Below are 72,089 nucleotides of genomic sequence, written 5' to 3'. Positions count from 1 at the left end.
GGTTGCAACAATGATCTTTAAGGTCATATCACACTCCAGTGACATCACACAAATACAGAGGCCAATTTTGCAAGCTGCTTACATCCAGACACCCCACTATATGAATGCAAAGGATGTTCTGCCGAGTAGACTTGGTTTTCATTTGTTCACATATCCAACAGTCAGGCTGTTCTGATGTCTGCTGATGACCAATGCACCCCCTAATTCCTACATGGGGAAACTTCTTTTCAAAGTAACATTTGATCTTGTTCCGAAAATGAAAATTGAATTAGAAACAGTAAACTAGAAGGCACCAGACAGAATTCCACTGGAAACAGTCAGTCACTAAAACCAGGGCATGCATGCCCAGACACACACTCGCTTTTGGTACTTTGCAACATCAATCAAAAGAGAACATGCAAGAGCAGTGAGATGGTTGGGAATACAAGAGACATTTTGAATTGCACACTCATATTTAATAAGAGTGTCTTTCTGGTTATACCATGAGATGCAGAATAACAAGAGTGCACAGGGAGGACAGTGTGGGACAGGGAGGCCACAACCCCGATGGATTATGGGAGTCAGAAACAGTATCAGATGGAGTTAGGGTTGCCAGGTGTCCGGTTTTGAACCTGACAGTTCAGTATTTGAGTTTTCTGTTTGGGAAACAAATTGAGAAAATAGAAATGTCCAGTATTTTCTAAATAAGATGTGATGTAGCTTGGGCTGTAATGGCAAGTGTGTCCAGTATTTTTGTTGAAACCATCTGGCAACCCTAGCTGGGTAAGTAAGTCTGACTTTACTGATGCCAGTGGGAGTTGTACTCACTTCCATCTGGGCTGAGTTGGAATGGGTGTGCGAGAGAGGTGAGTCTATGAAAAGAAAGGGGGGAAAGACTGAAACTCAGTTGTTTTGCACAAGGCAGGTATAATTCTCATTCAAGTTCATGGAGGTTGTACCCTCTTAATCCAAAGTTGAATTGGAGAAGAGAAGGGGAAAGAAACAGTAACACAAAATAAGAAGCACAATCAATGACTGCTACTAGAAACAGTTAATCAAGAGAAACTAATCTCTTAAGGTTATGAACCTGTGCCTTGTGTTGTTAAATGCTATGCATGCCATATATTTTTATTTATGTAAAAGGAATCACAATGGGCAAGTCACATTACCAGATGATGGATGAATGGCCAGAGATAGTCTTGGATGGGACATAAAAGAAGAAATGTGCCACATATGCCAGTATAGGAAGAGACACAATAGGAGAATGTGTTTCAAACTTAGGAAGGCCTTTATCTAAGGAACTAACAAACAGAAGCTGCACAAGATAACAACATACAGCTGGATAAGACACATGGAAAAAATCACAAGCTTCCACAAGATATGATGTGCAGACAGTGGTAAATTATAGCTATGAGGGCGCATTTTAGGCAGCTTTACCAAGATGTGTGTATAGAGAGATTATGGGTGAGATCCCGGCCTCTGGCTATCCTTGCTTTGTGCTAGGTCAGAGAACTGTCCTAACAAGGCAGATTTGCTTCAACATAGGAGAACTGTCAGGGGGAATACAGCCAACAGAGTTAACTCTGTGCCATCCATTGGAAGGAAAGGAAAGGAAAGGAAAGGAAAGGAAAGGAAAGGAAAGGAAAGGAAAGGAAAGGAAAGGAAAGGAAAGCAGGAGGAGATAGTGTAGAGGTGCACTGCTCTCTGGAAACCCCAGGCCAGTGGAATACTTCAGGATCATCATAGCTGCCTTAATTTAGAGAAATCCTCATGCCCAACATGGGGATTTCAATATTAAGGCTGTGTCTAGACTGCAGGGTTTTTTCGAAAAAAGTAGCCTTTTTTCGAAAAAACTTCACTTGTGTCTAGACTACAGCCGCGTTCTTTCGAAATTAAATCAAAAGAACGCGGCTTTTCTTTCGACGGCGGTACTCCTCATTTCACGAGGAAGAACGCCTTTTTTCAAAAGTGCTCTTTCGAAAAAAGGCGTTCTTGAATGCAAACAGGGCTTTTTCGAAAGAGAGCATCCATACTGCCTGGGTGTTCTCTTTCGAAAAAGTGGCTAACTTTTTCGAAAGAAGAGATTGCAGTCTAGATGCTCTTTTTCAAAAGAAGCTTTTTCAAAAGCCTTTCGAAAGCCTTTCGAAAGAGGCTTGCAGTCTAGACGTAGCCTAAGTAAATATATATTAGGATATATGCCCTGAATCTCATGTCCCATATACCGTTTTTACACTGATGTAATTTCATTGACTTCAAATTGACTGTGATGTGGAAAGAGAATTAGGAGCTTGACTAATTAATTCCAAGACTAATAAAGAAGATTGTGGGTTTCAATAGTTTTCTGCAAAATAAGACTGTACCTCCCCAGAATTCAATCAGCTGGTACCAAAGCAAAGAAACCAGAATGAAGATCAATTGATTGCAGTCAGGCACAGATTAAGGCATGGACTAGCCAGGCAGCTGCCCAGGGCGCCAACCTATGGGGGGGCGCCTGATGGCAGCTGTAAGGGGCACACAGCACCCCTTACAACTGCCATCAGGCACCGCGCACCCGGCTCACGGATCGCAGGCTGCAGCAGCTCCCAGCAGCCACCCTGCAGCAGGCGCCCGGGGCAGGGGCAGCGTTAATCCACGCAGTGCCGGCCAGCAGCACCCTTCCCCCCGTGGCTGCAGGGCCCTGCATGGCCAGGCTTGGCCCGCCCCGGGCGGCCCCGGGCTGCGTGCCACTGGCAATAGCTGGGCTAGGCCAAGCTGGGCACATGCGTCCTGCCGCCACCAGCTACACGCACCCTCCCCTACACGCCAGGCGGGGGCTGGTCCGCACATGCGCCTTCCCCCAGGCGCTGGCGTGGGGACGGGGCCATGCATGTGCCCTCCCCCAACCCGGGACGCAATTAACCTGTCTGCCTGGAGCGCCGGAATAGCTCGGTCTGGCCCTGATTGCAGTAATACTAACTGCAAGAGCACTAACAAATACAAATGATTCCTTGCTTTAGATTATATGTCTATCTAAATTTCATGCACATTGTTTAATGAGCTTAATACTGTCTTATTGGCTAAACCATTTCTTTCTGGATGAATAGGTGGTTAAAAACACTAGCATCTAGACTCTTAACATGGTGGAAAAATCTCTATAGCATACCAAAGCAATTGTGTTTCACAACTGGTTTACCACACAATGTTTGCAAGGGGCATTGTTGTGCTGTGAATGGCTTGGCAAGGGGAAATGCGTTAACTACTTACACTAAACAATCTGTCCCATCTTGTATTCAGCGGTGACACTCTGAGTTAGTTTCCCAGACCTAAAAAGAGCTCTGGGTAAACTTGAGAGCTTGCCTCTCTCACCAACAGATGTTCAATACAAGATATTACCTCACCCACTTTGTCATTTGGTAAGGAGACAATGAGTTCTATTTTCTTTTCTCCAACAAAATTCGAGTTCTTTTACATCTATTTTACCAGGCAAAAGCTTTGAGTCAAAACACCTTGTTTCGAAGAGTGTCTCAAGAGATAGTAGCAACAGTGAAAATGACATTTCTTTATCAGTTACAATACATATAATGTGACATTCAAATACAACAAGAGCTATTCAATTGCTTGTAAGTCACAAAAGGTGAGTGAAAACACTTATCTCTTTTGTACAAAGAAAAAAAGGAGGTGGAGAATTCTCAATGCAAAGATCCACTTTGACTTAAAATATAGGGTAAGCAGCACTACAAATTTATGAGCACAAAGCCCATCTATTAAGATTCTGAACAAATAGTAAGCTTAGATACCAAGAAGCTTTCATGTTAATGTACGGTTAGTTATGTCAAGGACAGTAAATGAAGCTGCTTTTCACATGCCAAATTGATCTATCTAAATCAGTGTATGTACACAAGAACTACTGGGTCAAACTGTCACCACCAAAAATACATTTTTCACAGTGTTTTACAGATGATCAAATGTTAACAGGTAAAGAAGAATTCATAAATAATAACTTTCCTCTCCATTAGTAGTTGTTTAATTCAGACTTAAAATGTATGCAATATTCAATCCAGGTGCATAGTCTTGTAGGCAAATATTTTAGTTTAAAACTCTGTGAAGCTCAGTTTAAGCCAAATAAAAAGAATTGTTTGGGTTCAAAATTTGTTCCTACGCAATGGCATCAAAGCATTCAAAGTTACTCAATAAGGCCTTTCTCTTACAATCCGGAAGGTAAAGTCAGACAAATTCAATTTAGAAATAATAGAGATTAACCACTAAAAGAAGGTACTAAGAGAAGTCTTGAAGTCTACAAAACTAGACGGGAAGATAGACCAGAAGATATTTGTTAGTCAAATACAAGTTTTTGGACTTAGTACCAGAGTAAATGGATGGAATTCTATGTCCTGTGCTATATGGGAGGTAAAACTAGTTCAGTCTAGCCTTAAAACCTATTCACATTGGCACTCCAGTCCCATCACCCATCCCTGCTTCTCGCTTGGGTATGGTTCCCAACTGACTTTTCTGTGGGTCAGCGGCCCCCAACCCAAAAAAGGTTCCCCGCTTCTGTGATACATGAAAGCATACTTTATTGGAACTCCTCTTGGGCAAAAGGGCCAGTCCACACAAATTAGAGGTCAGGTCTACACTTCAGAGCAAAGTCAATGTAAGGCAGTTTTCAGCAACCTAATTCTATGAGTGTCCACAGTGAAATGTAGCTCCCACCGATGTACCTCTCCCACTACACTGACTCAATAATTCCACCACCATGAAAGACATTACTCTTAGGTTGATGCAGTTAGCCTGACAGTGTCAGTGTAGACACTTCATTACTTACTGTAATAGCCTCCAGGTGGTGTCCCACAAGGCCCCACCATGACTGTTCTGGTCACCATTTTGAGTTCTGCTGCCCAGCAGCCCAGTATACAGATGTATGCTCTGCCCCTCTAAAGCCTCACAAATTTCTGAAATTCCATTTCCTGTTTGCTCAGTGCATAGAATTCACCTAGCAACTTCCCAGCTGACCATCCTGGCTCCATGCTTCAGACACACTCTTGCCTGGCATATGCAGGAGGTGGTGGATGTCCTGGGAATGTGGGGAGAATAGGCTGCATAGCTCTGATCTAGCCATAGAAGCATCAATATCTATAAGCAGTAGATTGTGCAAGGCATGGGGGAGAAGAGGACATAGGATGACATGTAACCATGAGATGTTGCAAGCCCCCAGTGCTTAGGACAGGACTTGGAGGCCCGCTCTTGCATACACTATGGATAGATACCACAGAAAGGGAAAAGATGCAGAGAAAGGAAAGATGTGCTACAGGAGATGCTAATGCTTTTCAGACAGCAAACAGACATGCTGGAAACTCTTGCTTACCTGCAGGTTCAACAGGCCTATGCTTGCCTTCCTCTGCAGCCCATAGAGAACTGTATTCCAGAACCTCCCTACACACACCCAAACAAATTCCACATGACATCTAGGGAAACGACACTACTCCTACCACTCTAGACAATCACAGCCACACATACACTGACCTATGAGATGCACAGTTTGTGTAGCTGAAATGAAAATGACTGTTCTTTCCCCTTCATAGGTTCTTTCCCCTGTATTTATAAAGTTCTATTTAGTTACAAATACATCTGTTTGCATGGATTTGGAATTAAAAGCCTATTTAGGGCAATTTAATTCATTCTAATAGGAAGCACATATGCTGGCTGGGGTTGACATCATTAACACATAATAGCAATGGGTGCATTTTCAATGAAATAGAACTATACATACAGCATTCATTGCAAGGTTCATACTGGGATGCAAAAAACAATGCCAGGTAGAACACACTACAGCAGTGGTCCCCAACGCTGTGCCCACAGGAGACATGGCAACCGCCGGGCCATTTCTGTGTGCCCGCCGAGTGATTGGGGCCAGCCCCATGCCCAGGCATGAGGTGCATGGCCAGTGCCGGCCCTTGGGCACGCAGCATATGGGTGCCCCACCCCCGGGTGCACGGCGCAAGGGCTGTGCTGGCCCTGGGTGCATGGCGTATGGGCAGTGCCGGACCCTGGGCGCACGGCACATGGTCGGCCCCACCCCCAGGTGCGCAGTACATAGGCTGTGCCGGCCCCAGGCGCATGGCGTATGAGCGTCCCTGCCCCTGGGCACGTGGAACAGGAGTGGCGCCGGACCCAGGAGTGCGGCGCATGGGTGGCGCCTGCACCGGGCACGCAGCATATGGATGGCCCTAGCCCTTGGGCGCGCAGCGTATGGGCGGCCCCTCCCCTGGGTGCACAGCGCAAGGGCTGTGCCGGCACTGGGCATGTGGAGTGCCCCCTGGGCACGCGGCACAGGCGTGGCGCTGGCCTTGGGTACACAGCACAGGGGCGGCGCCAGCCCTGGGCGCGCGGCATAGGGGCATCCCCGCCCCTGGGCATGCAGTGCAGGAGTGGCACCAGCCCCAGGCGCGCAGCACATGGGTGATGCCGGCTTCTGGGCGTGTGGCACAGGAGCAGCGACAGCCCCGGGAGTGCAGTGCATGGGTGGCACTGGCACTGGGCACGCAGCATATGGGTGGCCCCACCCCCGGGCGTCTGCACAGCTCCGCCCCCGGGCGCATGTGCGGCCCCCGCCCCCGAGTGCCCAGCACGTGAGTGGCCCCGCCCCCAGGCGCCCAGCAGCCCCAAAAGTTTGGGGACCACTGACACTACAGCAACCCACATTATTGTGGTTCACTATTAAAATGGTCTTTCAAAGCCATCCTGCACCTTTAATTATAGCCCTGGTATGGGGCTGCACAAACTCAGCAGTCAGCCATTTCACCTCTTCTTCATCACAGGCAGAAACTTCCCCCTTTGCTTCACAGGTATTATGAAGCAAACAACAGACAGCTATAACCATTTGGATTTTTTTTTCACTGAGGTCTTATCTAGTTGCTAGATAGCACCAGCAGCCTTTCAAATGGCCAAAGACATATTCATCTATCATTCTGCATCTGCATAGCCTCCTTGCTGTTGTCAAGGTGGGCAATGTACAACTGCATATGAGTAAGGGGTAGACGGGTCTCTAGGGAATCTCCATTGGCATTTCAGTAGTAATCTTCTGTTTTAGAAAGGAAGTCCCTGCTTGCAGCTTTCTGAGCAGACCTGTGTTCTTAAAGATGTGTGCATCATATACCTTCCCTGACCATCCAACACTGGTTTTGGTCAAATATCCCACCTTTATATTTACGTACTCCATGGCAAGGCATTTGGTGCCAAAATAGGGATGTGCATGCCAACTATCACCCCACCCCATTGTTGGGAAACCATCCATTATGTCCTGTGCATGGCATAGAATCACAATCCTTCATTGCAGAACACAATTAACGGCTGTGCATACATGCATCAGAGCAGCCCCGATAGTGGAATTCCCAATTCCAAACTGATTGCTGACTGATTTGTAGCAACCTGGCATTGTAAGCTTCCATACAGTGATCATCACTCACTTCTCCACAATCAGTACAGCCCTCATGTTGATGTCACTGTGCTGGAGGACAAGGGCAAGCTCTACACACACATCCAGGAATGTGACTGTGTGCATCCAAAAGTTCTGTAGCCACAGTTCATCATCCCATACAAGCATAGTGATGTGACCCCTCCACTCAGTGCTTGTTTCTTGGGTGTGTCTACACTACAGGGTTTTGTCGACAAAACTATACCTGTGTCTACACTACTGCCGAGTTCTGTCGACAGTAAGTCGACAGAACGCAGCAGTTTTGTCGACAGCGGTAAACCTCATTCTACGAGGAATAACGCCTTTTTCCAACAGAGTTCTTTCGACAAAAGGCGTTATTGCATCCACACTGTGCTTTTTCAAAAGGGAGCATCTAGACTCTCTGTTGAAAAAGTGGCTTGCTTTGTTGACAGACCTGGCTGTAGTCTAGACGCTCTTTGTCGACAGAGGGTTTGTCAACAGTATCTGTCGACAAACTCTCTGTCGACAAAAGCTTGTAGTCTAGATGTACCCTTAGGCACAAAACTGGTGCTCCACCATTTGCTTCTTGCTATATACCACAGCAAGCTACCCTCAAAGAATCATAGTGTTCCTCATGGCTCCTCTGTCTGTTAGGCAAATACTCCAAGATCTGGCATGCTGTGCTAGCAACATTCATCACTATAGAGCAAAGCTGCACAGGATCCATACTTCTGGGACAGATGAACGACACGTGGGTTTGAAGGGCTTTTGAAAACAGCTGTGAAATATTATGGGGTGTGGATAAAATTATGGGATGGAAAAAACTGGGATGTTGAAACCATGTCCCGAGTTTCAACATGAGGCATTGCAAACCCTTTCCAAAACACCTTGCACTAGCTGGGGGCAAGCTGCAAGGTAGGATAACTACCCACAGTGCACTGTTCTCTGCACCAATGCAAGCCTGTCCCTGGTTCAGCACATATCATGGTATGACCAATTCCAACTTCCCTGAAGGTAACCTACAGATATCAGACTGTGCGGTTCATTGCCCAGGCATCTTAAACTTTGGCACAGCCTTCAGGTTTTCTCCATGGTTCTGTGGGCTCTAAGGTGCTTGGGTGGGTTCTGGAACACCTGATGCGAGTACTCACAAGTAGCAGCAGCGTAGCTAGCTCCCAAGCTGGTTGGGAGACAATTCAGCAAGCTCAGCTGGGCCCAGTGAGCCTTCTCCAAATGGTTGCACTTCCTCACTGGACAGGAGACCTTGTGGCCTGCTACTTGAGCCTTGCACTAACAGCACCACAGTGGCTGTTCAACACATACCTCACTCATCACTGCTCTTGTCCTGGTCCTGTTCCCAGACCGTGTTCCAGCCCTGCTCCAGCCTAACTACAGTCATAGTACCAGTACATTTCCAGGCCCCAACCCCAACCTGCCTCTAGTCCTTCCTCCAGCCATCTGCCCAGCGTTGTTACAATCCCATTCCCTCCTTGACACCTATCAACTCCTGTCCAGTCTTTACCTCCATGCCCTGCTCCCAATCCCAACTACCACTCCAGCTTTCCCCTTGGCTTCTCAGCCCCGACTTTGACTTTACCATTTGCTTTGGTGTCCCAGTCTGCTTCTGACCTTTAGCTTGGCTCCTCATCTCAGAGTCTGGCTTCACCCTCAGCCCAGTACCATACTGCAGGATTTCTGCTCACCACTACTCTGAACTACCACTGCAACCACCAAAGTCCTGTTCCATTCTCTAGGCAGGCAGGCTACCCGTGCCTTACATCTTATGCATCATTGCCTATCGAACTCATTGAGATAGTATGGAGACTGGCCAGCCTCAGGCACAATCCAGCCTGGAGGTGAATCTGTTAAAGCAGCACTGATGTTGAACACTGTTTATCTAAAGAGTGGTGGTCTTCACCCCAGGATCACACACTAACCATGGTTACAGCAAATGAGGAGTATCTCACTGAACAGCTGGGGACCAATATGGTCGTGTATTGTTGACACCTAGGTACCACATCCCAGGGAGAGAGGAGTGATTCCAGCACTGAAAGGTATGGGAAGGGGCCTGAAACCCTTTTTGCTCCCACTTTAGTGGTGAGCTTTGTCTTACTATACACTCAAAGGCTGTAATAGACTTCAGGTTCTCTGCCCATGCCTGGCACCTCACTTCCTTACATGGGATGTGAACTCTTTTTCCTGGGGTAGTCCACGAATAGATTCCATCACACCCAAGTTTTAACTGGAGAAGGAGCCTCTCCATGGTTACGGCATCTCCCAAAGTACTAGATTCTTGCAGAGGCCTATTCCTATTACTACCACCCTTCTAGGGTCCCCTTCAGCCCCCATATGCCAACCAGCACACCTTCTGCAGCAGTGTTTGTACCTGTATTGGGAGTAAAACCTTTTCCCATTGTTAAAAGCAAAACAAATGCTTTCATGTCTGCATTTTGAAAGGTAGGTTTTGGCACTGGCCACCTGCTGTCTATGAATGCCAACTGATCATTGTGGTAAGGATACACACTGCTGGAATGAAGCCAAACATCTTCCCTCATGGCCCCTGCTCCAGGGATGGATCACTGGCTGATAGTCTGTTCTGTTCATCCACTCTGAACCCCTTGGCATTGGCCATTGTCAGAAGACAGGACGTTGACCCAGTATGGCCATCCACGTCCTTATAGTCATTTTTAGGTAAATATAGGCCAAAACAAGTTTCCTTAACAGTGTGTTAGAAGTTACATGGTTTTCTTGTTTACAGTGTGAGATGTGTTTTTCCTCAATAACAATGAAGTTGTTTAAGTCTACAGCATGGTTTATAGCTATTTTCTCCATCTTTGAAAAGAATAAAAATAGGTACACTACACATATTAAATATTGTCATCATTAATTTGTTTGTAATAAATCTAACCCTAATCCAGTGTTTGTTAAAACTGGACAGGATTTATTAAACTGGTTAAAGATGATAAAATATATGCAGATCTTTACATATATTACATTAATTGTCTTTCTAAATATTTGCAAAATTGTCTTTGCAAGAATTTAAGAATCCCTACATAATGTTAAAATTGACTGTGTTCTCAGCACTGATAGAATGTGCAGATTATGAGAGATGCCAGAAAGCCATGTCACATGAAATAAGCACCAAGTAAGAGAGGGGTGATCCAAATAGCAATTGTGTGAGTTTTCATACAGGGCATATTTTCAAGGGGAAACTCTGTTTAGAAGTTTTCAGCTGGAGTCTCAGGCCCATCTGTGGTCTCAATGCAGAATCCAAGAGGATGGGGGGGGGGGGCAAAGATATTTTGGTGCCACCTTTGCATTCCCTAATCCTGCGATTTGATGGGAGCCATTTCAGTCACTGTTACAACTAAATTCCATTCAGCAGCCCACAGCCCTGTTGGACTATTCCAACATTCCATCAGCTAGGAAATGACAAAGTGCAAGCCATACTCAGCCTGGGGACTGGAAGAGGGGACAATGTAGAGGGATGGTGTTTTATCAATAAAACACTGTACTGAGACTCTTGGTCAGGAGACAGGAACTCTTCCCAATTTTGTCCCGTGCTTGTCAAAAGAGCAGTGGCCTTTATCACTTGGGCAAGTCATGGAAGCCAAGATTTTAAAGGCATGTGATTTTAGGTCCTTCCTTTTCAGGTTCACGGCCTGAGGCTCCTAAAAGAGGTCTGATTTTCAGATATGGGGCATTGAGATCTTTCTTTAAATCAAGGCTCTTTGAGGTTTCTCAAGTTGAGCAGCCAAATCCCTAATCTCTTCAAAAAAGGTTGCCCATAACCCTCTGTGCTTCTGTTCCTCATTTATAAAATGAGAGTGAATGCTGGCTTGGGTCAGAAGGTATTGTGAGGATAAATAATTATTCATTGTGTGTGTGGTATTCCAATGTTACTTCAGTGAGGGACCCACTACAATTGACAGAAATTTTTCATTTGAAATGGATTTTTTTCCCATTTAAAATGGCTTATTTTTGAAGAAGAAACATTTTTTAAAGAAATGTTCTGGTATTTTCATCAAACCAGAGATTTTCAACTTCTATTTTCCCTCTGCCTCTGTCCCTTTAGTACTTTTTTACAATGAATGCAATAGAGTGATTGTTGCCTGGGTTTTTTCCCCTTTACATTTCATTCTTGCTTTCTTCTTTTTTGCTTTTGTCTTTCTCTAACTTTTCTAAATTGCCTCATTTTCCATTTGCCACTGTGTAATTTTTCAAAAAGTGTTTTAAAAAAATCACAAAATAACAGAAAAAAAATAAGGAAACAATGGCAAAAAGAATGGTGGGCATCACTTACTGTTTCACAGCCAGTGACAAAATGGAAGAGAAGGAAGGGGGGATTGAGAGGACAAAGATTTTAGCAAGAATTACAAAATTTTGAAATTTAATTATTTTTGTGAAAAAATATATTTTTCCACTTGAGCCCTGCAAAATAGAAAGCATAGAAATGTCAACATTTTAATGATTTTCTCCCCTTTCAGACCTGCTCTAATTCTTAGACTGAGCCAGCTGTCAGCTATGTTGGTATTCTTCATCCCAGGGGACTCCTCAGGAGACATTTAAACTGATTTTAGGGATGTTTACTGCAGTCAAAACAGCTCAAAGGGATCTCACCAGATCAGAGAATCTGCCCTTTAACATCTTGGTTGTAAAATTATCTTTTAAGTTTACCAAATACAAATAGATTAAGTAGCACTGGTGGGTACTGGATTAATTATTAGATATTACAATGCAGCCTTAAATCCTCTGGCATCCCATAAATAAGGAGTTTATACAAAGGAAGTCCATTGTAAAGATTATTTTGTGAATACATACACATGCTGATCTCTATACCTGAGACTAGTTTCCTCCCTCTTTCCTGCCCTCATCCCTACTTTTGTCATGATAGGACAATTCCAAATTGCAAGATCCTTTGGACAGGGACTATGCATTTGTTCTCTCTGTAAAATTCCAGGAATGCCTATGTCAGCATATACAAATATTTTATGCACTAGTAAACTTTGCAAATCAGATGTGTGGAGTGCTTTCTGTCTTGCAAAATGTTTATAAACTAGCCATGAACAAGTTTAGGCCTGAAATTAAATGACGATTTGTAACCATCAGAGGTGTGACGTTCTGGAAGAGCCTTCCAAAGAAAGCAGTGGGGACAAAAAACCCTGACTGGCTTTCAGACTGAACTTGGTAAATGTATGAAGGGGGTGGCAGGATGAGGCTACCTACCATGACAAGCAGCTGATACAAGATTGTCTGCAGCAAAAATCTCCAGTGGTCCTTCCAGGACACTACATGGGGCAGGTGTCTGGCTGGTGGGTTTTCAGGACATGCTCGGGGCTAACTGGTCACCATATTTGAGGTTGGGAAGGAAATTCCCCCTAGGTCAGAGATGACAACTTTATAATGCGCTGGAGGTTACTTCCCCCGTCTCTCCTCCAGGGCCCACTCCCACTCCACCTCTTCCCCCAACGCACCCCCACTCCATTCTGCACTCTGCCCTTGCTCCTACCCCCCTTCCCCAGGGCCTCCTGAATGCTGCAAAACAACTGATCGCCACAGGCAGGAGATGCTGGGAGGGATGAGAGGTGCTGCATAGCAGGAGGCTCTGGGGAGGAGGTGCTGATAGGCAGGCTGGTAGTGAGTGCTCAGCACCCTCCATTTCCCCCCATTGTTTTCCCAGTTGAGGATCTGGCTTCTAAAGTGGGAAGTAGGAAGACTGGTTGCTGGTTCTAATTAACCTTTCCACAAGCTCTACCATTCTATACACTCTCAGTATGGCCTCAAATATATGCAGAATACTTGGCTGCTTGTGAAAACATTGCAGATGATTTTTTTTAATGCTCAAATTGATTTTTGCAACTGAAATCTTGTACTGATCAGTATTTACAAAGGGCAAATGCATCAGCAGCTATAGGAACTAGTTTCTGTAAAATTTTATGCACATAGATGAACAATTTATTGTCAGAGGTCACCAACACAACCGAACTCCACAGTTTTATTCTCAATAAATCAGCAGCTATTACCTCATTGATCACTGCCCTGCAAAATACCAACCATCCGCCTGAATGAATCTGGTAACTTGATGAGAAATCAATGGGTTGGGTTACCCCTTCCACAGAGGTTTTTAAGTCCCGGCTTGACAAAGCCCTGGCTGGTTGATTTAGTTGGGATTGGTCTTGCTTTGGGCAAGGACTAGACTTGATGACTCCTGAGGTCTCTTCCAGCTCTAGGATTCCATGAGGCTGGTGACTGATGTAAGAGTACAGCCCCACCAGCTGAGGGACATCAAGTAGCTCTTCCCACCCAGGACTGGCCAGCATCCCTCGGCTTTAGGGATTTAACCTACCATGACATCACTGTGTCAAAATGGCAATGATCTAGAAGCTGGGGACCATTCAGAAACAAGTTTGCTTGAATGTATGAATTAGTAAGAGAAGTACTGCTTGAAGTATGCCCTTAACCTGTCTGTGTAGACAGGTCGCACCTCCCTCGTCTGGTACCCTCAGGACCTGATTGGTCCTGAACAAGGGGTTTTGCTGAAAAAGGGAAGGTCTCTCCTAACATAGCCCATGCTAGAACTCCAGCCAAGCCCCGCTACTGCCTGCCCAGACATGGCTCCCCAGGCTGGGGCTCCACAGGCTTCCAAGGCTTCTGGGGCTACTGGGGCTCTGTGGCTGCTGGGATTCTGTGGCAACCACCAGCCCCCCTCTACCATGCGATATCAGGGGCCAGAACTCCCTGCTGCACCCCCTCCCTCAAACGGGGTTCCTGGCTGAGTCACACTCCTCCTTCCCCACTCCTTTCCTGCGGCCTGACCTCCTTATTCCTGGACTCTGTGGTCCACAAACATCCGTGGTCCTATTTTGAATTAGGCTGCAAATGTAGACATACCGTAAGAGTAACTTAGAAAGATTGGAAGAATACCATGAGGGGACAGAACTCTGAAAGCCAACAGAAGAGAAAATTTCAAAAAGCAGGGTGTGGTCAATGCTGTCCAAAGCCACTGAGAGATCAAAGAGGTTACGGATGGAATCCAGGACCTGAGATACAACCATGACTTGATCAGTATAGGTTTTAGTGAGAGATATTTCAGTAGCACATGGAAACCAGATTGGAGAGAGCCAAAAAACAGAATTAATGGGGGAAAACCAAAAATCCATGTTTATTGAGTTTAGAAATGAGAAAGAGGGAAAAGATTGGGAACTAATTTGAGGATAATATAAGACTAAGGGTGGGCTTTTCAAGATAGGCAAAAACTAAAACATTTGTTCAAGGAAGGAAAGCAACATGATCAAAGTGATAGATTGAGGAGGAAAGTGAGACACACAAAGTGAGAAAAAGGGCGAGAGAGGTTGGAGGATGGAAGAGGGTGGGAATGTTTGTACAAATCATTTTAGGAGATTGCAACTATTTCTAAAGAGCTTGTGAAGGGGATTTTGTGAAATTTAATGTATTTGATTTGAAACCAGGGAAGACACAAGTTCAAATCTCAGGGTATGTCTACACTAGCCCCCTAGTTCAAACTAGGGAGGTGAATGTAGGCATTTGAAGTTGCAAATGAAGCCCGGGATTTAAATATCCCGGGCTTTATTTGCATCTTCCCATCCGGGCATCATTTTTAAATCCCCCTAGTCCGAACTAACTGCCCGCGGCTACACTAAGTCCTTAGTTCAAGTTAACTGTTACACCTCATTCCACTAGCTGCGGGCAGTTAGTTCGGACTAGGGGGATTTAAAAATGGCACCCGGATGGGAAGATGCAAATAAAGCCCAGGATATTTAAATCCCGGGCTTCATTTGCAACTTTGAATGCCTACATTAGTATCCCTAGTTCGAAGTAGGGGGCTAGTGTAGACATACCCTCACTGAAGACAGAACCAAAATGAGCTACAACAATCTTTCCCTACATTCCTCCTGCAGAAATTTCTCTGCTTTGCATTTCTTAGAACTCTTCTTCCTCTCTGTAAATCAAGTTTCTTAGAAATATAGGCCTGGAGGGACATCAATATGTTATCTATAGTCCATGACTGAGGCAGGGCTAAGTATTATCCAGATCATCTCTGACAGGTCTTTGTCCAACCTGTTCTTAACAGCCCTCAGTGACAGAGATTCCACAGTTAGGACAGTTCATTTTTCTCATCTAAATCTCCCTTGCTACAATTTGGGTCTGGGTCACCTGCTGTAGTGCCCCCTTCCATTGCACACTCAGGGTACGTCTAGACTATGAGCTTTTGTCAACAGAGGCTTTGTCGACAGATACTGTCGAGAAAGCTTCTGTCGACAAAGAGCGTCTAGACTACAGCCAGATGCTTTGACTACATGAGAATGTAGACGCAAAGGACAGTGTAGATGCAATAACACCTTCTGTCGACAGAACTCTATAGAGAAAAGGCATTATTCCTAGTAGAATGAGGTTTACCGCTGTTGACAAAATTGCCGAGTTATGTCAACATTATGTCAACAGAACTTGGCGGTAGTATAGACACAGGTATAGTTTTGTTGACTAAAGTCCACAAAACTTTCTTCCCCACAACTTCTCCAAGTAAATTCTCCCTGCAGGGCTAGGATCCTAGGACTTTTATTTCCCCATAGGGTTTATTCTTACCCATCTCCCCGTGCCCATAGAGAGACTGTAGACTCACTTCCTGTAGTCCCCTTCTGCTCTCAGTATCCTGGCTTTATACAAGCCCAGCTGGACTGCCTCTTCAGTTAGGGTATGTCTACACTACAAAGTTAATTTGAACTAATGGACGTTAGTTCGAATTAACTTTGATAGGCGCTACACTAGCGCTCCGCTAGTTCGAACTTAATTCGAACTAGCGGAGCGCTTAGTTCGAACTAGGTAAACCTCATTCCACGAGGACTAAGCCTAGTTCGAACTTACTAGTTTGAATTAAGGGCTGTGTAGCCCCTTAATTCGAACTAGTGGGAGGCTAGCCCTCCCCAGCTTTCCCTGGTGGCCACTCTGGCCAACACCAGGGAAACTCTATTGCCCCCCTCCCGGCCCCAGCCCCGTTAAAGGGGCATGGGCTGGCCACGGTGCCCGTGCCAGGTGCAAGCCTGCCAGCACCCAGCTAGCAGACCCTGCACCTGGCACGGCTCGAGACAGCCACCCGATGCCCCCCAGCCCTCCCCCTCTTCCCGGGACCAGGCTGGCGGCTCCCAGGAGCTTGCCTGGGATCGCAAGAGGTGGGCACCTGCCTGGTCTAGTGCGGACATCGTGGACTTCGTCCACGACCTCCGCACTAGGCACAGGAAAGTGGCCGTCTAGGGCAGGAGAGCTGCCAGCCTGGCCACCCAGGAGCAGGTGTGCATGAAAATCAAGGTGGTCCCGAGACCTCCGACCCTGAGCCCTGAGCTTACAATGGCCGTACTGGGTCAGACCAAAGGTCCAGCTAGCCCAGTAGCCTGTCTGCCACCAGCGGCCAACCCTAGGGACTCTGGAGGGGATGGACTGAAGACAGTGACCAAGCCATTTGTCTCGTGCCATCCCTCTCCAGCCTTCCACAAACTTTGGGCCGAGTGCTGTGATGTGCCCAGTGTGGGCACTCAGGGCACTCCAAGCCAGGACTGCTTTGCAAGCGGGGCACCCCTGAGAACTGTCTGTCCGGGGTGAGGGTCAGGTCCCTTTAAGCAGAGCCCTCGGCTAGCCTGAGGCAGCAGCTCCACGCTCTAAGTCCTCATCTGATGCCCTGCCGGCACTGCTTCCGGCCATCCTTAACCCTGGTTCAGGGTCCACTTAATGTGGACATGCTAGTTCGAATTAGCAAAATGCTAATTCGAACTAGTTTTTTAGTCTGGATCCATTAGTTCGAATTAGCTTAGTTCGAATTAACTAATTCGAACTAAGTTAGTTCGAATTAGCGCTGTAGTGTAGACATACCCTTAGTGCTTATTAGTCAAGCCTGACTCTACCCAGATGTGGCTGATAAGTTTAATGGGCCCCTTCTCACCAATTTTTATCCTTTCAGGGCTGGTGTGGGGTAAACACCCCATCACAGTCCCTAAGAAGTCTATGCTGAGATTTGAAAATGCAATAGCACTGCAATATGACAACATGACCTCCAGCCTCAACATAAAGACTTTACAGCAGCAAAATCTGTTACATGATGCCATTTGATGGCATAGGCACCAAAGACAGGAGTTTCCAAAGGGCCATTGCTCTTGCTTTTTGAATGGGGGGGGGGGGGGGCATGCCTCTTACACACACACACTTTTGAGAGCCTGAACTCAGCAGAGGTGCAGAAAGTGGGCAAGCTGATGAGAGCAGGTTGGCATAATGGGGAACTTCTTCCCTGCTGGCATGACGGAAGGGTGGTCAAGCATATTTGAGCAAGTAACATTGTGACCATTGTGCTTGCTCCCCCTCCCTCACACACACACACACTTTCACAGTCCTTCCACCAACCCTGCTTAATTGCCCCATAGATCCAGGGTAATGACAAGCCATCTTGGAAAACATTCAAGCCAAGTGCTTGGCAAGAGAAGTAAGATAAATCCTGTAAGAAGTAGCAATGCTATTTCTAATCTACAGAACCGCGACCTTGCTGTGCCACAAAATAGCTTGGTGTAATAAGGTAAAACAATGAGTTGGAATTCTGTATGGAATCCATACAACAGGAAAACATGTAAGTGTCTTTACCGCATGAGGTAAAATAGTTTATATAGGAGTACACTGTGTATTTCTAAATCGTCACACCTATAATCAGCATTAATATTTCAAGGTTTCAGTTGATTATCACTATATGGTCAATCCATCCATCACACCTCATTTCTTTGGATACCCGTGCTCTTTGGGCATTAATAAATGGTTTGGGAGGTCACCCATACAAACAGGTTGTCACTTGTGTATAATTTTAACTGGCAGCAAGTGTTACCATTGCGAAATGTGATACACTGTGATAACCAACATTTAGCAAACTTTGTCAGGAAAGGAGATATACTCCAAACAGGAAGAGACACAGTGCTGCTGTGTCCCTCATCAAATGCAATAGCATATGAAGGTACAGAGTTGGTTTTTTTAGTTCTGCTATCCAGTAATTCAGAACCCTGAGGACACTGTCTCATTCAGAGACCTGAAATGCAAATGAACAGTCATGTTGACAATCCAAGACCAAGCACAAAGACAAAGGACTTGAAAGCTTCCTGAAAGGGTCTTTCTGTGAGCTCATAGCTTTATGTGGGGCAGAAGCATATTTGTATCTTAAACTTTACAGGGATAAGATAGATAGGTAGTTTTATTGATTGCTTGAGTCTCCCAGAAGATTTTAGCGGAGAGAAAACCTGAGGCAATGGTACAGAGAAATCATTTAGCCGTGGAAGACTTTAGGAACAATGGAACACCTGTCCAACAGGAAAAGTTTTAGGGTATGATGTAGCCCCAGGGAATTATCATTCAGATCCCTCAAGTAGCAGAACACTCCATTGTCTTCTTTTGCTCGAAGACCCATTCCTTCAAATGAAAAGCTAAGCCCGGCTGCCTTTTGTGTGCCTCTGATAATTTGTCACAAGGCCCTTTAGCAGGAAGTTATAACCCTGAACAAAGTCAGATACTTTTGATGATCACAATGTTATTCATTCAACAAGACCCTCAAAGACACTCTGCAGACACACTCAGAAAATGTGGGGAATAACATGAGAACTTTCATGCACACAACACTCCCTCCAAACTCTGCCATCTCAGTCAGAAGACCCAACCAATCAAACCACTGTGCAAAGGAGAGGTTAGGATTCCGTGTCACTTGGGCAGAGGGTGGGGATAATGATGCTCTGTTAACTAACAGTCCTGATCTCAGCTTTTAAAAAAATGTTTGCATTACATCTGAGCATAGATTTTGTAATTAACTCTAAAAAGCAGGTGAAGCTCTTTTGGTCTGGGGTTTATTACAAATTGAAAAATTGGCCCAGGGTTACATTTGTAGGCTGAATTCAACCCGTCTAAAGATGCCAAAAGAGCAGCTTGTGATTCAGGATGGAAACAAAGCAAAACTCAGCAGTAAATCAATGTTGCCCGTTGACTACAACTCTGCTGAGCCTCACGTGATTCCCAACCTCCTTAGCACCTTGGGGAGGGTGTCGTTTTGTTAGAAACTCGGTCCAGATTAACTCAAATTTGGCCTAGTCTCCCCTGAAATGTATAGTAAAACTCAAGAGCAGTGTACCTAGGAGTTGGCACTTCTAGCTCCAGTGTCCAGGACTTATGTGGTTAATTATTTAGTGCTATACAAGCAGAAGCAATAGCTTTGGGGAAAGACTCCAAAGTGGGGGAGGGACCATAGAGAAGAGATGCGGAGAGGCTTACCTGTGCTGTGACCATACAGCTCTGCAGCAACAAACAGAGCTTCCTGCTCTCCTTCCTTGTACACACACATTGTAACATCTCTCAGTTTGTTTCTCTGGCCAGGAATGCTGGGTGGTAAATCCAAAGGTCTCTTATACTTGGCACATTCCCCACTCCCCAAATATACACACACACACACACACACACACACACACACACACACACACACACAATCTCTCTCTCTTCTTACCCTATCAAGAGACTCCTTATTTCCACCCAGCCCCACAGGTCTGGCTGCTGATGAGACACCACAGGCAGGGGATTATCCCCTGTAACCACACTCTTCGTGCATCCCTAGGTCTGGCTATCCACTTGCCAGCAATATCCTTATGCTTTGCAAGGCCCAAAGAAAGGGCTTTGAGCTCTAAGAAGCGGAGACTTGCACAGCTCAAAGAAGTATTTGTCTTGCTTGTGCTTCAGGCTTGGCACCTGCTGATACTTGCACAACATCCAAGGGACACTGGGAAACCAGACAAGTCAAATACATGAAAAAAAATTGATGGATGTTCTATTCCAAAACTAATTATGGCTGATAGAAGCCAAATGGTGCATTGTCTCAGTAGCAGCCAGGTCACTCTTAGAAAGAGATTTTCCTGAAATATTAAATGTGCATCCAGATACATATCATATATATAGTAGCCCAGTGTCTGTGAGTCTGTAACGCTGATGTACACGACCACGGCCTCTGGCCGTGTATGTCACCGCCCCGCCCCCCCTTCCCCTCCCGCCGTGGCACTCTGCTGAGCACTGTGCCGTTCAGCTGGTCCCCAGTGGGAAGGGAAGAGGGGTGGGATGCTGACGTACATGGCCAGGGGGCATGGCTGTGTATGTCACCAGTCCCCCTTCCCCTCCCGCCATGGTGCTGAGGACTACGCCCCTCAGCTGGGCCACTGTGGGGGAGTGGTGATGTACACGGCCCCACCCCCTGGCCCTGTATGTCACCACCCCATTCCTCCTCCCCCGCGGTGGCCTGGCTAAGAGCGCAACACTCAGCTGAGCCACCATGGAGGGAGGGGAAACGGGTAGGGCAGTGACATACACGGCCAGGGGGTGGGGCCATCTACGTCACCGCCCCACCCCCCTCCCTCATGGCAGCTCGTCTGAGCAGGCAGCACTCAGCCAAGCACCATGGTGGGAGGGGGAGGGAAAGAGAAAGGGGGGCAGGGAGACATGGAGTGGAGAGACAGGCAGGAGGAGGAGGAGAAGAGAAAGGGAGAGTGAGAGGCAGGAGCGGGAGAAGAGAAAGAAAGAGATGGAGAGAGAGGCAGGAGGAGGAGGAGAGCTGAGGGGGGGAGGCAGTAGGAGGAGAGAGAGAGAGAGAGAGAGAGAGAGAGAGAGAGAGCGAGCAGAGGCTCAGGAGAGAAGATCAAGGTGGAGGAGAGACCTGAAAATCCCGTCTTATGACGGGCTAATTGGCTAGTTTGTTCAAGATTTGGAATTGGCATTTGGGTAACTGGGGTTTGACATTGCTTTTTTATAGAGATAAGTCCTGGTGCAAAGTTTAGAGCCAGATCTGAAATTCCCCATATCAAACGGCTAGTAAGAGCAGAGTTTTGGATATGGGGATCTGCCAAAACCTACAGTATCATAGTGGGGAATAATACAAAAGGAGAAGAAACAAGAGTTCAGATAAGGGAGAAAATCCTTCTCTTCAGTTATGCTATGGACTCAGTACATGATACTTGCCTTTCACTGTCCGCTCAGTTTACCACAGCTGTGAATATTACTCACGGGTTCATCAATGTACTTAGATAACATTATAAAAAGATCCCAGGAATCCCAACTTGTCAATATCTTCATTAAAAGGACTAATCTGAGTGAGAAGAATAGCTATTCCTGTATTGCATGGTCATCTACTTCTGTCTGATGTGTGTCCCTGGCTCAGAGTGAAACATCACAATATTCCGTCATACATATGTGTTATTCTTTATTTGCTCTTCATGTTCTTTTTCAAGTCTATCTTATGTACCTTAATACATCTTACTGATATAGTTCTGTTTAAAATGTAACCAGCCAAATTGTCAGAGGGTCCTCATTTCTGTATTTATTGAATTTTATATTAAATTAGACAGAGCCACACAAACTGACTAATGTGCACACATGCCTACCCAATTTGCATGTACAAAATGTCCACTTCTGTTCAGGAAAAACATAGATGGACATAAGTCTTTGAAATTGCAAAGCCAATAATTAGGCAATCATTGAGGATACTTCTGTGTGAAAATGTCAATTTCTGCGTGACAACAGGTATACACACAACTGTGTGCACAAGAATCAGAGGCCATCTGAAAATGTACTTGTCTGGGATAAAAGCAATGCAAATTCCTTCTCCGATATGGGATTAGAGAGAGGAAACTTCAACGACCTTCTTTAAAACACATTTCCGTTTTATAATATACAACAACTAAAGGGAGCTGCAAGTTTGCTTTGTATATTTGAAAAGAAAATACAAAATGTCCTTTTATGAGTAAGTTTATTACTTTCCTTCAAATTTCCACACTTTTAAAAGATGGTACTATTTTATGTTACACCTTGCACATAGAGTATGTTTGTTTAATCTGACATTATTGGGATATTTGAATTATGAGTTAGAAAAGGATGAATGGATCCTTCTATCTTTATGGGCCTGATTCACAAAAAGCATCCAACTACACATAAAATACACAAACTATTTTGCACATACTGTTAACATGACTGCAGATGCAATTCTGTTCATAACTATATGACAGTCAAGTTTGCAGCTTTTTGCATGCACAATTGTACACATATTGGGAGAAGACTTTGCCAGGCTCAGATGATCTGAGATAATCACCCATACCTGAGTTGCTGGGGAAGGCACATATCCGAGCCAAACCTCCACTCCTTTGGGAGATTTACCCAGTGCTAGCGTAAGGTGCTTATGTCGCCAGAAACAAGAGGCAGTTAATTCCATGTTGAGTCACAATGGACTAAACTCTATTATCCATTCCACCTGAAGTTCACTAGAAGTTACATCCATTTAAACTTGTGAGAGATAAGAACTGGGCCCTATACCATTCATTTGCCTACCAGCTTCTCATCAACTTCTTTAATATTCCAAGATCAAAGCCTTTTCCCAGCTCCAAACAGGATCATAATTCAAATACCGTATTTACAGGTACAGGCTGCCTTTTTTGTAATGCTTGATGAATGCATTTTATTTTCTAGTAGCCCCATTATCACCTACAAATCTTAGACAAGGCCAGGGGAGCCTGCACATCTCTGGGAGAAAAGATCCCAGTTTCTGAGGCAATGTTATTACCGTCATCATCATCGACTTATTTCTGCCCTTGATAACAATCTCTGAAAAGCTGGCAGATGTGAAACTTGAGCTACCCATGGGCCTCCACACATCCCATAGTTATAGGTATCCATAGTGGTTAAAATCATCTCCAATTTCTAGGCTGATCATATAACTCCTTCTAAAAAAATAGGGGGAGTTATACGTGTGAAAGAGAGAAACAAGACTAGGCTATCACATTTCTCCTTCAGAAAAGGAAAAGAGACAGACAGACAGAGACAGAGTCAAAGAAAGAAAGAGACAGAGATTATACATAAAACTGCTACAAAATTTTAAACACATGGATATATTAACTGTGTGCAAAAGTTTCCTAGAGAGAATATTTCCTTTTGGATGATTTAACAAATGTAAGCTGGATCAAGTCAACATTATGCAAGAAATATGTTAGCTTTATTCTATAGTCATGCACAAATGGCTAGAACTAGCTGGATATGGTCCCATCCCATAAGCTGAAAACAGAAATGAATTGAAAGATTTATAAATTGGAGGTGCAGTTCTTCAGCTACATTGGTTTAAAGATGGTGAAATGAATGACTAAAGCATTCACTCAGAATGTTTTATGAAGCAGATCTAATGTGCAGGTTTTGTGACCTGCAGTGACTTTAACTTCTCAGTAAATCAAAAAAGCTTAACAAATATTAAGATGGCAAAGATTACCTGTGTGTGCCAGATTTTATCTTTTATCCGTTATCATTTAGGAAATGAAAAGCTTGACTCAGAAATCAGACAGTCAGTCATGTGACACAGGCGGTCTGGCAGTTCCACGATACAAGGACCTGAAGTAAGAGAGAGAAATTCCACATTTAATGATTTGTTTTGAATCCTTAAGAAAATGTGCTTTTTATTTAGAATCAGAGCAATTCTGTTTTAGTTTCCTAAACATAAATAATTATGACCTACGGAAAATAATGGACCAACAGAATCCAGAGCTGATTTGACATATCATAGGCCATTGCATTTTAGCTCTGCAGCCACTGGTCTAGTCAGGCAGGAAACTTGTTGCCTGATCAGAGCGCCTTGCTGGAGACTAAACTAGCAATTTAGTACCCCATAGCTCACGAGACCAGTCATAGTTTGTGTCATGTAATCTCATTATTTCAGCAGATCTGCGTAACATTGTTTTTGCAGTCACCTTCAGGCTCTCTAAAGGGTGTGGGAGGTAGCATGCTTTGTGTTTATTGTTCTTTGCAACAGGTGGCCACTTTTCATGTCTGGAGCCTTAAAAGGAACATCAAGGAATATAAAAGGAGAGAGAGGGGGATCCTTATTCCATATAAACTTCAAGTCACCTTAGGGAGTAAGAACTGAAGGAGTTGGGCCAAGGAAAATCCCTAGCATGTGTGCAGAGGATTCCACTGTCCTCTTCACAAACATGAACGAATTCATTATTTTATCCTCCCAATGCTCTTGCAATGTATTATCTCTATTTTACAAATGGGACTCTCAGGCAGAGAGAAGTAACTTGCTACACAATGAACAAGTGGCAGAGCCTCCAATGACACTCCAGAGTTCCTGGCTTCCAATTCTACACTCAAATCAACAGGCACTCACCCTTCAGTCCATTACCTGCTTCATTTTCTCATTACAAATAAACCCTGATATTACACATGCCAGTTAATAGTAATGACATTTATCACCAAAATGTCATGTTCTGAATTTTGGGACTAGCTCTATTACGGCCTGTGTTACTTGGGAGGACAGACCAGCTGATCACAGTAGTCCCTTCTGTCCTTGGAAATTATGGATCTATGAACTGTAACAATCTAGCCCAAAGGGAAGAAATATATAACCACATGCATGCTTTAACCTGTCACATTTTAAACTTACTTTTAGTACTTTGGCTTAACATCTCCTTAAGCAGATACCTCCCCCAGAATGAATTTTTAAAGGGTGTTTGGCGGGGACACTGACCTCACAAGGTTTATAAATGCACCACTGTGGAGTAGAATCAGGACTTGTATCATCTGACCATAGGCTTCTACCAACAGAGCAAATGCAGTAACTGAACTGCCTGATCAAAGTGGCAGCCTCCCCTCTTCCTTAGAAGGGGACCTGACCCACACAGCCACCATGTTAAACAAAGTGGAAGGGAAGGAGCCAAATCCTTGCAGCCTTCAGAGTGATTCCCATCAGTTAAGAATGTGAAGCTATGTTTGCTCTAGCTTCAGTTCTCAAAAAGGGTTCAACTACCTAATTATTGTCTATCCTTTGGGGTCTTACTAAAACGAATAGTTGGCATCCCTCAGGCCTGGCGCTTTTCATATCCTTGCCAATAGGATAACATCACAGCACCCTAAGTGTCAAGTGCCTCCTTATATAGGTCAGACCTCACTGGTCCCTCACCCTCAGGACTTCTTCAGTCCTGGAGGAGGGAATTTGCCAGGCCAAGGAAGGTCCTCTGCCACCAGCCCCCTGGGCCTGTCGCCCCTCCCCGCCACTGGCTCCTTCGGCTCCACTGCAGGCATGGCAGCATGCAGCCCTGGGCCTGCTGCTGCCGCACCAAGCCCACTGCTGGCTGGCACGAGGCCCCGAGCAGGCTGCCGACCTGCTGTGGCCCCAGCTGGGTTGACATGGCACTGGCTCCACTGCTGCAGCCCCAGACAGCCTTCCCCTGCTGGGCTGCTGCAGCCCAGCCTTCCTGTCAGCCAGGCTGCCGTGGCTCTATCCCCCCTTGCCAAGCCAGAATGCAACCTCATTCAGGCTGCCACGGCACAGCCCTGCTACAGGGCCTGTATGCACAGGCTGCCCTGGTCCTGCTACCACGGCCCTGCTCCCACCGCTGGGTTGCTGAGGCCCTGGCCCGCTATGACCAGCCTCGCCTCTCATGGGCACCTCAGCTACTGGTCCTCCTGCCCTGGGCCTCTCTCATTCAGCAACATCCATGGTCCTGCCGGACCACAGAGTCCTGGTTTAAGGAGGTGCAACTTGTATGCAATTTCACTCCCCATTGTTTGCAATACCTTCAAAGTTTGAAAATAACATTAGTTCCCTAACAAGCTTGGCCTTTTCTTTTTGATAGTCAGCAAATATTCTTTGAAGTCAATTTCCTGGTGCCCCAGAATACTAGTAGCTCTCAGTGAAATGTTGCTATTCATATATTCTAGGCTATGGGAAGAATCAAAGCCCTAGGTTTTAATTAGTGCCTGAGCAAACTTGGCTGCCTCTTGTTTATTTCCTGATTTGGAGACACGCAGTAAACACAAGAAATCTGGGTCCAGTTGCTTGCTCTATCACAAACTTCCATTTGAACTTGTCCAAGTCACTTCATCACTTAACTCCGCGACTGTAAAACTGGCATGATATTAATAACACCTGATTCCACAGGGGCATTGTGAGAATAAAGCCAGTAATATTTTAAGGCACTTACATACCAGAGTTAAAGGAGAAGTGTCCCTCTAGAGATAAATATGGCAGCCGAAACCCACAAGCTTTGAGATGAAAACAGAGGGCAGATTTAGACAAGCAATGGCTAAATTCTTGCTTCTACAGCACAGACGACAAGAAGGTAGGTCTATTGGTATGACTGAATGGGGAGGGTATTACTACATTATTAAAAATATTGAGACAAATGCAATTTATGGGTAGGGTCTAAATCAGAGGTAGGCAATAAGCAGCCTGAGGGCTGGATGCTGTTCACCAGGGTGAGCCCTGACAGGCCATCAGACATTTTATTTACCTGCACATCAGCAGGTACAGCCACCAGCAACTCTATTAGTCACAGATCGCCATTCCCAGCCAATGGCAATTGCAGCAAGTGTTGCCAACAGGGACACCACTTCCAGCAGCTCCCGTTGGCCAGGAACAGTGATCTGCGGCCAGCAGAGCTGTGAGTGGCTATACCTGCAGATGTGCAGGGAAATGCAACATCTGACAGCCCACCAGGGGCTAACCCTGGCAAATTGCATCCAGTCTGCAGGCCACTTACGGGCCACCCCTCCACTAAAGTATTTAACAAAGTTGTTATGAAATTCAACCTTTGTAAATCCAGCTCACATCCTACAAAACTTGTATGAAGCATATTTGAGTGGAAAACGAAGGTTTGGAGTGAGTTGTTCTAGTGATCGTCAGTGTATTTTCAGATTAACTTTCAGTAGGGATGCTAACCTTTGTGGTTTTGTTTCCTTCTCTTAAGGGTTTTTAGTTGAAGTAGTTTTTAAATAAGTTGAGAAAGAGTTTTCCTTGGAAATTTCTTTAGGGTTGACTGGTTGATTGTTTTTTAATTTTTAACAATTGTTCAGTGGCAGGGATAAAGTTCCCTGAATTGGGACTACACAGGTGAAATTTGGAAGACAGGGACCATATAGAGCATCAGCTTTTAAAAGCTCTGCATTGGAGCAATGAGGGAAATTGAAATGACCAAATAGGAGCAGCTCTATAGAAAACTCATTTCCCAGCCACCCCTGTTTTAACACTGCTCTGCATTCAGGGGATCTGAAGTTCTCCCCTCTCCAATGCCCCACCACTGCCTTTCCAGCCTCACAGAAGAGAAGTGCCATTCATAAGTCATTGGTGTCATTACCTCATTGATGTCTCCGGTGCCTTGTGACTACAAACAAATTCAGAAACTCATTTGAGAAATTGGCTGCTGCATCATGGTCTAAAAAAATTCCACACTAATGCAATTTTGTACAAGGGACTTCATATAAAACACACACACACACACACACACACACACACACACACACACACACACACACACACTGTGACAATTTTGGAATCTGCACATTAAATATTTTTAAAGCGCCAAGCCCTGATGTTCCCAATTATACTGCTCTTGCCTCATTCAGATGCAGTGCCTTTTTTGCATTTGTTTCAGTCTTCCTGAAAGTTAACTTGTGTAACTGAATCTTGCTATTGTGCGTACAAAATGTCTGAGACAGCAATTGTATGGGAAGAGGTACCCTCAGACCAGAACCTTGTTTTGATTATAGAGACGTTTATTGGTTTGCTTCAAGTGCTGCTAAGTAAAGAAAGGACTCAGGATAAGTAACTCATCCAATAGGCCAAAAAAGTCACAATGGCTACTTAATTATGAAACTCTTCTAAGCTCTTATATATTAATTCATGGTCTAATGTAGTGTCAAGCAGAGGAGAATAAAGGTTAACATATTCTATTAGTCCCAATTGTTGCAAGAATTTCATCGCACAATACAGTTCATTAAATGTGGAATCTAATAATTATGTTCACCATAATAGAAATTATTCACATGAACATGATCTGAATAGTTGTGATTTATTTATTTAGACATACATTTAATTAATAATTGATTCCAACTGAGTCTCACATTGAACAATAAGTTTTGTTGTAAGCCATATAGTGAAAACAATATCAAATGAGAAATATGAAGCTCTTGGAAGCAAGAGGTTACTCCATTTTTAGGATTTCTATTACTGTATCCTGCTTTATAAAAAGAGTTGTTTGCAGTATTGTGGTAGCTGTGCTATTTGAGAGACACAAGGTGGGTGAGGCGTGTTCCTTCTTCCAAGAGAAGCTGGTTTAATAAAAGATATTACCTCACCCACCTTGTTGCTCTCATAAAAAGAGTGCACGTCAATGAAGAATGGAAACGAATTTTGTATTTGAGGGATTTTCCCCCCACATTGGTAAGAATCCTAGGTGGCTCTGCGGTGTGCCACATCAAGCCAAAAAACCTGATTAAACATGGCTTTTAATGCCACATCTTCAAAAGCAACACTTAATTTGCTCCACCATCATTTCTTCCCACAGATAACAAAAGATTGTGCATGCCAACAGCATTCACACATCGAAATAGAATGGAAGTACACTGATTGATCTGCCTAGTATAAATGCTGTTTGGCAGATACAAATCATTTCAAGAACAAAATGACTGGAGAAGGGAAACTGTAGGCACAAATGATGTTCCATGCAATATAATAGGCCCAAAATTCAGCATCTAATTGACAATATATAGTCTTGGGTTCCCATTTAAAGGCCCTGAGATACAGTAGGCCTTTGAATACCTTTTTTACTTTACCTTTGAATACAAAATGATTCCTGTAGACAGAACCCAACCGTGATCAGCTAAACCCAATGATAACAGTGCCTTCATGGGACAGGTGGTTTAAGAGACCTGTAGTGAATAGGTCAGTTTTGAAAACACTGCAAGATTCTGCATAGTTGAAAATGTTTTATACTGAAACCAAAGGGTCTCTCTCAAGACACAGGAATGCATAAAACAGCTTTTAGGATTTGGGCTAAATGTCTAGATACATAATAGCATTTAGGTGTCTAAACTCCAGATCTGGGCTCCTAAAAGTACCAGTTTGCAACACTGTTGACTCATATTTAGCTTGTGGTCCACTATGACCAATGCAGACGCGCTTTTCCGGAAAAGAGCCCCGATCGCCATTTTCGCGATCGGGGCTTTTTTTCTGGAAAAGACTACTGGGCTGTCTACACTGGCCCTTTTCCGGAACAGTGTTCTGGAATAAGGACTTATGCCCAAGCAGGAGCAGAATAGTTTTTCCGGAATAGCGGCTGATTTTGTACAGTAGAGCGTCGTTGCTTTTCCGGAAATTCAAGGGCCAGTGTAGACAGCTCGCAGCTTATTCCGGAAAAGTGGCTAATTTTCCGGAGTAAGTGGCCCAGTGTAGACACAGCCCACGAGTCTATGAGAGGATAAGGAATCTGAAGAGGAATCTGCCTCTCAAGTGAGTGCTCTACCCACTGGCTGTAAGATATTCTGATATGGGTTCCCTCAGTCTCTTCTGTTAACGCTGTGGATAGCCAAGTGAAGCATTACATTGGGGGCGGGGCTAGAGAGAGAGAGTGCATACATAAGAATGACTTTGTGGTCTGATGGTTTAAGCACCTATCAAGGCTCTGTGGGTATGTCTACACTACCACTCTAGTTCGAACTAGGGTGGTTAATGTAGGCAACCGGAGTTGCAAATGAAGCCCGGGATTTGAATTTCCCGGGCTTCATTTGTATATTGCCGGGCACCGCCATTTTTAAATGTCCACTAGTTCGGACTCCGTGCCCGCGGCTACATGCGGCATAAACTAGGTAGTTCAGATTAGGCTTCCTATTCCGAACTACCGGTACACCTCGTTCCACGTAGACATACCCTGTGAGACTCAGGATCCAGAGCCCTTGAGCTGGGATGGGGGGTGGGGAGGAGTATGTCTGCACAGTGATAAAAGACCCACAACACAGCCATGACAGGCTCAGGTAACTCACGGGGCTCTGGCTGCAGAGCTATCAAATTTCAGGGCAGATGTTGAAGCTCAGGCTGGAGCCCAGTCTGGGACTCCCATGCAGTGCAATTTCACAGCTCCGCAGTCCAAGCGCCACTAGCTCCCAAGTCTGCTGACCTGGACCAGCTGCGGACTTTTGTTGCAGGGTAGACATATCCCAAGACATCTGTCTCTCCCCATTCATTGTACAGGAGCTAGGTACCTGCCTTGGGCTTTGTGAATTGCAGTGTGTGTCTGTGATATTTCTAAGCAGCTGAGGGTCTGATGACTATCATAGGGAGTTTCTGGGTGTTTTGGTGGGGGGGAAATGAGAGGGGCCTCCCTGATGAAACTAAACAAAGAGCATCAGGACAAATGAGCCCAATCAATACTGCCAATAATCCACTTCATTTTTTTCCTTCTCCCTTTCTGGGGGCATGTTTAATGATCAACTGTCAGTTTGGGGTTTCTTCATTCATATCCATATTATGCTGGGGTGATCACTTGTGGTATCACTCTTTACTGTTACTGAATGGTAGGTCCAGTTCTGCCACTCATTCTCTTAGCCTCTCTGTGACTCGGTTTCACCATCTGCAGAGTGTGAATAACAATTCCAACCTTCACTTAGAAGTGAACCTTAATTCATCCATGTTTTTAAGGCACTGGGGTTAAAGGATCTCATATGGAAAGACTGTACAAATACGCTGTACGACTCATTCAAACTGACCATCCCCTTGAAATATCACCATTTAAACTATAATTCCAAATAATGGCTATGACCAAGTGCTACACAGTGGGATTAACTACATTAATGCTTAAAGCTGTTGTTTTCCCTCCCCCCACTCCAGTGTTCACAAGCTAATGCTTGTGTGGATCTAATCTTGGACAATTCCTTAATGATATAGATTTTCATTTGAAATTTACTATTACATTTTCCTGGCTTCTAGCAGATTTTATCCTCATTGCATCTAAAACGTCAATTTCCATTAATGATAAATATACCACTCTTGGTATAAACCTTTGCACTTAGTGTTGTTGCCTGATCTGAGATTACGTTTAAATTTCTAATGACCCACCTTTAGGATTGACAGGTTCTTTGTCCCAGGATCAGGCCCAGTATTCAATTATTCTGTGATTCGGAACCCCGATGTGCACAGTTGCAACATTCATGCTATAGAAACTCTTGTATATTTTAGTACAATATTTATTAAAACTATATTATTAATAAATATAGTTGATTAATACAGTTAGCACAGTCACTAACACCCCAATTTCATAAAACAGGGAAGATACATCCATATTTCCATACCATAGACTTACATCATTCCTTCTGGGACAACCTTAAGTGTGAGCCCATCATCTTTCTCATTACCTTCACCTTCCCCGTCACCAGGGGCCATCTTTCTGGCCCTTCCTATCGCTCCTAGGCTGGGGTCTCACTTTTATACTATGTGACGCTGACATGTTGATGCATATTCAGTAAGGGATGTTACTAGTGTTGAAGTGTCCTTTTCCTATAGGTCAATATATCATTACTCAACTTATTATCATATTCATTACCATGGGCCTTTGTGGTCATTTATCGCATCCTGCGTCCTGATTACTCAACTCAGCCTGGGACTTTTATATAATGATGCCTCTGCTGAGTCTGAGGGTATTTTCCCTACCATCCTATGTGGGTGAAAGATCCCAGACCTAAATTCCCCCTTTCAGCCCCGGGATACAATAAATAAGCTATGACCTGTATCTGGGTGAGACCATCTCTCAACCACGGACATCTATTAACCTTAGCTTCTGCTGATCTTGCAAATGGCCTGTTACAGTGGACCAAAGATAAAATATAGCCCCATATTACTTGATCTGGACTGTGAGCTTATGTGTGTTTTTTCATTCAAGTGCAACCCTGCCCTCTAAGGCAAGTTTCTTTCGAAAGAGAGCATCCACACCTCAAAACTGGATCGAAAAAGAGATCTGCTTCTTCGAAAGAGAGCATCCAGACTGCATGGACGCTCTCTCAAAAGGAAGTCCTGATTGCTATTCATAGAATAGCCACTAGGGCACCTGTGCTTCTTTCAATTGCCTCTTCTTTCAAAAAATGTCCCTGTTCTGCATCCACACACACCTTTATTTGAAAGAGCTCTTTCAAAAAAGGCATTCTGCCTCATAATTTGAAGTTTACCAATGTTGAAAAACCCCTGCATTCTTTCTATTTGATTTTGAAAGAACACAATTACAGCGTGGCAGGTGACGTTTTTCAAAAAAAGAGCAGTTTTTTCAAAAAAACAATGTAGGCTAGAAATATCCTAATTGGCTATAATGTAGACATGGCACTCATTGGAAAGTGCATTCAGAGGCCGAACTGTTCCGCCATATCCCAGAGCAGGAAGCACTGTACTGCAGGGGAACCCGATTCACCAGACAGTCCTTGAACTGGGCTGTACTGCACCCATGCTGCTCCCATGCCCAATGGCATCTGGACTGCCACACAGCCCAGTCAGTGCATGGCACCAACCGGCTTGTGGTTGGCTGTGTGCAGGGAGGCAGGGCTTTTTACCAGCCATGGGCACCATATCAAGCAGCATATGCACACAGACAGGTACTAGCAGCAGGACCACTAATTTGAGGCTCTTACAAAACTCATAGGGTATGTCTACACTACCACCCTAGTTCGAACTAGGGTGGTTAATGTTGTCATTCGAAGTTGCAAATGAAGCCCAGGATTTAAATATCCCGGGCTTCATTTGCATCTTGCCGGGCGCTGCCATTTTTAAATCCCCGTTAGTGCGGACTCCGTGCCGCGTGTAGCCACGGGCACGGAGTCCGCACTAACGAGGATTTAAAAATGGCAGCACCCGGCAAGATGCAAATGAAGCCCGGGATATTTAAATCTCGGGCTTCATTTGCAACTTCGAATGACAACATTAACCACCCTAGTTCGAACTAGGGTGGTAGTGTAGACATATCCTTATTTACAAACATGCCCTGGCTCCAGCCAAGAAAGGGCACGGACCTGTACCCAGCTGGGTTAATGGCAAAGTCCCCCCTCTCCCAAGGTGTTGAATGCTGCTGTGCTAGTATTCAGTGGGCCTTCACAAACTGCATTGGGCAGACATAAGGCCTAGTGTATTACCCCTGAACCCAGACATCAGTCACGCCTACACAAAGGGCCTGTGGGAATGCTGAGAGCAGCTTTGCAATGCCTGCCTCCCACTATCCTGAGTGTAGCCCTCTGTCCAGGTAGATATGCCACCTCCTCTCCCCCCCAGCCAGTTGCTCCAGTCTGAGGCACTGGGCAGTAAGGGCACGTTGTGCTGCCAACCAGCCTTTAGCAGGTTTCTTGCATTACAGCTTGTGATGGGGTGGCAGAACCCCACACTACAGGTGGCAGTGCCATGGCCCTCTGGGGCGAGCATCCACAGCCGCTGCAGCTGTGCAGCACATGTTCTCAGGCAGCCGAGGCAAATCCACCTAGCCCTAGGGCCCAGGGGGAGCATAATGTGCTGGGATGCCTGGCGCAAGACGCCGATGGGCAGGCGCAGTCGCGCCGACCAGCCCTGAGCGACAAAAAGCCTGGGGCCAGAACAGCAGGGGGAAGGAAGGTCCAGGAGCAGGAAGGGCCTCCGGGATGCTCAAGGGACAGTGCTAACTCACCTGCTGCCAGAGAGAGCAACTGGAACCCTGTAGAGGGTGACCAGGCTCAACTCCCTTACCCGGGGTGGGGTTGACTCCCCAGCCCTGCATACCATTTGGGGAAAACCTGGTGCGGAGACCAGTTGTTCCATCCTCCCGGCCAGATCCTTTCCTGCTGCTAGATGCTGCTGATGCAGGATCTGTGAAAGGCCTCACCATGGTTCAGGCACTAGCCAGCCAAGGAACCCGGGAGGATGACGCAGGTATTAGTCCAGCCCCTGCAGCCGGAGGGTCCTTCAACACGGGCACAACCTTTATACCCTATTCAACCCCTCGCGACAGGGAATCTTCTGGTGGAGATCAACTACAGATAGTCACGTGGAAGTAGGAAGTGACCCAGGGCAGGGCTCTTAAGCCCGGGCGGGGGTTGGTGCGTGTTTTGAGGGCCCTTGGTCGGGGCCCGGTGGAGTGGGAGGGCCCAGGTCCCCCTACCTCACCTACCGTGCAATATCACATACTTCAAGGACTTGGTCAGTGGACTTTGGGCCACAGAGGCCCCAAACTCTTGAAAGGAAGATTGGACTAATGCAAGGCACTTGGAGGCACCAGAGACTGTGGGATTGTGGGCTCCAGGGGTCGCCATAAGTGGTAGAGAACACTGTTGGGGTGGTTTGAAGGACTTACAGAGAGGACTCGCACAGCTCTTAACTATTAACTAATTAATCTAAATTAACACAACCATATTATTGGCATGATAGGCAAGTAACTTGATAAGCTACAGTGTGTGGGTACACACACACAAAAGGTAGAGAATTGGAGTAAAAGTGGTATTTTTATATATATACACAGGGCTTGACAAATGGTGGCGAAAACCGCTCGCCAGTCCTGTACTGTGCATGCGCAAGAGCTGCATTGCGCATGCGCACGCCGTGAATAAACAGGCTCGCGGCTGAAAGCTACTCACCACGGGTGAGTAGATTGTATAGTTTGTCAAGCCCTGTATATACACATATACTTGCAAATACATAGAGAATCCATGACAGTTTAAAGCATCATAAGGGGTTTACCAGCTTGAGTTTGTAATGGCTACACATTTTACAGGAGAAATATATAAGATGTTTTAGAGTTTTTTATTATTTTCATTTCGTGTATTTCTTTCTTTCTTTCTTGTATTCATTTCTTCATTTCCTTTCCCTGCAAAGTTAGAATGCTGGTACACAGAGAACCTTACTTTGCAGGGAAGGCATGTTAGCATTTAGAGGGTCATGAGGGAGGGTATGGGGCCCTTACTGGATGAGAGAGGCAACCTAGTGACAGATGATGTGGGAAAAGCTGAGGTACTCAATGCTTTCTTTGCCTCTGTCTTCACAGACAAAGTCAGCTCCCAGACTAATGCACTAGGCAACACAGTATGGGAAGGAGGTAGACAGCCCTTGGTGGGGAAAGAACAAGTTAGGAATGGTTTAGAAAAACTAAACATACACAAATCCATGGGCCCGGATTTAATGCATCCAAGGGTACGGAGGAAGTTGGCAAATGTTATTGCGGAGCCTTTGGCCATTATCTTTGAAAACTCATGGAGATCGGGAGAGATCCTGGATTATTGAAAAAAGGCAAATCTTTTAAAAAGGGAAGAAGGACAATCTAGGGAACTACAAACCAGTCAGCCTTACCTCAGTCCCCAGAAAAATCATGGAGGGGGTCCTCAAGGAATCCATTCTGAAGCACTTGGAAGAGGGGAAAGTGATCAGGAATAGTCAACATGGATTCATGAAGGGCAAGTCGTGCCTGACCAATCTGATTAGCTTCTCCGATGAGGTAACTGGCTCTGTGGATATGGGGAAGTCGGTGGATATGATATACCTTGACTTTAGCAAGGCTTTTGATACAGTCTCCCACAATATTCTTGCCAGCAAGTTAAAGGAGTATGGACTGGATACATGGACTGTAAGGTGGTGTGATGGGGTCTGCCCACCCTGCACTGCATGAGTGGGACAAGCACGCCTATTGGGTGGAGTATGCCCCTCCCCCACAGCCCTGCTGGGCATGCTCCCAGGGAAGCCGAGGTATAAAAGCCCGCAAAGCAGCTCAGTGTGGGCTGACCTCCCGGGCGGAAGGAGCTACTGCACGAGCGCCGGAACCACAGCCACAGCCGCTGCAGCCAGAGCAAGAGCCACTGAGCCAGCTGCCCCCACCACTACCATCCCCGGGCCAAGCACATCTGCAATCCTGGCCACGCCGTACAGCCCACCTATCTGCTGTCACCGCACCAGCTGTGGATGCACCAGACGCCATGCCTGCCAACACCACTGTCACAGTCAGACCTTCATCTGTTCTTGTACCAGTTTTGTTCCACATCTTTATTAATGACCTGGATGAGGGGATGAATAGCACCCTCAGCAAGTTCACAGATGACACTAAGCTAGGGGGAGAGGTAGATACGCTGAAGGCCAGAGATAGGGTCCAGAGTGACCTGGACAGATTAGAGGATTGGGCCAAAAGAAATCTGATGAGGTTCAACAAGGACAAGTGTAGAGTCCTGCACTTGGGACGGAAGAATCCCAAGCATTGTTACAGGCTGGGGACTGAATGGCTAAGTAGCAGTTCTGCAGAAAATGACCTGGGGATTACAGTGGATGAGAAGCTGGATATGAGTCAACAGTGTACCCTTGTAGCCAAGAAGGCTAATGGCATATTAGGGTGCATTGCCAGCAGATCCAGAGAACTGATTATTCCCTTTATTCAGTTGTGGTGAGGCCACATCTGGGCTGTGTCTACATTGGCAAGATTTTGCGCTTTTGCGCAAAATCTTGCCGGCTGTCTACACTGACCACGAGTATTTGCACAAGAACACTGACATTGTAATGTACAAAATCAGTGTTTCTTGAGCAAATACTCTGACGCTCCCCCTCAGGGTTAAGTCCTCTTGCGCAAGTATTCTTGCGCAAGAGGCCAGTGTAGACAGGTAACATCAATTTCTTGCGAAAGAAAGCCCGATGGCTAAAATGGCCATCGTAGCTTTCTTGCTCAAGAGAGTGTCTACACTGGCACGGATGCTTTTGCACAAAAGCAAATCTTTTGCGCAAAGGCACATGCCAGTATAGACGCTCTCTTGCGCAAATACTTCTAATGGAAAAACTCTTCCATTAAAAGTATTTGTGCAAAATCATGCCAATGTAGACGCAGCCCCTGCAGTACTGTGTCCAGTTCTGGGGCTCCCACTATAGAATGGATGTGGACACACTGGAGAGGGTCCAACGGAGGGTGACCAAAATGATTAGGGGGCTGGAGCTCATGACCTACAGGCAGTCCCCGGGTTACGTACAGGATAGGGACTGTAGGTTTGTTCTTAAGTTGAATTTGTACGTGAGTCGGGTACCCCAGGTGTCCCCAATTCAGCCGCTGCTGAAACTGACCAACGGCTGACTACAGGAAGCCCGAGGCAGAGCTGCTTTGCCCCCGGCTTCCTGGACTCAGCCGCTGATCAGTTTCAGCAGCAGCTGACTTGGGGACACCTGGGGTAGACCAGCTGGGGTGCTGCCAGGTTGGTCCCCACAGTGCCGAGGTGCAGCACTGCGGGGACCAACCCAGCAGCACCCCAGCTGCTCTGTCCCAGGTGTCCAGATTCAGCCACTGTCGAAACTGACCAGCAGCAGCTGAATCGGACACAACTGTGGCAGAGAGGCTGGAGTGCTTCTGGGTTGGTCTGGTAGCGCCGACCTTGGCACGGTGGGACCAACCCGGCAGCACCCCAGCTGCTCTTGGGGATGCCTGGGGCAGAGCAGCTGGGGTGCTGCTGGGTTGGTCCAGTAGCGCCGCACCTCAGCGCTGTGGGACCAACCCGGCAGCCCCCCAGCTGCTCTACCCCAGGCGTCGGTGAGAAAAGCCTGGTCTGCTGGGGGGGCGCACTAGCTGCGCCCCCTCCCCAGCAGACCAGGGAGACGTGGAGCGGCTTTTCTCGCCACAGAGGATGCAGGCGGCGGGACCGCGGCACGTCTCTGCGGTCTCGCCGCCTGTGTCCTCTGCAGCGAGAAAAGCCTGGTCTGCTGGGGAGGAGGGTGCACTAGCTGCGCTCCCCCCTCCCCCAGAAGACCAGGGAGATGCGGGTGGCGGGACCACCCAGACGCGCCACGGTCCCAACGCCCGCATCCTCCTTGGCTTTGCTCCGCGACTCCCTGGTCTACTAGGGGGCCCAGCAGACCAAGGAGACACAGAGTGGCTTTTCTGGCCTTGGAGGACACGGGCGGCAGGACCACAGCACTTCTCGATGGTCCTGCCACCCGCATCCTCCGTGGCGAGAAAAGCCTGGTCTGCTGGGGGAGGCGGCTTTTCTCGCAGCAGAGGATGTGGGCGGTGGGACCTCCCAGACGCACCGCGGTCCCGCTGCCCACGTCCTCCGCGGCTTTGGGCCCAGGGAGCCTCGGAGCCACCCGCGTCCTCCGCAGCGAGAAAAGCCCTGTTCGTAAGTAGGGATCCGACATAAGTCGGATCCACGTAACCCGGGTACTGCCTGTATTAGGAAAGACTGAGGGATTTGGGCTTATTTAGTCTGCAGAAGAGAAGAGTGAGTGGGGATTTGACAGCAGCCTTCAACTTCCTGAAGGAAGGTTCCAAAGAGGATGGAGAAAGGCTGTTCACAGCAGTGACAGATGGCAGAACAAGGAGCAACGGTTTCAAGTTATAGTCGGGGAGGTCTAGTGTGGATATTAGGAAAAACTATTTCCCTAGGAGGGTGGTGAAGCACTGGAATGGGTTACCTAAGGAGGTGGAATCTCCATCCCTAGAGGTTTTTAAGTCTCAGCTTGACAAAGCTCTGGCTGGGTTGATTTAGATGGGATTGGCCCTCCCTTGGGAAAGGGGCTGAACTTGATGACCTCCTGAGGTCTCTTCCAGCTTTATGATTCTATGGGTATGTCTAGACTACATGGCTTCATCGACGGAGCCATGTAGATGAGCTTTCTAGACATAGGGAAATGAAGCAGCGATTTAAATAATCGCCACTTCATTTACATCAAAATGGCCGCCATGCTCCTGATCGGCAACGGATCGGCACAGCGCGGCAGCCATTTCAATATAAATGAAGCGGCAATTATTTAAATCGCCGCTTCATTTCCCTATGTCTAGAAAGCTCATCTACATGGTTTTCTCAATGGAGCCATGTAGTCTGGACATGCCCTATGAGTCTATGATTCTAAAATGAAAATAATTTAAAAATTGCATAGTCTTCAAAGAAAGAGAAATTATAACTAATACATTTTTAAAATATGCTTCAAGAGCTTTCTTTATAACACTGCTGCAATCATGTTGAAACAGAAAGTCATAGATCAGTTTCCTGCCTTGCACCAGATACTGCCCTAAATTCCACAGAGCTACACTCTGCTTTCAGTGTACTATGGTGATTTACACCAGCTGAGGATCTGGTCCACTGGCCAGAGATTGCTGCATATGTGTAAAAGTCACCTTTGCATCTTTTAATCTGTTGCAGTTCTGTGCAGGAGCACCATAAGATACAGGTGCTTTATGTCCATAACTGTAGAAGTTATTAGGGTTTACGAGAACTCAGCACTTGTAGCAACAATTAGTTGGCAAAGATACCTAGAAACTGTGATAAGTGCTCTTTAAAAAAAAAAAAAAAAAAAAAAAAAGATGGCTCTATAATATACCTAAATTGATTAAAGAGATCTTGTAAAATAATCATCTCTAATTTTAAGAGATTTCATTAGTCTGTTTAGAACTCAGCAAACACAAAATGTGTTCTATTTCTTCCTAATTGCTCTCATGGAATTAGATTACAAAGGCATATTAGCTATTATAAGGTGACAGCGATTTAATTAAAAAGTGTGCCTACTAGTACTGTTGATATGTTAATGCTGTAACTGAACACTAACTTAAAAGAGTAGAAATACCAACTTTGTCAACCTACGTGCAATTCAGTCTGCTTCCCAGTATCATGAATATGCTTTTAAACTAGATGTAATGTCAAGCGTTATTTTACTGACCTGTAGTGAGGAGGATGCATAAGACCCTGCTCACTAAATATGGCTGACTTATAACAATCTCTGTGCTTTGAAATCATGTTTTTGAAGCTACCTTTAGTATTAAACACAACAGGGCCAGTCTGGATGCCAGCACCTCTGGTTCGCATGCATTTCTTTGCCAAAGAGAGTGGCAGAACTCCTGTTTCATTTGACAGGCACTCCATAGGCAAAGCCATCAGTAAGATGACCATGTCTATACAAAGGTCTGGCTGCATAGCTCAATGCTGTCACCTGGCTGATACAACATCAAGATTCCTCCACATCTTTCCCTGATCTTTTATGCAAAGATAAATGTAGGGCAGCCACACAGACTCCATCCACTTCCAAGGTACTAAGACTTGGATTTGTCTGCTCAGAAGATTCCTTGTTTTGACAGCTCATTCCTATGTTCCTATGACATTCCTGTTTCTGAATGTATAAAACTAAATTCTCCCACATCTCTCTCTGTTCCTTAAGTTAGGCAACTGTTTAGAAAGCTTTTATTTTTCAGGATACCTCCTAACATCCTAGAAAGCTTTAAGCTTCATGTTGTTTCAGAAGCAATATTACTCTTTCCAGGATATTAAAATAAACAAAACTTTTCTCTCATTGGCATTAGCCTTGTTCACACTGTCTATGGCCATGTCTGTTGTTATGGTTTGGGGATATCCTTCAAGTTTCTTATTTTCTAAAGAGGGACAATCCTGTGATGGTGGTTAATGGTAAAGAAAAATAATTTACTTTTTATTTTACTTCTTCTGAAGTTATCTTCTCCCACAGTTTTGTTCTTACTTCACACACACGCAACTTCCCCTACAAATTTTAGAGTTCTTTTAGGTGATATGCTTTTGTATTTATGGCTATGTACATTATTTCATCCTTAATCCCTGGGAGGTGTTTAGTTTTATATAACCATCTTCCATTCCCTACAAAGCTAATAAGACATGTTGACATAGGTTAAATAGTCTAATCTTTTGCTTGACAAAAAGAACTGACAATTTGAAGACACTGCTGGGCTGTGCCACTCACACTGTAGAGTCAGAAACTTTTACTTGCTATTGTCTGAGTGGTGAAGCTCTCCACAATTCTTTAGTGGTGGGAGTTCTCAGGTTCTGTCAGGCTGGAGATTTGAAACTCCAAAGCAACGCTCTCATGACATGATGCATTTGAGATCACAGAATTACAAAAGAAGTCATTTTCCTCATGTTCATCCTGGTCCCAGAAGTGACATAGAACTGCCTCTTTTTTGTCTGCTATTTCAGTACTTCCCTACCCATATAAAACTTAGTATTACAGAGAGGCACAAATGTGTTTTAAGTGGTAATAAATAAAATGGCCAGATGTTTTCGGACATCACAAACAGGTTGGGTTTAGTTATCCTTGAGTTTTCAAAAAATGGTACGAATCAGTATTATCTGAAATAGTTCATCCATTACAACCAATAGCCTAACTCTTCTAAATCTTAATCCCAGAAGGGACCACTGTGATCATCATGGTCTTGTCTCCATGGTGCATTAGTCCACACCAGAGGGATACAAATTCTACCATGGGCTAGAATACTGTGCACTAATTGGGTCACATGGAGCTCTAGTGAACATTACTGTGGTCCTATTTCAAACAGTTCTATGTCAATATGTACAAGGGAACTTTTAGTGCACACTAGCAAGGTCCACATGGGCCAATTAGGGCACACTAGAATGTATATCCCTTTTCTAATGCATTGTGTAAATATGCCCTTAGACTGACCTTGCATTTAACACATGAAATAGGATTTTACTTAATAATTCCTGAAGTGAAAGAAATTATTCCCCACTATGAACAACAATGTTCAGATTCTTTGCATAATGTAAAGATGAACAGGGCAAATTCTCCTCTCAGATACTTCACTGTAAGTCCCACTGAAGTAAATGGCCACATATTTGTGAAATATGCATGGTTTATAATTTTAATACGATACATGTTTCTGTCATTCCTTTTAACAATATGCATTTGAATGTGATTTTTGGTAAGTTTTACTTTTACTGAAACATACTTACTCTGTCTGCTGCATGTGAAACATCCAAGTAGAACTGCATAGAGCCATGTGGAAAGCCGGACTCCAAGGACACAGCAAGGTACTCCAACCTAGAACAGGTGAAAGAGGTGCACATTATAAAGGTGACAGCAAACTGCTTAATCCACTTCCTGGTTTTCTAGTACAGATGAAGTGTCATCTGAACTGATGTGGACTGGAGCTGCAAATATGTTCACCTTATTCACTCAAAGGAAGACATCCAGTGACACACACACAATACGTTGGTGATAAAATAAGAAAATAGAGCTGTCAATCATTATGACAGAAGATTAACCTGGGAAATTTGACAGGTCATTGGAGCAACACGCCTGTCTTTTAAAAATCTTGATTTTAGTGAGTTGAATTTAGGTTATAAAATTTATAAAAAAAAAAAAATCCTGCAATTAATTCGATAATAATACAAGTTTTGTTCAGAAAGCAGTACAGTGTGAGGGGGTATCTAAATATTCAAGGGGCTGCTAATAGGAACGGAGTGTTAATGACATGAATGAAGAGTATGGTAACTAGAAATAAGAGTCAGTTTCATATGATGCAAAATAAGTTGCTAATTTCAGACTTGCTAGCCTTTTGTCCTTCTTTCAATAACTACAGGTGTATCTGCAATCAGTTGGCACCTCTTTTTGTCTCAATAGAGAAACCAAAGATTGAAATTGGCAGGAAGACTTGATTTAGCCTTAAGCTCCCATATGTGGTACTTCCAAAAACAAAAAGTTAAATATTGCCACTGCTTGTGCTAAACCAGGATAAATACAGGACTTCAGTCATTAACGCTCCCAATCAGCACTAAAATTCACAATATACAGCAATATGTTAAGTAGAACTTTGTCACTTTTACAATCCCTACAGCAACTTTTCCCTTGATACTTGCTATATTACTTGTCTACATGAAAACAGAAAGAAGCATGCAGGATCTTTAAGTTCTGGTTTTCTGTAATTATCAGTATCGTTGTTATAGACACTGTATCCTTAATTGCATCATTGCCTTTTCTTCTGCGTGCACAGGAGCATCATAAAAGGAGAGAACAGTCATGAACGTCCTGGCTTCTGGGAAACCTGACAAATAGGCAGTGATAGGATTACAGATTGCTGACAGCAGTACTGAGAGATATATTCAGTTGAGTATACCAGGGTGACCAAGTTCAGACTGTTTGAAGAATCAAGTAGAAATGTGGAAAGAGGAAACAAGCAGAGATTTAGAGTGTCTACTTAAATGAGAACATCCAGAAAGCACTAATTAGGCAGCTGATAGAGGGTGAGCCTGAGAGAGAGAAGATTCTTCAAGGTGGTGCATCTGGGCCTGACCAGCAGCAAAACAGTCAAAACAAATTGGAGAAGACAATCCTAGAGGAATCCCCAGAAAACACAGTTCAGCCAGCTGGTACAAGGTCTAGGACCATCTTTGCCATGGGTGAGGAAGAGGAGATATTGCACTGCAGCAGGGGCATGTAAACAAGCCGGTAGGAAAAGGACAAACAAGATGAGATAGAAGACAAATGATGCCACGAGCTATCCCTAAAAATACAGGTCTTTTACTTTATGGACTTTCTACTTTGGTATGAGCTTCTTTAGGCATGGCAGGGTGGGCTTTTTTTAAGGGTTAAGCTTTGCTTAGCTGAAAAACTTGAGTCCTTTATTATTGTTTAGCATAAATATGTATCTAGGACTGAATCATCCCATAGGAAAGTCAAGTATTTATACAGTACAGTACAATAAAGTAACTAGAACTGATCAAACTACTTGCAGTACAGGCAGTCCCCGGGTTACATGGATCCGACTTACAAATGGGGTGAGGCAACCCCGCACTAGCTGCTTCCCCCCAGCAGACCAGGGAGACGCGAAGCTAGTGCCCCCCCCCCCCCCCCCTCAGCAGACCAGGGAGACGCAGAGCGGCTTTTCTCAGCAGGCACATCAGCTTGAGAATAAAGGACTGAGGGAAGTGAGGTGTGGGAGAATAAAACTGAGCTCTGGAGAAATGTTTGGCTCGAGTTTCCCCTACAATATGTACCAGTTCTGACTTACATACAAATTCAACTTAAGAACAAACCTACAGTCCCTATCTTGTACGTAACCTGGGGACTGCCTGTAAACAATTTATTTTCCCTTTTTTCTGTTCATTAGCAGACTCTGTTTTTTATGAATTTCGTCTTTCTATAGAATTATTCAATGAATGGCAAACATACTTCAGCTTTCTAGTCACTCTCCATAATTCACTATTCACACTGCGTATAGTCACCTAAATCAGCTGGTATTATTTCTGTTCCCACAATGCAGGATGCCAAGCCCATGAAGACCTCTCAGGAAGGTACTTAAGCATATGCCTGACTTTAAACATCTGAGTAGCTACATAACAAGGCAATTGACTACCTTGTGTTTAAAGTCAGATATTGTGCTGAAGTGCCTTCCAGAACTGGAACTAAGAAACTGTCAAGATGGCTATGTAAATACATGTGGAACAAAGATTCATGAAAATACAAATTCACGCAAAATATTTGCTCAGATATATAGCTATAAGATATGTGCAAATATTCTCCATACTGATTTTCAGATGACAAAAACAAGAACTCCTACAATTGGGCTACCTCTACACTGTAGCCTTCTTCCGGAAAAGCTTATGCAAATGAAGCCCAGAGTGGAATATTGCCATGCTTAATTTGCATAATTAATTAGCAGCCTTTTTTTGCGCAAAAGGCTTCTGCGCAAAAAGAGCTATGTAAGAGCAGTTCTTCCTTCATTTGCATGAGCTTTTCCGGAAGAAGGCCACAGTGTAGACATAGCCAAGTGCGCACAGAGGATAAAAATAGTTATAGGTAATGAACCATATGCTATATTTTCATTTTTATTTAGAAAAATACTTACAATTTCTTTTTTCCAGTGTTTGTCCTGCCTTGACATTGCCTTGAATTGTGAGTATTAAAAAAAAGTTTCTTATAAATTTTACTAGACAGTATACATTTAGCACAGGCCTGCACAACATGTGGTTCGCAGTGGCTCACTGGGCGGTCCATGACGATTACGGGAGGCGCGGTCCCATCTGATCTGCCAGCCGGGCGGAGGAGCGGAGCGCTGCCAGCGAGGGTTAAGTGCCACGATTCTCTCTGCTGGGCTGCCTGCGTGCAGCTCCAGTGCAAGGAGATGGGGCACGAGCCAGAGGGCAGGACGCCAGCAGATGCCAGAATGCTGGTGTGACGTGGCGTCGTGATGTCATGGCCGGCAACCACCATATTCAAAAAGGCTCCAGCAGCCCCACAAACTAGAAGGGAGAAGCCAGGTAGGGGAGGGGAATGGGCTTGTGCTGAGGGGAGGGGGGCAGGTCAGGAAAAAGGGGAAGGCACCAAGGCCGTGTCCAGACTCAGGGGTTTTTTCGGGAAAAGTAGCCTTTTCCCGAAAAAACTTCCCCTGCGTCCAGACTCAAGCCGCGTTCTTTCGAAATTATTTCGAAAGAACGCGGCTTTTCTTTCGATGGCGGTAAACCTCATTTCACGAGGAAGAACGCCTTCTTTCGAAAGTTCCTCTTTCGAAAGAAGGCGTTCTTCAATGTAAAGAGGCTGACTTCGAAAGAGAGCATCCAGACTCGCTGGGTGCTCTCTTTCGAAAAAGCGGATTTCTCTTTTGAAAGATCCGCCTGCAGTCTAGACGCGATCTTTCGAAAGAGGCTCTTTCGAAAGATGCTTTCGAAAGAGCCTCTTTCGAAAGAAGCCTGCAGTCTAGACATAGCCCAAGGGACAGGATGCAGGAGAGACAAATGCCTCAGGGCAAGTGGAGACAATGAGGAAAAAGGTAGGAGGGAGGTGTCAGTGGGAGTGGGGACAGGGTAATGCTGGCAGAGGAAAGGGTAAGGGCATAGGGAGCCATATGTTGTGCAGGCCTGATTTAATTGAAAAATTCTTAATAAAGTATCACACCCACACATACACACACCCACCAACCTATCCTTGCGGCTAGGGTTGCCAGGTGTCCAGTTTTCTACCGGACGGTCTGGTATTTTCGCTCTCTGCCCTGTAAAAAAATTCAGAAAATATCGGACATGTGTAATGTCCAAAATTTTCTGAATTTCCGGCTGGGCACTGGACGGAAGCCTGGTGGCATCTCCTGTGGTTGTGTACTGAAGCCGGGTGAGGCGGGGGAAAGGGGGGTTGTATGCCCAACGCATGGGTTTTTTTTTTTTTTTTGCTCAGCTAAAAATGTTTGTTCATGTGTTCAGTACTTTTTAGGAGAGCATCTGGCAACCCTACTTGCAGCCCACAGCTCTTTTCTTTGGAGTAATTTGGCCCTCGCCGCTTTCCGAGTTGTGCAGGCCTGATTTAGCAGGGTTTTCACTTTCATATGCATCTCTCCTCCATAAAAGCTGCTCACTTCATTACTTTAAATATATTTACAGGCAAAAGAACATGTTTGCAGAGAAGATGATCATTAGTTTAGGTAAATCAAGACAATGTTTAGATGAGTTTATACTAAGTAAGAACTCCCATTTGAATGACACATGCATGACACATTGTCTTCATACCCCCAAAAAGCCACCCAACCACATAAGCCAAGTTACAAAATTTAATTAGGACAATAAGAGATTTTTTTGTAGGATAAAAAATTATTTAGGCACAGAATTAGCACCTTATAATAATCTTAGACAAAAATTATTTTGTTTTGCTTTGGTTTGTAAATTAGCTCATGATTAAAGTATCTCTCCGGTTGAGCTTCATTGTCTTTTTGTGCCTAATTTTGAATGTAACTCTGACCAGAATGCACTTGCAGCTCAAGTACAAGATTTGAGAGCAGGAGAGGAACAATTATAATAAAGTGAAGTACTTACAGTTTTACCACAAAAATCAATGAACTTTTCAAGTGAGTTTTATCATATTTTGCAGCTGCTGTTTGCTTTGAATGATGTTTATCACGTTGACAGACATAATGTTTTTAAATAGACTCCTTTGTCTAGGAGCATTTTCCACCCGTATGATTTTCTTCCAATTCCCTGTACTAGAAACACGGCTTCCAGGGGATATTTTATTATCATCTTTTTTTCTTATATCTTTGAAAGGATATCAGTCAACATTTAGGCCATGGTCATTAGTCAGGACTCTGACTAGCTCTGTCTCAAGATCCTTTGAATGAAACAGAGGCAAAGTTCCTGGCACTTGATTAATAGTTTCACAGCAGTTGATTAATAGTTTCACAGCAGTTCCATGTGTGACCATTAAGAGGCAATCCTGAAACTGCCTGAATGAATGGTCTAGTTGGTTGCCCTGCCGTGTGGATTGTCCATCCGGAGATATTACAATACCAGTCCTGGGGGAATTCCACAATTGTCATATTTAGAGCCATAGTAAAATTGCAGAATTTTCCCCAGGACCAACAATAAGGAGAGACTTGATCCAACATCCATTGAAGTCAGTGATCAATTGTCCATTCACTTTAATGGTCCAGGATTGCAGCCTACGTTGGAATTTACTCTCCATAGCACATTCTTCTAACTTAGCTAGAGTACCTATGTACTATTAGCAGTCCCTTTGACTTCTTGGAACTATTAGTATTCTTTGTATTATGGTGGCACCCTACAACACTAGGCACTGTACAAACAATTATTAAAAGATGGTCTATTGCTTCAAAGAATTTACAGTCCAGGTGACAAGGGACTATAAACGGGGCAAACCAAACAAATGTAGGGGATGAATTAACAATAAAAAGGATACAACTGCTTTCAGTTAGCAGAGATGGGTTTCCTCCTGGTACTAGCAACATAGCCTAGTAAAATCATGTTTTGTGCATTTGTCCTCACAGGAAATTGATGCATCTATATCACTCATATTAGACTTTTTTATGTAAGACCATACATACCTATTTCTCTTTACAGATTAGAGCCATAGAAATTTAATTTTACATATACAATTACTGATAAGCATAATTTTTTGCAGTATTTGTTTTTTCTGAGCTTCTATAAGGACTAATTCTTCTACAATGCAGACAATACAGTGCACAGACCTACACTCCAGCTTTTAAATGGCACCCTCTATTGGCCTTTTTCACAGAATCCAAGATGAGTCATCACATTTCCTCATAAATGCATCAGCTGACTTGTAACCTTCTGAACAAAGCTCCTTGGGCCTGGACATTTTGTACCAAACACAACTTGGGCCACTGCATACCAGGCCACTTCAGCGTTAGTCCTCTTGCCCGAGGTGGTGGGGGTTGGGCAGGCGCATGCTTTGGTTTCCCACTGTGGGGTCATCTAGTATTTTTTGTCATCAGAAGGGGCTGTCGGTTCGATGAAGTTTGAGATCTGGACTCAATAATCACAAATGTCCTTGGAATCGATTACTGAAACATGTTACATAGGAGATTAGTAGAGGAATTTCTGAGGGCATGTCTGCACTAGGGAATCATTTTGAAATAACTTATTTTGAAATAATAAATCCCAAAATAACTATTGCAAAATAGCATGTCCACACTACAGAGAAGCCTTGAAATGAGTCTAAGGCAGGCTCCCTTCATGTGTATGCACTACCTCGACTTAGAGTCCCAGGAAGCACTAGGGAGTAGTGAATGACTCTGGGAAGCAGTTATTTTGAAATAGGAGGGGAGCATCCACACACACACTGTTTCAAAATAACTATTTTGAAATAAGCGTTATTACTCGTGGAAAGCAGGAATTATTATTTCAAAATAACCAGCTCCTTATTTCAAAATAACAGGCTTGGTATTGTGGATGCCCCACTTGTTATTTCAAAATAAGGGCTAAAAGAGGATTCCACTCTGGAGGGCATGTATCCATTGATAATCATGGGGCAGCTCCCATGTAATAAAACAGAATTCGGCCCACTGAGCCTTATACTATCTGTTTGGTGGCCTAATAGGGGCACATTGGCAGCTCACTGCTTGCAAGTGACTGGTTAACTGGCCTTACTTTAACCTTCTCTAGTTACATCCTTGCACTCTTAGAACCATTCTTTATCCTACCTTTTATCTTCTTTCTTTGAGCAGTCCATCCTTTTATTTTCTCTTTCTTCTTAAAAGGTCTATTTACTGAATCTAACAAAGCAGCAAATTTAAACAGACGACAAGAATTCCAAGTGGGTCTGTGAATAAAGCACAAGTGATTTTGAGGGGAAGTCAAGGACATTTGTTAAGGAAAGTACAACCAGGTAGGAGTGTAGCATATTAGGAACAGAAAAGGGTCATCATAACACATCTGGCAACAAATACAATTTTGATAAATATTGTTTGGAGTCCAAAAACATGGCATTGAACAGTTTTCATTCATGAATCCATTTGCTATTTTTCTTGAAGAAGCACCGGAAATGAATTAGACTTCAAGCCGAAGTCTCGCTCCCATGTCTCAGCATGGCAGCAAGCTTTCTTGATAGGGCTACACTAGTAGCATTTCATATTCATACATGTTAACAACGTCTGAATGTAAGGTTAAGGCCAGAAGAGACCATTGTGATAATTTAGTCTGACCTACAGCACAACACAATATAAAGGACTTCCATGAACAAATTCCCCCATTGCACATAAGAGCTGTGACTGAACTAGACCAGCGGTTCCCAATCGCCGGTCCATGGCCCAGTGCTGGGCTGCAAACCGCTGGCTGCTGGTCTAGAGCCTCCCCTCCCATTGCGGCTATTGGGAGAGATGTGACTTATCCCACCTTTCAGCCAACCAACATTGGGTAGGGACAGGGTCTTCTCCTGGACGCAGAAGAGCGGTTTCCTGCATGGTGGGAGGCCCACACGGAGCCCAGCATGGCAGCCTTAGAGCATCCACAACCCAGGCAGCAGCACTCAGTTGGCAGCTGGGAGGCAGTGCACAGTTCGGTGAAGGGGACAGGAAAGGCACTGGGGACTCTGAGGGTGGGACTAGTGCTGGGGGCTCTAGGAGTGGGGGGCTCTAAGAGGCAGGAGACTGGCACAGTGGAGGCTATGGGGGCAGGGCTGGCACTAGGGAGCTTGGGGGGCTGGGTGCAGTGGAGGTCTGGAAACAGGAGGCTGGCACTGGGGGGGCTGGTGGGGGGGCTCTAAGGTGCAGGGGACTGGCACTGAGGCATTTGGGATAGGGGGCTCACACTAGGGAACTCTGAGGGTCGAAGGCTGGCACTGGGGAGCGTATCATGTGCAGGGGACTCGGGGGCCAGTGGCTAGCACTGGGAAGTAGTGGAGGGGTGGGGTGCTTTATGGATTAGGGCTGGCACTGGGGGGGGGGGGGCTCTGGGGCTAGAATATACCCCAGCCCTGACCCCCAGAGCTACTGTGAACAACTGGCTTCAGCTGCAGCAGCTGGCTGCCATGTGGCGACTGCCAGACCTGAAGCCAACTCTTCACAGTGGCTGTGGGGGCTGGAGGTTGGGGCTTTTGGTAGACCGGTAACATTTTATGTCCATATTTGCATATTCATTATGTTACCAGACTGCCAAAAGTTTGTAAATGGGTTTGCCGGTCCACAGTACAAAAAAAGGTGGGAACCACTGAACTAGACCATGTCTCCTAGAAGAGGGCTGGGGAATCATGGCAACGGAAACTGAGGTGGCAGAGCCTGGGGGTTCCAGCATCATCCTCCATGCAGAGCAACCTGGACCCTCTGCCTAGGGCCTGGACATGGTAGCCACTTCCAGAAGTGGTGAGAGGCTGGGGCAAGCAGAGACCCTGCCTTAGCTCTGTTGCCCTTCGTGGCTGACTAAGAGCTGCTTCAGATAAGTGCCACCCAGCTGGAGCAGAATCTGCTCCCAAACCCAAACTCCATCACAGATCCCATACTCCTAACTGCAACTCAACTCTCCATCCTAGTTTGGAACCCCCTCTTGCATCCCAACTCTCTCCCAGACCCTCCCGCCCCCACCCCATGCCAACCCCACTGCCCCAGGTCAGAACCTCCTCTCACTCAAACTCCCTCCCAGACCCCACACCCTGAACTCAAGCCTTCTGCTCCAGCTTGTAATCCCCTCCCACACCTCGACCCCCTCCCAGACCGCACACTCCCACCTCAGCCACCTGTCCTAGCCACAAACCCACTCCTGCACTCCAAACCACTCATCCCCACCGCAAAGGCTGCACCCCACCTGGAGCTCTCTACACCTTCCCACATCCTGAACTCCTCATTTCTGAATGCACCCCAAACTTCTATGCCCGCAAAGGGGCTGGAGCCATGTGCACCAACTCATCCCACTGTGAGGGAAGCCCCAAGCCTCCATGTCCCACCACAAGTTCATGTGTGGGCATGATTGAATTTTTTCTGTTGGTCAGTGTCCCAGATAGAAAAATAGTTCCCGAGCCCTATTTTAGAAAAACAAACAAACATAAAGATTCTAAGTCTTGGAGAATCCATCATAACCCTTCGTAAGTTGCTCCAATAATTGATTATCCTCCTTGTTAAAAATTGTGCCTTATGTCTTTTCTGAATTTGTCTAGCTTCAGCTTGTAACTTCCATTCCACACCTTTGCTTGCTAGGCTGAGAAGTCCACTATTCTCAGATTTGATAGGTGATTAAGTCATCCTTTATTCTTCTCTGTAATAAGTTATATGTGTAGAGTGCCTTAAGTCTTTCACTGTAAGGTATGTTTTCCAATACTTCAATCATTCATGTGACTTTTCTTTGCATCTCTCCAATATTCCAAATCCTTCATGAAGTCTGAACACCAGAACTGGACACAATATTCCAGCAGTGATCGGATCAGTACCAAATACTGAGGTAAAATAACCTCCCTCTTCCTACTTAATATTCCTCACTATACATTCAATGATTGCATTAACCCTTTTGGCCATAGCATCACACTGGGGACATATATTCAGCTGATTATCCATCTGTAATCTAGATTTGTTTTGTGTTGGTGCTTTATCATGTCAAAGTTAGACAGGACTCACAGATTTGTCAGACCGCTCTGTTTATTCAGCAAAGCTCTGCTAAAATGCATCCAGAAAATGTGAGCCCCATAAAATGTTCAAACCCCTTGATTTATACAGTCAAAAAAGTCAAGTTAACAGGATTAAAAGGAGGGGCAAAACTTCACATGATTAGTATGAGACTTAGCTAAGTATCTTCATTTCCACATCAAGCACACAGCAATCTCCTGTCCATATCTACTTGGTTCTCAATTGCTTTCTCCCTAACACCTAATGTTCCTTTTCCTATTAACTCTGGCTAGCACATTGATCTGCATACCTACAAACAACATTAACATACTTTTCTTCTTCCTGTTCAGAGACAAACAGTATTCCTTCAACTTATTCAATTATTACAGCACAATTCATCTTTCTCTTACATTATAATTCTTTCTACTTTCACAATCCCTCCTTTTGGTCAAGCCACGCCTATGACCAACAATTACTGGGTTCCATACATTAACCGTTTTTTGTCTCTCTGTGTGACGTAGTGGGGGTACCTGGCTGGTTTTCTGGGGCACAGACGACCTGTTCCTTGGGCTTGCCTCGGAGTTGACTCCCTCCGTCGCTCAGCCGAGATCCGGTCTCTGCGCGATGCCCTTTCTCTCCGGGACTCCCGTTCACACCCAGATCGGCTCTCCGTGAACTCATCCGCCAGCCTCCCAGCCTCCTGGGGGTTCTCTGGTCTCCGGTCCTTGAGCCACAGCCTCAGTTTGGGTGGGCACGCTTCATAGAACTGCTCCATCATGACCAGCTTGAGCAGCTCCTCTGCGGTCTGGGCTCCAACTCCAGACACCCACTTGCGGCAGTATTGCGACAGGCGGGAGGCCAGATCCACATAGGTCTCCCGTGGCCCTTTCTGTACCCCCCGGAACTTCTTCCTGTACATCTTGGGGATCAGCCCGAACTTGTGCAGCAGGGCCTCCTTGACTCGGTTGTAATCCCCTGGCTGTAGGTCCTCCAGCTGACTGAGCACTCCGGCCACCTCCTGGTTCAGTGCGGGGATGAGCTCCTGCAGCCAGTCAGCTGGGGGGACCCGTTGCAGTCCACAGGCCCTCTCAAAGGAGCTGAGGAACCCGTCTATGTCGCCCATGTCCTTCAATTGGGCCACCACGAGCCTCTCCAAGCGTCTGGCAGTCCCGGGACCCTGGGGCCCATCCGCACTTGGCGCAGCCGGTGCCCCGCCGATTCTCCGCTCTGCCATGGCCAGCTCATGCTGTCGCTGCCTCTCTCGGTCCTGGCGGTCCCTTTCTCGATCTTGGCGCTCCTTCTCTCGGTCCTGGCGGTCCCTCTCTCGGTCCTCTGCTTCCAATTCCTTTATCCCCAGCTGGATCTCCAGCCGCCGCAGCTCCGCTGGGCTGGCCCCTGCCCTAGATGGGCTACGGCTTGCAGGCCTCCCGGGAGACGCTGTCTCATCTCTCCGGTGGGTTCCAGCGCTCCTCCCCCTCTCTGAGACTGACACTCTCTCGGGGGGGGTCTGCTTTCCCTGGGGACAAGATCCTGGCCCTGTGGCTGGTCATTCTCTTCCAGCTGGGCAATCAGCTGGGCCTTGGTTGCTTTCTGCACAGGCAAGCCCCTCTCTCTGCACAGCTTCACCAGCCGTGCCTTCAAGAGTCGGGCGTAGGCCATCTGCCCGCTGGTCCCCTCGGTGCAGACTCACCAGTCTAGTGCTGCAGCGCCCCACGATTCCCCAGAACCGCTTCGCTATGTCTCCAGCACGCCTGGCTCCAGGGCTCTTGCTTCTACTGCGCCTTGTTGCTCGCCGCTGGAAGCTCCATCCACGGGGTGCAGTGCATCCCACCGCTGCCACCAGTGTGACGGCGCATTGGGGGTCCCCCGTCTCCTGCACCCTGAAATGGCACAAACAGACTGCACCAGCCGGTGGAATAGAGGAAGTTTATTGCCTCTCCAGGTTACAGCACAGCACAGATGTAATCTGGTCACAGAGCTGGGCTAGGATGCCTCAGGCCCCCTTGAGATGGGGGAGACTGGGCCCCTAAACTCCAGCCCCTTTCCCTTGACTGTCTCCTCCATGCTTCCAGCCAGCAACTGACTAACCTTCTTCCAGCCCTGCCCCCCAGCCAGGGCAGCATTCCACCTTCCTTTGTTCTTCTCCATGGGGGGTGTCTGGCCATACTGGTTTGCATAGTGACTCATCCTGTTTCGCTGGGTCGTGGGCGGCAGCCAGTGGGGGTTACCCCAGAGCCAGCAGCATAGAAACCAGCCAGGTACCCCCACTACGTCACACTCTGTTCATCAGTGATGTTTAAAATCATCAGATTAGCACTCTGGTGAGGGGACATGTCTGTGACATGTCTTGCACAGTTTTGGATACAACAGGAGATTAACTGAAAACATACAAAAATCATTAAGATCCCAGATAGGATAGTCAGGGCTCCCTGAAACAACCAGTTTCCTATGCCAGAGAAATTGGACAAGTTACTTAGCCATTTCCACAGGGAACTTGGCTCTTCGTTGGGAAGGTATGCAATCTGTTCCAAGTGGCTAGCGCAATTTATTACATCATTGGTGTTGTCAGGTGTATATACAGAACATTCTTTGCCAATGAGAGCACAGGTCCCTCCTTTTGCTGCCAGAATTATATTCAATGCCTGACGGTTTTGGAGGGCCACCTGTCGGATCGCTCCTGTTTCTTTGGCCAGGGCCCTTAAACTTTCTTCAGTTTCATTTACCATGATTTCAACTACTGCTTGTAAGCTCAGAAGCCTTTTTTGCATGATGTATTACTCCCCCAGATGGGATAAAGAAACCACCAATAGCCTCTTCCCAAGTTAAGGGGCTTATGTGATTCACATACCATTGGGCATCTGACAAGTCCCTTCTTTTTTGCCTAAAATTATGGAGGCGTTCTCGTGGGAAGGACTTTAACACTCGGAATTGTGGGAAAAGTTGGGCAGGATAACAGATACCTGTCCAGTTAACTGGTAACGCGGAATAGGCTTTTGTCCCGCAGACCCACTGATGCCCTATCAAAGCTGGGAAGGGTCGGTTGCACCCGTTTGCCATATAGGTGTCTACAAAGGAGGAGTAATATCCCCTGAAGGGCACACGGTGATTCTCCTTACGGGGAGTGGTGTTATTTGCATGGCATTGAAAGAGTGTACTGTTCTCACTAGGGTGGCTGTAGGGGGAGCATGAGAGTGATTTCATTCTCTGATCTTAGACAACTGCTCCTCCCCAGATTCAGCCCCGTCCCATTACACACCCAACACCAGTGACCTTTTCCCTCCTCCACACTTAACCATTTAGATACATTTATTCCCACTGCTTCCCAAGGGTCATTACTGTTCCATGTCTTGTTAAATGAATGAGGTCCTCTGGTGAGGCCTGGGGAATTAAGTGGGATTGCCAAGACAGGAACCAGCTTGTGAGTGGGCTGGGATGTGGCTGCAGACCCAGCAATTAGAGGTATTAAGGGTCTGAGCGATCCATACTTGCTGGTGGACAAAAGAATTGTCATTGTGGCTTCCCCAGACCTTAAGACACCAGTGGCTGAGGAACAGGCCCCACCAGAGGCACATGTTGAAGGCAAGACCCTTTTTGGTTCTGACAACCTCAGCTGAGGGAACCGCAGTCATGGTTTTATGTCCACCAGGCAGCAGGCGCTAGGCTCACTACTGCTTCTTCTTGGGCCTTGCTTTTGGTTGTTGTCTGCTTCAGGCAACCCTTACGTGAATGTAGGTTGTAAGGTATTGCAGGCTGTTCCTCTACGTCTTCTTCTGGAGTCAAAATTGACTCTGTGTGGTCCTGAGGCGATGACTGGTCTGCTGGGGGTGGTGCCTTCTTACATTCCGAAGAATGTATCCATGCTGCTATGCTGGATAGCTTAACAGCCGTCTGGGTAATGAGCAGCACCTGATGCGGGCCCTTCTACTGGGGTTCCAAGGCGAGTTTGATGGTGATGTCGTACGTAGACCTAATCACCTGTCTCGAGAGTGTGGCAGGCATCCGAGGTGGGTTCCGTCAGCCAGGCAGCTTGAACCTGTGAATGGAAGTGACTTACAGCTTGCATTAGTCCCTTGCAGTACTGAAGGAGTGTACTGTGAGTCAAGTTCAAGTCTGAGACTGAAGTAATGGTAGCCATTATTCGCATAGGGCGCCCCGTAACAATTTCAAAAGGACTTAATTTATGTCTTTGGGATGGGGTGGATTGAATTTCCATAAGGGCCAACGGTAAGGCTGCTGGCCAGCTTAACCCTGCAGAGTCACAAATTTTTGCAAGCTTAATTTTTTTGCACACCACTTCGTTTTTTTCAACTGCACCTGTGCTCTGTGGTTGGTAGGGACAGTGCAGCAGGTGCGTGACATGTAATACACGATCCAGGTGCTGAACAAGTTGTCCGGTGAAATGTGTACCCCGGTCACTGGACAGAGTGGCAGGAATTCCTTTGGCAGGCATAATATGATTTAACAAACATTTGGCAACAGACAGTGAATCAGCTTTGCGACAAGGAAAGGTTTCAATCCAATCCGAAAATAAACATACCATAACCAGAATGACTTAGGTATTTGTACAGAACCCTTGAGCTACCTTTACAGGTTTGCCAATATTGTAGCTTTGGCAAGTGGTACAGGCGGGACAGTGGCGGGCTGCAAAACAGCTGAAATGTGGGGCTCACCATCCTGCCTTAGTTACAGCAGAGACCATCCCCTCCTTTTCAACATGCGAAACATTGTGAAGCAGGGTGGCCAGAAATGGGTAGAGTGAAAAGGGGGCAACAAAAGCACCAGTAGGCGAGCACCAAAGGGAATCGGGGTATAGAGAGCAACCCTGGGCGATCCAGGAGTCTTTTTCTGCTTTTGGGGCAGAGTCTTGGAGCAGGGTGAGGTCAGAAAGGGACGGCGGTGGTACAGAAACAGAAAGGGAACCGAGAAACGCACCTGGGGAAGGTTCTATGGCAGCATTACCCCTAGCAACATCAGTATCTGCTGTGGAGTGGCCAGGGCACTTAACAATAGCTAATGCAGATGGGAGTAAAACTGCATTCAGGAGAGCAGCAATGTACAACCCCAAAAGTGTAACGAGAATCAGTATAAATGGTGGCGGAGCGCCCCTCAGCCAGAAAGCAAGCGCGGGTTAGGGCAACTAGTTCAGCGACTTGCGCTGTCACAGAAGGTAACGGCGGAGCTTTTAGGGCTTCAGAGAGTGATACCTCAGCATATCCTGCAAGGAGACGACCTTGTCTATCACGAAAGCAGGAACTGTCAGTGGATAACACAAGGTCGGAGTTAGAGAGAGGGACATCAGAAAGGTCGGGGCATGGGACGGTGACAGCAGAGACACTTGCAAGGCAGTCGTGGGGTTCACCGTCATTAGACAGAGGAAGGAGAGTGGCAGGGTTCAACTGAGAAGAGCACTTTATGGTGATATGCGAAGCCGAAAGCAGTAAAAGTGAGGCGGGCGGAGGAAAGGTGAGCTGTATTACGTTGTAGCAGGAGAGTTTCTATAGAGTGAGGGACCATGAGAGAAACAGGAGAGCAGAGGACAAGGGACTCAGACATTTCAATTAGGCGTGCCGCGGCAGCCACAGCATGCAGGTGGGGTAGACCTTGGGCAACAGGATCCAAGGTGGCAGAGAAATAAGCTACTGGACGATTTTTGCCACCATGCTCCTGAGTAAGAACCCCAAGTGCACAACCAGATTGCTCGTGGCAGAAAAGGGTAAAAGGTTTACAGTAGTCAGGTAACCCTAAGATGGGGGCAGTGAGAAGCACTAGAGAGTCGGTTTCTGAGGCAGATAATGAAGGGGAACAGAGGAGTAAATCATTTACACATTGGACCAATGTGGACCCAGAGGGGAAGACCAGGTCAACGAGGTTTCTGGCTAATGCTTGGGAAAAGTAAGACGGGCTTTCTGTGTACCCCTTGGGAAGCATGGTCCATGTGTACTGCTGCCCCTTGTAAGAAAAGGCAAAAAGATACTGGGACTTACGGTGAACCGGGACAGAAAAGAAAGCAGAACACAGATCAACAACAGTAAAATGAATTGCATCTGGCAGGATAGAAGCCAGAATAGTTGCTGGGTTAGGGACTACAGGAAAGGTGGGTACAACAATGCAGTTAATAGCTTGAAGATCCTGAACAAACCACCATGATTTACCATCAGCTTTTTGAACTGGGAGGATAGGGGTGTTACAGGGGCTGGAACAGGGGACAATAATGCCTCGTTCCCACAGGGTGGATATGACCGGAGCTGAAACCTTTAAATCCCAAAAACCCGGTGCCACGACCCCTTCTCCGACCTCATCCCCATTCTCGGTACCCTCCCCATTCCCGGTACTGTCTGCCCTGCCCTGAATAATGCTGTATTTGCAGAGCCATTAACTTTTGTGAGGACTGCTTCTCTTTCCTTTTAGGGTGTGTCTAGACTACATGCCTCCTTCGACGGAGGCATGTAGATTAGCCACATCGGAAGAGGGAAATGAAGCCGCGATTAAAATAATCGCGGCTTCATTTAAATTTAAATGGCTGCCCCGATCTGCCGATCAGCTGTTTGTCGGCAGATCGGGGGAGTCTGGACGCGATGCCCCGACAAAGAAGCCTTTCTTCATCGGCACAGGTAAGCCTCGTGAAACCAGGTTTACCTGTGTCGATGAAGAAAGGCTTCTTTGTCGGGGCATCGCGTCCAGACTCTCCCGATCTGCCGACAAACAGCTGATCGGCAGATCGGGGCAGCCATTTAAATTTAAATGAAGCCGCGATTATTTTAATCGCGGCTTCATTTCCCTCTTCCGATCTGGCTAATCTACATGCCTCCGTCGACGGAGGCATGGAGTCTGGACACAGCCTTAGAGTGCAGTGGCAATGCTCTGCCACTGCTTGCAATTTGTCCATGGTCTTGGCCTCCCATCCAACACTTATTTGCTTTAACATACTGCTAATAGCAGATAGGAGGCCATTAACAAACGCATGCGCCAGGGCGCCCTGTCCATTTTCACCCAGTTGCTGTATACAAGAATGTTGTAAAAAAAACAAAAAAACGTCAGTCAGTCTGTGTGATAGTTGCCCGGGTTTTTTTTTTCTTTCTCTGTTGCTGTTTACAGCAACCTATGGCCGGCCAGTTGGTTTTTGGAGTTCATACTTGGGGAATGGCCTCATGCAGGCACTTAGCTTGATTCTTACATTTGTTCCAGTAGGCAGCGTCAGGACCGGTGTCTGGCAAATTAGAAGGATGGTCAGTAGTGGGCCAATTTGCTATCAGGAGCCTTTTTTTTTTTGTTTTGTTTTGTTTTTTTTTTTGCTTACTAGGGGCTATAAGTAGCTTACACAGTTGCAGGAGGTCTGCTTCAGAGGGTTCATAGGCATTGCACACTAGCAAAAATTCCCCTGCAAATTTGGTAGGGTTTTCCTGGGGCTTTGGAAAACCTTTTACAATTGAGTGGAGCTCCGTGTGGGTCCAGGGTTTATAGCTCCAAGTGGGACCAGTCTGAGTCTTCTTGGAGAATGGGGTAAAGGGAAGCGCTCGGTCTGGTGGTGGGAGAGGAGGTTTCCAATAAAGCTTTTTACTTATAATTAGAATTTTTAAGGGAGGCGAGCTTCGATTCAGTCCATTTAAGACTTGCCTTGTCCCACCACTGCATGAAGCAATCTACCTCTCCTCTAGCCAATTTAGTTTTGGGAAGGCCAAGTTTGTCTTTTAAGACGTCCACTTGGTCTTTGTTCCAAGATACTAACAGTGGCCACTGAGTTTTGGGATCCCCCCAGAGTCAATCTAGATCATTTTTCCAGAAATTTACAGGAGTCCAGACCCTTTCTAAAATATATAAACTGAGCCAGGGCCTTTTAGGGAACTATCCCTGCTTAGACGTCTAGTTACCCATACAGGGGGACTTCATACACCAATCACACAAGGAGGAAATTTGGGTTCGTCAGAGCGGTGCCCAGTGCAACACACAAAAGAAGCCCACAGGCTACTGCCTCAGTCGCCCTTGCATTCACTCCAAGGATTTTATCCAAGGTGCAGTGCGGCTGCGATTGTGCAGATTTCAGTCTCACAGACCACGGGGACAGGAGCCCCTTGGTCAGCCAGTCCCTGGACAGGGATGGCTCCCAGACTCACTCACACCACTGGGAAGACGGATAGACACAGAGACAAGACAGTCCTCAGTCCGGACAAAATAATTACCTGACCAGAGTCCTGATGTTAGATCCTGGGATCCCTACCAGAACAGAGCGGGAACCAACAGGTTCGATGGCGTAGACTTCGCTGTGGTTATGCACCTTTCCATTCTGGCAGAGGACCGTTCGGGCCAAATGCCCAGGTGCCAGCTACCACGGTCATCCTGCAAGACAGTCAGGGATCTCACAGCCTCAGCGAAGACGGTTGCCATCTCGGTGGAACCTCCAAATTGTCAAAGTTAGACAGGACTCACAGATTTGTCAGACCGCTCTGTTTATTCAGCAAAGCTCTGCTAAAATGCATCCAGAAAATGTGAGCCCCTTAAAATGTTCAAACCCCTTGATTTATACAGTCAAAAAAGTCAAGTTAACAGGATTAAAAGAAGGGGCAAAACTTCACATGATTAGTGTGAGACTTAGTTAAGTATCTTAATTTCCACATAAAGCACACAGCAATCTCCTGTCCATATCTACTTGGTTCTCAATTGCTTTCTCCCTAACACCTAGGCTACGTCTAGACTGGCCACAAATTCCGGAAAAGGGATGCAAATCAGGTAAGTCAGCATAGGGAAATCCGCGGGGGATTTAAATATCCCCCGCGGATTTAAATAAACATGTCTGCCGCTTTTTTTCCGGCTTGGGGAAAAGCCGGAAAAAAAGCGTCTAGACTGGCGTGATCCTCCGGAATAAAGCCCTTTTCCAGAGGATCTCTTATTCCTACTTTCAATGCTGACTTACCTGATTTGCATTCCTTTTCCGGAATTTGTGGCCAGTCTAGACGTAGCCCTAATGTTCCTTTTTCCTATTAACTCTGGCTAGCACATTGATCTGCATACCTACAAACAACATTAACATACTTTTCTTCTTCCTGTTCAGAGACAAACAGTATTCCTTCAACTTATTCAATTATTACAGCACAATTCATCTTTCTCTTACATTATAATTCTTTCTACTTTCACAATCATATTTCCAGAGTCATGTAATGCCATTTTTGCAGCCAGAAATGTGAAAAAAAAATTGTGTCCATTAATACCTTGTAATAACAGATAATATAGTGGGAACCTTATGCACGTGAACAAGCCCTAGGATACGGAGCTACACCAGTTTAAGGCGTGATTTTAAACCAATTTATTTAAACCTGTTTAAAGGATTTTGAAATCTTTGTTTTACACTAACCTTATACAGATTTAAGCTCCATTTAACTTAAATGGTTTAACTGCAGTGGTGCAAGTTTGGGTATGTCTACACTACAAAGTTAATTCGAAATAACAGCCGTTATTTCGAATTAACTTTAATAGCGTCTACACAGCCAAACCGCTATTTCAAAATAAATTCAAAAGAGTGGAGCATTTATTTCAAATTTGGTAAACCTCATTCTACGAGGAATAACACCTAATTCAAAATAAGTGCTGTGTAGACACTTATTTCGAATTAGGGGGCCTCAAGCCCTTCCCAGGGAGCCCCGGGTGGCCACTCTGGACACAACCAGGAAAACTCGTCTGCTCCCCAGCCCCAGCGCCCTTAAAGGGGCAGACTCTGGCCACAGTGCCTGTGCCAGTTGCAAGCCTGCCAGCACACAGCCAGCAGACCGTGCACATGGCGCAGCATGAGCCAGCAACCCACTGCCACCCAGCCCTCCACCGCTCCCCAGGACCAGGCTGGTGGCTCCCAAGAGCCTACCAGGGGCTGCAAAAGGCACCTGCCTGGTCTAGTGCAGAGATCGTGGACCTCATTGAGGTTTGGGGGGAGGCCTCCAATGCTCATGATCTCCACACTAGGTGCAGGAATGTGGCCATCTACAGCCGCATGGCTGCCAGCCTGGCAACCAGAGGCCACATGCACAGCCAGGAGCAGGTGCGGAGCAAGATCAAGGAACTGCGGCAGGCCTATGCCAGGGCCTCCCAACCAGGGGCTGACCCGGAGGCCTGCCCGCAGTTCGAGGCCCTGGACTGCATCCTGGGGGGTCAGATGGTCCGTGCCCCCCTGGTGGTCATTGACCCCGGGGCAGAGGGCCCTGCCCCTGACACAGGGGAAGAGGAGGACGACGGCAGCCAGGAGCCTGCAGGTAGTGTGCCCTGCATCCAAGACCCCCGAGCCGTATCTGAGAGCCCATCAGCAGCCACATGTGAGTGCCATCATGGTCCCCTTATGCAGGGCGGGGGGGAGGAGGAGGAAGAGGGAGCCCAGGGACCTTGCACGTTGGCCTTGCCGACCATGGAGCAGGCGGCAACCTGTGCATCTGCCATTCCAACCAGGACATGTGGCCCCAGCTGGGTGCCATGCATGTTCCCTGGCTTGTTCCCCACACGCGTCTACCCGTGAAGGCACATGACAGGCTCCTGACCCCGGGGAGAGACACTGCACACTGCCCTCCCTCCAGACACCCCCTCTACACAGAGATAGGGCACATCTCCCTTCTCCCCCCTCCCCACACCACACTATAGGCAGCACAGTGGCTGGGGTGCAGAGTCCTGGGCCAGCTCACACTCTCAGGGATAACAGGACATGATGGTGCGAAGACCTGCCATCCTCGCCTTGCAGAGGGGGGCTGGGTTTCACTCACTGTGTCCCCATGGAGAACTGACCACTTCTCTTGTTTCACCACAGCCGCAGCACCTGCAAGTGCAGGGCTCACCATCCCACCTGTAACATCCACCCGCACCCAGGCCAGCAGGCGAACCCGCAACCAGGAGGAGTAACAGAGGCAGCAGCTATGGTTACAGGGACGGCAGGTCCACAGCCAGGAGCAGTGGGTGCAAGAGGACCTGCAGCTGTGGTGGGAGAGCTTGCGGGAGCTGCGGGAGCTGCAGGGGCAGGACTGTGCCCTTCGCAACCACCTGCAGGTGCTGGCGGACCGATTGCTGCCTCCTGCTGCTCCAGCCCCTGTGGCCACCCCAGCTATTTCTCCTCCTCCCACCTTTGCTCCCCCTCCCACTTCTTCTGCCCCTCCCTCCCTCCTGCGACACCCTCCATACCCACTTCCCCCCCCAGGAACGCCGAGGCCCCCGCACCCGCAGTGCGAGACGGGAGGGCCGGCAAGACTCCCAACCCTGAGCTTCCCCTCCCCCTTCCTCCTCTTGCCTCCCCCTTCCAGCTCCCTCCTACCAGGTTTCCCCCCTCCCCTCTCCCGCCCTCATTCTCCCCCTCCCTCCACCTCAGTTATGTTAAATAAAGAGAGTTTTTTATGGCAACACAGGTGTTTTTATTGTACATCAGGAAGGGGGGTTAGGGAGGGGAAAGACGAAGGAGGTGGGGGTGGAATGTAAGGCACAAGGCCCCAGTGGGGCATGCCAGGGGGACTTCAGTCCTCGTACGCCTGAAAGCTCTCCTGCAGGGCTTCCCGGATGTGGACAGCCCCCCGAAGAGCCTCCTGGCTGGCAACCATATGAGGCTGTGCATACTGGCCAGCCAGGTGGTCAGCCTCTGCCATCCAGGCTGGCAGGAAAGCCTCCCCCTTCCTCTCACATAAATTGTGGAGCACACAGCACGCTGCCACCACATGCGGAATATTGTGCTGGGAGAGGTCGAGGCGGGTGAGGAGGCATCTAAATCAGGCTTTCAGTCGGCCAAAGGCCCCCTCGACCACAATGTGGGCCCTGCTGAGCCTGGCATTGAAGGCCTGCCAGGAGGGGTTGAGGTGTCCCGTGTAGGGCTTCATCAGCCAGGGTTGTAGGGGGTAGGCCCCATCCCCCAGCAGGCACACTGGCATGTCCATGTCCCCGACCCTGATGTGGCAGTCGGGGAAGGAAGTCCCAGCGTGCAGCCTCTTGTACACGGAGGCATTGCAGTACACCTGCACGTCGTGTGCCTTGCCAGACCAATCCACACTGATATCCATGAACTGGTCCCGGTGGTCTGCAGCAGAATGTGCTAAGCAACCTCCAGCAATTGCTGCCGGGCTTGCAGCAAGACGCTCAACATGAGCACCAAAGTGCCCAGTGGCGGGTCTGGCTCCATGATGCCGAGTGCTGTGGTGTCCCAAATGAGAATGACCAAAGCAGACGGAGAGGAAAATGCTTTGCTGTCCCTCAGCGAAGTAGGCAAGCAAGCATGAAAGCTAAGAACTGGCTGTCCAGGGGGGTTCCTTTAAGCACGAGCCTGAGATAGCCTCATACAGCAGCCACACAAAGCAACTACTGACCTGATGCCCTGCTGGAACCGGTTTCAGCTGCCCTTAAATGCGATGCAGCATCCAATCAGTGTAGACGCGCTATTTTGAAATAGCAAAATGCTATTTCGAATTAGATTTTGTGTCTAGATGCATTATTTTGAATTAGCTTAATTCGAATTAACTATTTCAAATTAAGTTAATTCGAAATATCACTATAGTATAGACATACCCTTTGGGTGTAATCAGTCCCTTACAGAAGATGTTATCAGCGTACTAGTCATGCAGACTACAGAAGATCTGGTTTGTGCATGGTATTTCATGTTTTGGTTATGTAGATGTTTTCATTCTTTCAATACTTAAAGTTCTCCATTAAAATAAGGTTATTTCTCATAAAATGTTGTGATGCTATAAGGAAGCATGATAGAATAATATAGCCTCACACTGAAAACAGAGAACTGGAAACCTGCTGATTGGAATTATTCTGCTTTCACCAAAAACTTGATGTCTGAGCAAATTACCTAAACCCTCTGTGCTTCACCTTAGAAAGTGGGGATGACAATACCTCCTGGGAGGTGTGGCTTGGAGGTTTGTTTCATTCATGTTGGAAAATGCTTTGGGGGTCCTTAAATGGAAGAATCCACAGACAGAACTGGAGGCACTCGAATCCAGGCATACACTGCACTTCCCAAAAGGAGGCCAGGATGGGAAGCATTCCCTCCCCATTGTATCTTTTAGATTAGGTTAGCTAATCAGAACATAAAATCACCTTGTAGCTATAGTTTGATATGACCATTCCAAGAGCATGGCATCTCCGGACTTTGGGAGCAACCATGTTCTGAAATAAGCTCTGGAGCAAAGTGCTAACTTGAGCCTGTTGCAGCTCAAAAGCTTCATAGAAAATAAGAAAATGCCAATTGAAACAGTTTCTTTTGCAAAAATTACTAGAAGTTAATACCCACTGGTTTTGCCAAGCATTTGTCCAAAAAAAAAATGCAGCATCAAGGAAAAATCCCTGAGAGTCTGGGTGAAAATTCCATACTAGAACAGCAGGTGTAATAAGTAAGATTACAGAACTTTTCAGTAGAGTCGAGAGAAGAATCCATGTTACTTACTGGGTTTTGTTTTTTAATGGGTTCTTTGTCTATTCTACAGAGTGCATTGTGGAGATGAAAGAAAGCCCTAAGAAAGCCTGTATCCTAATCTTATCCCAAAGCTCTGTATGCAGCCACCATATAAAAGACGTTATTTTCCCCTCTTTCAGAGACTGAAGAGAATTGGTCTTGGGAAGAAAGATTAGCTCCGGGTTTCTTTGTGGCTCTTACTGGAGTCACTGTTAGAGCCAAACCTGAGAAGAGGTAAGTTTGCACTACAAACTCTGTGTTGGAAACAGGATGAGGACTCCCCATACCTACAGACACTATACATCCTGAACATATTTCAGTTGCAAAAGCACAGTGTTTAACACAATCAAATAAACTTTTTCAAAAAGCCAACACTCCTGTTCTTCAATGCTCACAGAAGGCACCAGTCTCACAGACCTGAAAAATGAAGGTCTCTGTTTATCCACAGATCAGGTACAGCCAAAGCAACAGCAGCAGAAGCTTCCTCACACTTCCTGCCAATGTACCTCAACCTTGACCTGAAGAGAGCCTCTCAAAGGGTTTGTTTGAGATTTTATACCCATTCAGTTCTTGGCATTTCTGTTGAGATTGACAACAAGGGAGCCAATTAGTGCCAGTTGTGTTGGTGATTTTTTTTTCAAAATGTGGAAGGACACCTGTCTGCTGGAACTACTCAGAGACCCACCAATCACTGCACCCAGCCACTAAACAGCCAGGAGAAAACAATTTTCGGTCCCTGGCTGACACAACAGAGACCTGCCTCTGACGGATAGGACAGAATATGGTTTTCTTCCATAGTGAGGAGCCCATTTTGTTTTTAAATGTGGCCTTCTGTTAATTATTTCATTGAAAAGAAGCTGTTCTTGCTGTCTGTCTGAACAAAATCAACAACAAAAAAGTTAGAATTCGGGAGCAGGAGTTAAAGAAACAGAGGCCACAATCCCTCCAGACCCTTTTGCTCAAAGCTGAGGGAGACTTCCATCTGCTCCATGTGCTCTTAACCTCTGCACTGCCCATTGGCTGGAGAAATCAAGCCTCAAGGCAGAGGAATTTGTAATGAGGTCAGCAGGCATAGATGAGGCCTTGGTGGAGAGCATTTTAGGCTCCTGGCCTTCCTGCTTCTCTGTTGGCAGGAGAGGAAAAGAATCACTTAACTGCCTCTTTATAGTAAGGTGTGTGCAATGACCAGGACCTCCTTCACATCAAAGGAATAAGTATGTCAAGAGATGTACTCTGCTGTATGTTAATGCAATGGAGTTATTCCAGATCCACAAGCCTTGCTTCTTTTCCTCTCATAATGGTATCACGCACCAGCCTGTATATGCACCAGCCTCAGTTGCCAATTCAGGAAACAGACTGTCCTTAGCGAAGGCTGATCCTGTATTATTTAAGGCTTAAGCACTTACAGTAGGACTCTTCTGAAGCAGAATGTAGATTTCAGCCCATTCAAACTCAGAACAAAACCTGAACTTCCTTGTCTTTTAAAATTGCAAGTCCACATTCCATAACATCTGCCATTAAGTCTTTCTTTCTAGTCCCTGTAAGGGCATTATTTGCCTAAACGTTCCCATCTCTCTTCCTCCACAGAGAAAATGGTCATCCTAGGGGCATTTCTTAAAATTTACCCTCAGAATCACATCTAGAGTCTCCTCCAGGATGCTAGAAGGACCATGAAGATTGTATCAAGGACATGATTAAATAACAGATAATGCGGAGCCATAGCACACTAACCTCATTTGCAAGCTCTTAAAAAATGATTGACATCAGATGCCCAAAGCAAAACTGCGTTTGTAAAGTCCTTTCCAGTCCAGCTGCATTAATTTCCTCCACAAAGTAACAGTCAGTAAACTGTTGTCAAACTCAAGTTTGCTCATGCTAACACTGAAGTGGTTACCCCAAGTGTTGCTGCAAGTAAAACCACAATATAATTCTGTATAGGCGCATTATCATAAATATTCAGCTTTTGTCATGATGAGAACAAACAGATTTGCAACTAAGGTTAAAGGGATGAATGGCAAATAGATATTATAGGTTATGATAGACAAAGTGCCTCATTCATTTATATATAGATATAAGATGGTTTTGTTGTATGGCACTGTTTCTTGCACTGTATTGGATCACATAGTTGAATTACAACAAAATTAAGTTGAGGCAGGAGCTAATAAAAGAGGCAATCACCAGCAGAACAACTATGAAATTGGGATGGCTCAGTGGTCAGGATGTGGAAATAAGAGTTCTTGTGATCTCTTTGGATTTTTAATTGTTAGTCTCCCAGGAATGACAGGTTTCAAACCCCTGAAAGGTCTTCATCTTTCTGAAGACATTTACAGTTTAGTATGAGACCTTAAAAATCAACTTCCATACGTCATTAAAAGATGCCATGGCAGCATTTCATATGAAGGAAGATTTGCACTGGCATCCTCGACCAAAACTTCACCTTCTCTTATTACTGCACTCCACCCCAGAAGGGGTTGTATTTGAGAGGTGCTGTCTGGTACAGAGTCTGTCAGCAGGAGGAGTGTTAATCTCTCCCTAGGAACAGTACCACTAAACCCACCACCTTTTGAATACCTTTCCCCTTCATTTCACCTCTTAGTTCAGCTTAGTCCATTGGAAATAGCTGCTAATAAAAATAATGCAACATTAGAAATGGCTTCCCAGCACTACCAGCCAGAAGCTGCCACCTCTCTCCAGATGCCCAGCTACGAAGGCAATGGTAGCACCAGCAGAAGCACAGACATAAAGGTAGTGATACAGCTACCCCCCACCATAGTACCCACAACTCCTTTTTGAGTCAGGACCCCTGCAATTATGGCCATGTGACATTTCACATTTAAATAGCTGAAATCATGACATTCACATTTTTAAAACCCTATGACAGTAAAATTAACCAAAACAGATTGTGAATTTGGTTATATTGAGTAGTGAGAGACACTTCCATTAATCGAGGACATCCCCTGAATGTTATTACTAGTTTTTAAAATATGAAGGGCCAAAGGTTGTTGTTTTTATTCAGTCAACTCCACTGGACGATTACAATTTTTATACCCAAGAAAGATGCCTGATAGTCCAAGGAAGCTCCAGTTTATTAAGAATCTACTCAGTGACACATTTCCCCAAGAACACAGCAGCCCTCTTGGTAACTTCCCCTTGAACAGAGTCCAGTTTGGTTTATCTATGGTTCCTACAGATCCCTCATTCCCATAGTGCGAGCATCTCACAATTTTAGGGTAGCACTGTTACCCTCATTTTACTGATAGGGAACTGAGACAACACACAAAATAACTTGTCCAGAATAATGCAGGAAGTCTGGTGGAGCAAGGAACAGAAGTACTGGACTAGGGCCCTAGGGGCATGTCTATACTAGGAAATTATCTTGAAATAACTTATTCTGGAATACTAACTCTCAAAATAACTATTTTAAAACTAGCCAATTAGCCCGTCATAAGACAGGATTTTCAGGTCTCTCCTCCACATCAGTCTTCTCTCCTGAGCCTCCGGTCTCTCGCTCTCTCTCTCTCTCTTCTCCTCCTACTGCCTTGCCCTCTCTCTCTCTCAGCTCTCGTCTGCCTCCTGCCTCTCTCTCCACCTCTCTCTCTTTCTCTTCTCCCCCTCCCACCTCTCACTCTGTGTTTCTCTTCTCCTCCTCCTGCTGCATCTCTATCACTCTCTCTCTCGCCGTCCTCCGCCTCCTTTGCACCTCCTCTGTTCTCCTCCGCGTCCTCTGTGTCTGCTCCGCTTTCCTCCTTTTGAATCCGGTGCCCTTTCCTGACGTCAGAGACGCACGCTTGTCCAGGTCCCGCCCCCTGGCTGTTCCCTCTGAGTGGCGCTGTTGCCTCCCACAGCACCCTGCATGGGGAGTGCAGACCCTAAACATCCGCTTGCGCTGCTTGCTCCTGCGCGGCAAGAGGCAACAGCACCACCCAGAGGGAACAGCCAGCATTTTAGCATTACAGAGTCACAGACATTGGGCTACTATATATATGATAGCATGTCCACACTACATGGCAGGCTCCCTTCATGTGGAAGTGTTGCCTCCACTTAGAGCCCCAGGAAGCACTGAGGAGTAATTACTTTGAATGACTCTGCAATGCAGTTATTTCAAAATAGCAGCAGTGGAGCATTCACATTATCACTATTTCAAAATAATTATTTTGAAATAAGTGTTATTCCTCATGGGAAGCAGGAGTTATTTCAAAATAATATTTTCCATTAGTTCTGTTATTTTGAAATAATGGGTTTTGGAAATGTGGATGCTCTGCTTGTTATTTCAAAATAAGGAGGGCTATTTCAAAATAACTCGCTAGTGTAGAGCAGGACTAAGATAGCGCTTCTGATTTCCAAAGCCCTACATTGAATTGGTCATGGATACTTGAGAGCACCAGGAATGCTGATACTGCTGACCAGTTGAGGTAGATGTGCCATGTTGATGGGGAGACAGAACCTTCATAACAACTCAGGCTCTGAGTATGGAATTCACTGCCTGAACCACTAAACTTGCCTCATTCAAGCCAAATGTGAAGCCTGTCTCTGATGCCTGGGCCTACCTTAGAATCATAGAACCATAGAGCTGGAAGAGACCTCAGGAGGTCATCAAGTGCAGCTAAGTCAACCCAGCCAGGGCTTTGTCAAGCCGAGACTTAAATACCTCTAGGGGTGGAGACTCCACTACTTCCCTAGGTAACCCATTCCAGTGCTTCACCAGTCTCCTAGTGAAATAGTTTTTCCTAATATCCAACCTAGACCTCCCCCACTGTAACTTGAGACCATTGCTCCTTGTTCTGCCATTCATCACTTCTCTGAACAGCCTTTCTCCATCCTCTTTGGAACCTCCTTCCAGGAAGTTGAAGTCTGCTTCATTCATGCATTAACACATAACCTAATCTGTTTGTTGCTAGCAACAGAGGAGGAGAAAGAAAGGCTGTAAAAGAAAATTATCATTCCTTAATTAATGGGAGGCACTGAGATACTGCTGTGATAAGGACAATAGAAGTGCTTGAGTCAGTATTCACTCCAGCAAAAACCCTGTTGGTTGCAATGACAGCTTTGCTGGACTGCAGTGAGAGACAAGACTTCAAAGTTGGCACAGGAATGTTAACACTTAATTTTAAACCCCTTAATAGAGGCCTTTTCTAAAAAATTCAAATTATCACTGTGTCTCAGGGAAAAGTATAGTTATTTGTTAAAGGTTTTTTAAAATAATCATGTAAGAAATTAAGTCCTAAAATAGTTTCCTTTCCACCATTATTAACATGGCCAGCCTTTGCCCTCTCAAATAGGCATTAACTCTTTCACAACTACACTATCCTTTTAACAGATAATTACTTCTGCATTTTCAGACATGTTTTATTGGTGTACACTGTGGAAATTGCACTGAGTTTCCACAGGAGCTCATCTAAATGCAGAGTTGCACCCGTTTAACTGAACAGAATTGTCTGGACACTCTTATTTTGTTATAAGCTAAACAGTGCCTACACAGGGCTTTGTACCCATTTGATTACATTATTAACTTGTGTGGAGGCAACTCCCAAATTCACAAAAATATTTGTAAATAGTTCAACCAACCACATTTCCTCATAACTTAGTAGGCTGTAAGATCAGAACTGAGTGTTGGTTTATGGATAAAGGCCATGATCCTGGAAAGCATTCAGTCAGACCCTTTCTGGGCCTGTGCAGAATCAATGGGATTCTGCATGGGCACAGACGTCTGTCCAATTGTTTTCAATACAAATCATGGCCTAAATACCTCATTAACTTTCCCTAACTCAATACAACTTTAAAAGGTCATAATCAGGGCTCACCAAACTATGGCAAGCCCCGTTCGCCAGCTGCACTGTCTGGCGATCTGCGCATGCGCAGATCGCCCGAACCCGGCTGTGCCCGTGGCGAGTGGATTGTATTATTTGTCGAGCCCTGGTCATAATCCTCTTTAAAACACAATAGAAAAAAACTAAAGAAAAGAAATGGAACAGTATAATAGGTGTAAAGTCACTGTATCGACTCTTTCAAGTAATACCATTCAATAACAATGTGCATGTCGTATGCAGTTAAAAGGTTCAGCTATGCAAGGCAAGGCATGACCTTCCTTGAAGTTTTAGATTTTCATTTCTTTACGGTAATATGTTACACCTCTTTATGGTTCCATTTACCATCCATGCAAATGTTACAGGTAGCATTTACATTCAATTATAAAGTAGATACTCTGAACTTCATTGATGCAATTTGTTCCACTTGAGGTATTATCCTTTATTAGTTTTTCCACTGAATTAGTGCTAGTTAATTTGTGCATGTGACAAAAAAAATTCAAATTTAGCAGTAATAACTGGAAGATGACTCAGAAGAATCTTTGTTGGTCAATCAGTGCTAGACAGCATTATAGTTTTGTCAGGCATGTTGATGTGATTTTCAACTCCATAACAGACCTTTCTAAATAAAAAGGCAGCACACAGCTGGCTTGGTCAACCATTACCAGGGATCACCTGAACAGTCCGTTCGCAGTGAATGGGATTATACAAATGAAAAAGTGTTCACTGGCAAGAGCAGGGGTCATATAGCCTGACCCTAATGGAAGCCATTAGAAAATAAGAAGGTCAAACTATTAACACAAAAGTCTGGGACACAGGAAATAATGAACATAATGCCCTAATCATGCCAGTAGCATCAATTAAGGCAATTGTGATCCTTGTGCAAGGAAGGACAGCATAAGCAAGGAGTGCCTAGTTACCTAGGGCCAAATTATGAACTCTGTACTCACACTAGTGAGCAGGTACACACATAAGTCAGCAGTAGAGCTTCCCGCACACATAACTTCTCACCAATATGAATCAGGCACTCAATCACGCTGTGTTTCAATTCCCCCAGCCAAAAAATGGGGATGCTCCCT

The 72,089-nt window shown here is 45.9% G+C and overlaps 1 long non-coding RNA gene across 1 annotated transcript; it reads right to left on the bottom strand.

Moving 5' to 3' along the window:
- Positions 1–23,534: 23,534 nt before the first annotated feature.
- On the bottom strand, positions 23,535–49,042 carry LOC142827665 (uncharacterized). Its single transcript, XR_012902372.1, has 4 exons — positions 48,919–49,042; positions 41,930–42,017; positions 35,550–35,704; positions 23,535–23,824 (listed from the first exon to the last, which is right to left on the bottom strand). It is a non-coding gene; the product is annotated as an uncharacterized LOC142827665 (long non-coding RNA).
- Positions 49,043–72,089: the final 23,047 nt, after the last annotated feature.

Source organism: Pelodiscus sinensis, chromosome 3 (genome assembly GCF_049634645.1).
Source record: "Pelodiscus sinensis isolate JC-2024 chromosome 3, ASM4963464v1, whole genome shotgun sequence".
NCBI classification, from domain to species: Eukaryota; Metazoa; Chordata; order Testudines; family Trionychidae; genus Pelodiscus; species Pelodiscus sinensis.
Note: the sequence above shows the minus strand (reverse complement) of the source record. Positions and strands in the feature narration are given on the sequence as shown.